Source organism: Suncus etruscus, chromosome 12, assembly GCF_024139225.1.
Source record: "Suncus etruscus isolate mSunEtr1 chromosome 12, mSunEtr1.pri.cur, whole genome shotgun sequence".
Lineage (NCBI taxonomy): Eukaryota > Metazoa > Chordata > Mammalia > Eulipotyphla > Soricidae > Suncus > Suncus etruscus.
The window spans coordinates 53,962,555-54,034,643 of record NC_064859.1 but is presented as its reverse complement, the minus strand read 5'-3'; the positions used below and the strand labels follow the sequence as shown (position 1 = coordinate 54,034,643).

The 72,089-nt window shown below is 42.0% G+C and overlaps 1 protein-coding gene and 1 non-coding gene across 2 annotated transcripts; one reads left to right on the top strand and one right to left on the bottom strand.

The window, feature by feature from the left end:
• The first annotated feature begins 16,797 nt into the window (after positions 1-16,797).
• Positions 16,798-16,964, top strand: LOC126024943 (U1 spliceosomal RNA). Its single transcript, XR_007501015.1, has one exon. It is a non-coding gene; the product is annotated as a U1 spliceosomal RNA (small nuclear RNA).
• Positions 16,965-18,515: 1,551 nt separating this feature from the next.
• Positions 18,516-69,950, bottom strand: RPIA (ribose 5-phosphate isomerase A). The gene is made up of 9 exons (XM_049784940.1): positions 69,654-69,950; positions 60,373-60,433; positions 58,437-58,492; positions 36,170-36,229; positions 32,880-32,944; positions 31,807-31,875; positions 30,833-30,974; positions 29,298-29,397; positions 18,516-19,442 (listed from the first exon to the last, which is right to left on the bottom strand). Exons 1-9 carry the CDS (start codon positions 69,918-69,920, stop codon positions 19,345-19,347), a joined length of 918 nt encoding a protein of 305 aa, XP_049640897.1. The 5' UTR covers positions 69,921-69,950; the 3' UTR covers positions 18,516-19,344.
• Between the last annotated feature and the right edge of the window lie 2,139 nt (positions 69,951-72,089).

Below are 72,089 nucleotides of genomic sequence, written 5' to 3'. Positions count from 1 at the left end.
CAAAGTCACACACCATGTTCAGAAAACTGCTGTGTGCCTATTGTCTGCCACTATCTGAAGAGATGGGAATACATTCATTTCAGGACAGGAAGATGGTGCTCTTTCTTGTACCGCCATATTGTCAAACCAAACTATTCTCCACTTGCAACAGGTTCACAGACCTGTTCTCCTCACTGGCTCCATGTGGAGGATTTGCAAGGCCTGTGGAACTGGAACAATGGAACCATTTCCCTCAACTCCCTCATTCTGGAAGAGCTTGTGCAATCATAGCCAGAAACTGAAAGTCAGAGTTTACAATTTCCTGTTCAAGGTTTGTAACAAAACTTACAGAAGTGGTTACCGAAAAGGAACTAATACCAGACCTGAAGCCTGGATCTCACTAACTGGGTTATTTCTGTATTTCTCAGTGTGAAAACATCTGTAGTATTTAGTGTCTGAAACTTCACAGTAGCAACTGTGTAAGCAACATCTTACTTCATCCTCAAGCAATTTTTTTTATTTTATTGGACACTAAAGAACAGAAATAGAGCAATATAGAATTGTAAAAATAATCTGTGATTAAAAAGATAACATTTGTGAATTTTTATTGTTTATTTTTGCTGTTGTTGTTTTGGGGGCAGGAATTTTTTTTAATTTACTGAGATACAAAATTGTTTGTGATTGAATTTCAGTCGAACAATATCCGAACACCCATTCCTTTATTAGTATGTACTTCCCCCCATCAATAAATCCCAGTTTCCCTTTCACACCCACAGCCTGCCTCAATGAAAGACTATTTATTTTTTTCCTATGGTTTGCAATACTGAATACAAAAAGGGTATCATGCATATCACTTTATCTTCTTTCAGCTAGCAGTTCTTTTCCAGAGTAATCACTTTCCTCTATCATTGTCATAGTAATCTCTGCCCACAGTGGCAAGATTTCTATTAAAGAAACAGTCCTCCTGGCCTTTGTTTCTATAGTTTTGGATATTATCCTAAAATGTTACTTTATGTCCTGTAAATGAGTGTGATCATTCTATATCTGTCCTTTTCCTTCTCATTTTACTCAGCTAATACATTCCATGTCCATCACAGTATAAGCATATTTTACAACTTCATTTTTTCCTAATGGCTATATAGTATTCCATTGCCTAGATGTACCATTGTTTCTTTACTCAATCACATGTTCTTGGGCACTTGGGTTGTTTCCATTTTTTGGCTATTATGAAAAGTGCTGCAATGAACATAGGAGTACAGATGCCTTTTCTGCAGTGTTTGGGAGTTGTCATGGTGTATTCCCAGGAGCATAGTTTCTGGGTCAGATGGAATCTGAATTCTTAATTTAGTTTAGTTGTTGCTTTTTTAAATGGGCAAATGATTTTAAAAAAGATTGAACCAGTCAACAGTCCAACCAGCAGTGAATATGGATCCCTTTTCCCTCATCCACACCAACACTGGTGGTTGTTCTTTGTAGAGTGCCAGTCTCTTCACTGTGAGGTAATACAGCATTATTTTGCAGTTCCCTGATGACTAGTGATATAGAGCATTTTTTTCACATGCCCTTTAACCATTTTGATTTCTTCATTGAGGCAGTTTCTGATCATCTCTTCTCAACATTTTTTTAAATTAATATCTTTATTTAAGCACCATGATCACAAACATGTTGTAGTTGGGTTTCAGTTGTAAAAAAAAAAAAAAAAAAAAAAAAAAGATAGCATGGAGGTAAATTGTTTGCCTTGCATGCACAAGGATGGTGGTTTAGAATTCCGGCATCCCATATGGTCCCCTGTGCCTGCCAGGGGTGATTTCTGAGCGCAGAGCCAGGAGTAACCCATGAGCACTGCCGGGTGTGACCCAAAAACCAAATGCCAAAAAAAAAAAAAAGAGCATCCCCCTTCACCAGTGCAACATTCCCACTATCAATGTCCCTCATCTCCCTCCTCCACCACCTTTTTCCTGTATTTGAGACATACATTCTATTTCTCTCACTCACTACCATTTTCATGGTAGTTGTTAGTATAGTCATTTCTCTAATTGAAGTCACCACTCATTGTGGTAAGCTTTACAACGTGGCTGGTCCTTCCAGCCCACATCTCTATTGGCTCTGGGTATCATTACAATGATCTTTTGTTTTTCTTTCTTTTTCTTTCCTTCTCAACATTCTTAATGGAGTTGAACATTTCTTGTGGAGTTGTGGAGTTGTACATTGCTTTTTATGTATTTGGAATATTAACCCTTAATAGGATGACTGGTGAGCAAATCACTTCTCCTATTCTGTGGACTGTCTCTGTATTCTGGTCTTCATTTCCTTTGAGGTACATAAGTTTCTTAATCTGATGTTTATCTGTTCACTTTTTTTTATCTGTTTTATCTGATGTTTTATCTGTTCACTGTTCCATTTATCTGTTCACTTCCACTTGCTTGTTCAATGGCATTTCATCTTTAAAGATACTTCTAGTTTCAATGTCATGCAAAGATCTACCTATGTTTTCCTCTATGTACCTTATGGATTCGTAGAGGTCTTTAATCCATTTTGATTTAAATTTGTGCATGGTGTCAGGAAGAGCTCTCAGTTCATTTTCTTGCAGGTAGCTGACCAGTTTTTCCACCTCTTGTTGAAGAGGCTTGTTCCACTCCATATTTGCTTCTTTATCAAAAATTAATTGATCATATGCCTGCATTTTTAAACTATTGTCTTTATAAAATGATTCTAATCTTTTGAAAAGGAATCTAGTAACATATCAAAAGTCAGTAAAATACCAATTCCTTTAACTGAATCAATTCAAAAGGTCTAAAAAACAAATGCAAGGAAAATCTCTGAATGTTCAACTATAGGGAAATGACCTAGGAAATAATGGAAGTCAACTCAATGAACTAGTGTATATTCTGAAGTTTATGTGACAATATGGAATACTTCCCATTAATGAGGTTATTTGTACAATGTGGCATTCTATGTCTTTTAACTAATTCTATGTCAAAATATATGCGTCAGGATCAGAGAGATAGGTCGGTGATTGGAGTACAGCCTTTGTATGCAGGAGATCCCAGATTAAATTGGACCCTAGTAACAACATAAATGACCCCCCCAAGCACAGAGTATCTCTCAGCACCACAAGGCATGACTCAAAATTTAATAAATAATTATATATGTACTTATACAAAAAATGGAAAGTAAACAAGGTCAAAGATGCTACAACTAAAACACAAAATGGTGAAGTTTTTGTTGTTGTTGTTGTTTGGTTTTTGGTTTGGGGTGCTCAGGGTTTACTCATAACTCTGCATTCAGAAATTGCTCCTGGCAAGCTCGGGGAGACCATATGGGATGCCAGGAATCGACCCAGGCCTATTCCGAGTTGGCTGCACACACGCTGTGTTATCTCTCTGGTCTCTAAAATGGTGAATTCTTTTTCTAAAATTCTGTTGTTTTAATAAGGATTTCTACAATGAGTAATATTCAGGATAGGAAAATGTTGCCAACATCACAGTATGGTTCAGAAATAAATACTAGTTTTCTTTTCAGTTTCAGATAGAACAGATTTTCCAAGCATCAGCTCTTTCCAAACTCTAGAAAGAATTATCCACATGATGGAACTTCTGCAGTCCAGCAACAGGCCCAATAACTTAATCAAACATAAAAGCAATTGCTTCCTGACTGTTTGAACTAAGTGATATGAAAAGTAAAATCTCATCAATTATAGAATCTTAATTTCTCTCTCATAAAAGTAAGTTCCCCCATTCTCACTGAAAACTGAAAATACTTTAGAGTGAAACAAATGTTTCATGCAGTGTCAGATATTTTACTTATGTTCACTTCTCTCTAATTTCTCACATTTATTTGTCTATACTTCTTGAAACTATTCAAAAAGGCAGCATTAAAGAAAGTGCAAATGTGCATTTGATATTTTATTAACTTGGTTACTGAAAAAAATTTACTTCAAATTTGGAAAAAATCTGACTGAAAAATTTTTCCTTTTAATTTTTGGAAAGGTAAACAGTGCCTCTAACACGGTGCTGGAGGGATAACACAGCAGTAGGGTATTTGCCTTGCACACAGCCAACCCTGACGAACTTCAGTTTAATAGTTTAATTTCTGGCATCCTCTATGGTCCCATATGACAGGAGCAACTTCTGAGTGTAGAGCCAGGAGTAACCCCAGAGAGCCGCCGGGTGAGACCCAAAGACAGAAACAAGAAAAATCATATATTTCCTACATGTGTGAGGTTCTGGGTTTGATCCCTAATGTAGCAAAAAAAAATTTTTTCACACTTTTAGAAAGTTAGCACATGTAGAGAGTTAAATATTCAAACAAAACAAGAGAATCATCAAGTGAAGTAATTATCTTTCCCACTTCATATTCCCCCAGACTAAAAAATTTTCAATTATACATTTTATCTCTAAAGTATGTTTTTTTTAAATAAAATTAGATTGAAGCTAAAAGAATTAGAATGTGTTTCCCTGAGTATAGGAGTTTTGACTTTTGTACCAATTCATTTTCTTTAGTAGTTCATATTCCACAAAAGAAAAAAAAAAAAAAGAATTAGAATGTGAGATAAGATGACAACAGAAACAAGGCTTTGAATATACACTGCATAGCCCTTATCTTAAACAACTACAATTAAACTGCTGGTATTTACTTAGAAATAGCCTTACTATATGCCTCTGATTATTTTCAGAAAGGGATATTTAGTCACAAAAAAATAAGTTATAGAATTTATTCTCTTATTTACTAATTGCCTTTATATCTGACATGCACTCAGAAAAAGAAATCATTTTTTTTTGGCAACTGTAGAAATAGGCCTTCATAAAACACACTGCATCCCTTAAAATGTCATTGTAATTAATAAACACTTGCCTTGTGTGTGCAATTGAAAACTAAATCCGCAGGGCTGGAGAAATGATACTATAGGTAAGGTGCTTGCCTTTTACACAACTAATTTGGGTTCAATCCCTAGCACCATATATACCCCCAAGCCCTGCCAGAAAATACATCTGAGCAAGGACCCTGGAGTAACTCCTGAGCATAGATGTGTATAGCCTAATACCCCCTAAAATTCACAAAGCTGATTAGAAACATAATTACTTATCTCCCAGAAAATTTTTAACATAAATATAAAACTCTTATGCATGTATCCCATAAAACAATAATTTGGGCTGATGAAACAGTTCAAAGGTCTGAGCATAGGCTTCAAATGGGAAGCCTATTTTGATTCCAACACACTTGGTCTTGCAAGCTCTACCATGAGTGATCCCTAAAATAGAGTTGGGATAACATGAGAGCCCCACTAATTATGGCCCAAAATCTGCCCCCCCTAAAAAAATATACAAATCTATTTTAAGACCAACAATACATTGTTGTTAATCTTATTGTAGATGAATTATATCTCAATAAAACAAATAAAAATACAAGGGGTCAGAGTGGGCAAGGCACTTGCCTTGCATGTGGCTCACCCAGCCTTGATCCCTGACATCCCATGTGATATCCTGAGCACCACCAAAAGTGGTGAGTACAGAGCCAGGAGTGACCCCTGAGCATCACCAAATGTAACCCCCAAACAAACAAAATCTACTAAATAAAATCCAGGAAGATTATAGTTCAAAGAAAGCAGCAATCTGAGACCCAGAGAACTCAGCTCTCAGCCCTGCAAAGGACCTGGAGATTGTCCCAGACCAACAACTGCAAGCACTGTCAGTCTGAATAATGCTTATTTAGTGACTTAACCTTTAAGGACCAAAATGCTGGAGATCTGCTCATTTTACTATATTGCACCCACTATCCTTAAAAGTTGCATTCTGCTTACACCGTCTCTTTATATACATGTCACAAAGGTAATGTTTTCCTTAGAGGCTTTTTTTCAAACTCATTTTTCCAAACAGAAAAGCACAAAATTGTCTTGCACTATATTTTTTTTACTGGGGGAGTGAGAGAAAACTGTCTTAGTTATGGAGTAAGTGGGCAAGAAGTCTGGGAAAGACAAACTGGTAAGACACAGAATGATCTTTTCATGTCACTGTACAACTGGATCTTCTAACACAGTAGCAGCAAGTCTCACCCTGAGTTTCTGTACAGGCCAAGGGTTGATCAAGCTCACTGTGGGGCCCTAGAGGCAAGCACTGGCAGCTCCTCCTCGGTCTACGGCTGCCTTCAGGAGCAGAAATCAGTTCTGCTTAACAGTGTCCAGTATTATTGGGACTGGAGATACTGGCTAAGCAGGTAGGGCTCTTCTTGCCTTACAAGTGGTTGACCTGGGGCCTTAGTGATAGAACAGTAGCAGGGCTTTTCTTGCACACGGCCGACCCAGGACAGGCCTGGGTTCAAGCCCCAGCATCTCTAATAGTCCCCCGACCCTGCAAGGACAGATTTCTGAGAGCAGGGCCAGGAGTAACCACTGATAAATAAAGTATATCTTAAAAAATAAATAAATAAATAAATAAAAGTGGCTGACCTGGGTTTGCAGTTCAATCTCTAGCACTCTATATGTTTCCCCAACTGCCACCAGGAGTGATCCCTGAGCACAGAGCCAGAAGTAACCCCTGAGTGCCAGGAATGCTCCCCCAAATAAAACAACCCAACAATATTCACTATTAAGAGTTTGACCATTTTTCTCTGGAAAGCTTTTCCATTCTCAGGAACAATCTCCTGGGACTCCGGTGGGTATGTGCCGGGATGCACAGAGATTATTTTCTGCCTGAGTCACTCTGGGAAGAGCTGCAGGCAGAAAGGCATTCCAGTCCGGCCCACACAGAACAGTGTGGCAGCGTGTGTAGAGAGCAGGGCAGAGGGCCGGTGTTTGGCGAAACAGCAGACATTGAGATAGGAGACTTGCACTCATTCATTTAGGTACTTCTTCAGGGAAGTAAAGACAGTTCCATGGAGCAGTGAGAAGACTAAATGTCATCTGTGGCTGTCAGCTCTAACCAGGGACATTTCTTCAGGGCAAATACCAATGGGCCAAAACATAATTAGCACAGTGAGGCTCAAGGTTCTGTGGGCTTACAGCCCAGTGGGCACACCCTAAAGAGACAAGGAAAGAAATTTAAGACTATCTCTCATATTTCCTGGCAATATCTTGCCTAAAAAGGAAGAGAGATGGAAGCCGAGACAACCTGCTGGCAGCCTAGGTAGCTATCAGGGTAGTTCATCCCTCTCACAAACTGTGGAGCCCACCTGCCAGTCAGCCAAAGGATTGTTGTGAAGAATGGGGGTGCCACCTGCTGGCCATATTGAAGGATCACAGCACCTAAACAGCACCCAAACCTTTCAGACTTTTTCAGTACTGTCCTATCCTTACGAAGGTGTGGATTTATTTTGTTTGTTTGTTTGTTTGTTTCATAAAAATTTTATCTCCCATCCACAACTAGAGTCTAATCAGTTTTAATAATACTTCTTTAGTTCCTTGGAAAATATAAGAAATCATATGAAAATAAAAGTCATCTGAAAAAATAAATGGGGCCGGAGCAGTGGTACAGTGGTAGGGCGTTTGCCTTGCACATGCTGAAGGACTGCAGTTCGATCACCCAGCGTCCCAAATGGTCCCCCAAGCGAGGAACTATTTCTGAGCACATAGCCAGGAATAACCCCTGAGCGTTACTGGGTGTGGCCCAAAAACCAAAAAACAATGTCATCTGAAATTTCATCACCAAAGGAAATTACAACCAAAGTCATACCATGTGGTGGTGACTTTCATCTAATCTCCATTTCTCATTAGATAACAGAAGACCCTGGATCAGAGTTAGAAAGGTAAAAAGGGCTAAGGCAAGGTTCCTCTCTATTTGGGACAGGAATTTGCCAGCACTGGCTGCACCTCTAATTCTGCCTGACACCAGTGTCCAACTGTTATGAGAGTTGCCTTAGGAGACCTGGAAGTGACTTCCTAAATGAGACAGACATTGGCTATTGTGCAACTAACAAACTTTCTTAGAGACTCAGTTTATTTTATACATAAAATGCTTTCATTTTGCAGGTAACATCTTAAGCTAAACTATCCCAAGCAATTAGAATGGACATTAGTGGATGAGACAGGAGAAGAGCATAGCACTTTTGGTAGATTAGATAGAGAGGGAAGCCAAAAGCAGTCTTGGAGGGAGTAGTCACTCGAGCCTCAGCAGGAATGTATTGACACAGCCTTTTGTTTTGTCTCTGGAGAGTTTTCTTCTCTTTTTTTATGATTGCATTTCCAGAGCTCTTCCTTATGGTTGTGTTCCCACACACCATTTGAGTTCTGGTGGTACTGCCTTCTTCAGCTCCAGGAGAAGAATGGATGATGCATGAGGATTGGTTTCACTGCCTCTGCATCACCTATGAAGCATTTCCCATACTGAGTTTCCTCTTTTGAATTACTAAGAATGGTTTTTCCTAAGAAGAACATGACTAATATGTCAGACCAATACTTTTTGTCAAATTTATTACTTAATAATTTATCACTTAACTTTATGGCATTGTCCTATGTCTTTAGTTCTTCATAACATTTTTCTTAGATTTCTATCTTATTACATCATGCCTTAATTGATTCAAATCATTCCATTTCCAGTGCTCACAAAAATTAAACACTAAGATGAACATCTTTGTGTTGTAACTTCTTTATTATTTATGGGTATTATTGCCATACTGCCTTTTATTTTTCTTAAATACCACAAATGAGTGAGACTATTCTTTATCTATCTCTCTCCCTCTGACTCATTTCACTCAGCATAATAGTTTCCATGTTCATCCATGCATAGGAAAATTTCATGACTTCATGATACTAATTGCTGCATAGTATTCCATTGTGTAGATGTACCGTTTCCTCTGTTTATTGACATCTATCTACGTTTAAAAATTTTTTTAAACTTTATTGAAATTTAAATTTTATTTAAATTGTATTTGATTGATTAATTGATTGGTCTTTGGACCACACCCGGCAGTGCATTCATAAATCACCCCTGGCAGGCTGGGGGACCATATGGGTTGCTGGGAATCTAACTGGTCCCTCCCAGGTTGCAAGGCAAATGCCCTACTGCTGTGCTATTGCTCCAGCCCTATCTATCTACATTTCTAAGTGTTAGCTTGAACTAGAATTAAAAACTAGAATTAAAAACAGAATTAAAATATCTATGGTAGGACCTGACTGATAATATAGGTGGTAAGGTATAGAATAAAAATATAATAGAAAAAATAATGAGTGGGATGAGTCCTCCCCCAACACAGTGCCACTAGTCCTTTCAGCTGGCAGGTCTGAAGATGCAGGGTAATGGCGGAGAAATAATTCACAAGAAGTCACTTAAAATTTCATCAGAGTCAGCTCATTTTATTCCTCACAGTTTTTTCTCCGCCATGAGTCTCTCTGCCACGTGCTCATTTTTGCCGAGCTCTCCTTATACTGCCTATCCCATGTGTATCAAGCTCTCTTGCTGTTTCCCCTCTCGCCTTCCCCAACCAGACTTTTATATTCTTTATTCAAAACATCTCACCGCATCCAAGGTGTGGGTGAATCTGATCATCCAGGGGGAATTAACATCTCAAAAGAGTGTTTAGGTAAAAGGATATTGGGAGAAGGGTTACAGTAAGGCCCTTGCCTTGCAGACTTAACAACCCTGGTTCCATCCCTAGCACTCACATGGTCCCTTAAACACTGTCAGGGTTGAACACAGTGTCAGGAAAAGCCCCTGAAGATCACTGCATGTGGCATAAAAAGAAATCCTTGGTAAATATTGGCCAAAAAAATCCCCAGGAAGAAAGGTTAGACAATGCCACCAGAGACCTAAGAGTCTATTTCACAAGACTCCCTACATCACTAGTTACAACACTGATTTATTTACTCACTCTGTAGATATAAAAAAAATTTTTTATAACTATTATAATTTAGGTCTGTTTTGACCGGAGAGATAGCATGGAGGTAAGGTTTTTGCCTTGCATTTAGAAGGTCGGTGGTTCAAATCCTGGCATCCCATATGTCCCCTGAACCTGCCAGGAGTGATTTCTGAGCCAGGAGTAACCCCTGAGCGCTGCCAGGTGTGACCCAAAAACAAAACAAAAAAAAATTTAGGTCTGTTTTGTTGTTGTTGTTGTTGTTGTTGTTGTTAATGAAGTATAAAATTTTCAGGTGTTTATTACTCAAGTGTATTTCCTCTTTGGTAAATTATTTACCCACTTTATTACCACATGGTCACCTGTAGTCTCTTACTAGTAGCCTTAGATAGGAGTTTTCAGATACAAACAACAGATGTTGGATCTTCTTAAATTAAGTAAAAATAAAATCTACTTAGAGGATATTAAGTAGTTCCAAAATGGATGGGGAAACTGAAAAATTAAATTCAGAAAATATATGTACCAAGAACAATTGATAAGCTGTAAGTATGAGCAAAATATCACCCTAAAATTGGGGCTGGAGAGATAGCATGGAGGTAGGGCATTTGTCTTGCATGCAGAAGGATGAGGTAGGGCATTTGCCTTGCATGCAGAAGGATGATGGTTCAAATTCTGGCATCCCATCTGGTCCCCTGAGGCTGCCAGGAGCAATTTCTGAGCGTAGAGCCAGGAATAACCCCTGAGTGCTGCCGGGTGTGACCCAAAAACCAAAACTAAATAAATAGATAAATAAAAAATTGTAAAATATATATATATATATATCATCCTAAAATAAGATACATATTGATCCTCCTTTCCTAAATATTATTCTCAGCAATTGTAGCTATCGCCTCTCTATATATGATAATAAAGAAGATACAAAAATATGAGACAATAAAAGCACTATCTACACAAATGCTTATACATGAATGTTCAGAGTAGTTTTATTCATAAAAGGTGGAAGCAAATTGATGCATAAAAAATAAAACATGGTATATACAGAATACTATTCAGCAACAAAAGAGTCAGTCCGTAAGTCCTTGAAAATTTCAACTTTAGTGAAACAGTCAAAGCAGATCCTTGATTAACATTTTGTTCAAAGTCAAAGTCAAAGTTTGGTTTCTTTTTTTCTCATCAAAAGTCTAACTGAACACAGAAAGGATCCACTATACCAACACCTGATACAAAAATCAATAAGTCTTGAAAAAATGTTATGCTATAAAAAGGAGACAGATGTAATAGATTATAAGTTGCATGATTCTGTTTATTTAAAATGTCCAGAACATACAAATCTGTAAGAGACAAAAAGTGAGTTCATGGACACCTAGGACTCGGGTTGCACTGGGGGAATAGGGAGTAAATGCTAATGGACAGGGAATTCTCTTTGGGTTCATGAAAATTTCTAGACTTGATTATATAATGATAAAATATAATACACTAAAAATCACAGCACTGACACTTTAAATGGGCAGATTGTGTGATATATAAAGTGAATCTTAATAAAGTTTAAAATTTTTAATAAAAATATATTTTAATGACTCAACTAAGTGGTCACCATCTCTGAGACTTGGCCTTATTTTTCCAAGACACACACACACACACACACACACACACACACACACTACTATGGAAAGTTATAAATTTATTCTAATAATGTTTTATTTCAGTAAATTCCAGAATTTAAATTGGCAAGTCATTTTAATAATGAACTTATTGGGAGGCAGGTAATGTCTATACCCAGCATTGCTCAGAGCTCACTCTTAGCTCTGTGCTCAGGGATTATTCCCAGTGATGCTTAGGGTACTATAAACAGTTTCAGGGATTGAATCTAGGTTGGCTAAGTGCAAAACAAGTGCCTTAACTACTGTACTATCTCTCTGACCCATTTTAATAGTTTTATTTTGCAAAATAACATAGAAAAACTGTTTAACATCATGTATCTATGACTCAGATCATGGTGTCAGATATATTACACCCTTAAAATTATTTCCAGCAAGCCATTTTATTTTGCACATACCAGTGTTCTTAATCAGGAGGTTAGGCCTTACAGAAAATATAATCTGCAGAAGTATAACTGTAATCTTTATATTTTAAAGTGTTGTCAATAGCTTCTCTAATTACTTGGAATGAATGAATTCATTTAATCCTTGTTATAATTCTCAAAAGCAATATAACTATATTTATTTATATCAAGAAAATCAAGGCTCAGAAGTGAAATGACTTATCCAAAAATTAGTAAGTGGAAACTGGTAAGCTGGAGTTACTTTCCCCTGCTGTAATAACATAGGACTTTAGGGACTTTAGGGACATGGTATTGTGCTCTAGGACACACCCACCACCACCTAAATCTCTGCTCCTGTGTCCCTCTTTCCTCCCACTCCCCACTAGTACATTAAGTTCTGTTATGAGGTTATGCTCTTTCTCATGTTTATCTTCCTCAGAAAACAAGTGTGTTGTGGTTGCCATTCAGCATTTGCATTTTCTGAAGCAACTGATCTTAAACACCTGTTTGAGATATTACTTTAGTAATAGCATTCCACAGCATAAAGAAAATTTATTTCCAGTTGTTTTTGAAATAGAATCATTTTAAGAAAGGACCATCCAGCCTGTCCAGGAAAGAAGTAAAATATATTGCTAATTTCACCTGTTGTTTTTTTTTTTTCTCTCTTAAATGTGATTACCAGACACTTAAAATTATATACCTGTGGTTCCTCATTCACGTCTATTAGTGATCTCTGAATACAGAGCCTAAAAGTCACCCTTGAGGAGCCAGAGAGATAACATGGGTAAGGCATTTGTCTTGCATGTGGCCAACTCAGGTTTGATCCCCAATATCACATATGGTCCCCTGAGCACCACCAACAGTGATTCCTGAGTGTAGAGCCAGGAGTAATCTCTGAGAATCTCCAGGTGTGGCCCTAAATGAAAAAAATAAAATAATCCCTAAGTTCTACCAGGTGTTATCCCATGATTAGACAGACAGACAGACAGACAGACAGACAGACAGACAGAGAGACAGAATCACATATTTGAAGCTCAGGGATGTGGCTCAGTAGCCAAGCACCAGTTTCTTGCAAATGAGGCTGCCAATTCAATTCCTGGCATCACCACACAAAACCATCAAAATTCTGGAACCTTTAGATCTTGTCAGGGGCTAAAATCTGATCTAACCTTTCACTCAAAACAGCTTCTGAAATAAACCAAGGTTATACACAACTCTCCACATTCAAAACATAGTTCTCTCTTCTAATATTCAGGGGTCTCCTCTATCATTGGCAGAGAAGACATGCAGGCAATTAATTCTCTCGGCCACTGGGTCAGAGCAGAGATTATCATGCAGCCAGGGTTTCAGTTCAGCTGCTGCTCGCCTGCCTTGCTACTGGAGAGTGAGCCAACATAAAGAAAGTGTGTGGCTTCCAACACTGAGTCTGTCTTTAATGCATCTGTACAGCACATCGCCCACCGATAATGTCTTTCAGGAAAGACCTTTCCCTCGAACTGCACATCCCTCTCCAGCCAAATGCCACCTGAGCATTATACATCCATCCCTCTCAAAGTGTCACTGGTGTTCATTTGCAGGGTCACATTTGAATGCGAAGCTAACCTGAAGTGTTTTTGCTCTCCTGCAACACAACTTACTTACTTACTTACTTAAAAAAGCAAAGGCACTGAACCTGTGTCAAAAACATCCTCCTGGGTCATGATTACTGAATTAGTAGAGAGTGAAAACAGATGTGAAACTAAATCTGGCCACATCTGCTGCTAGGTGTGACAGGAAGTATATGCACCCCAACTTGAAAAGAAAGTCCTGAGACATGGTTGCCCTGGCACTGTAGTCACATCACAAGGAATTTGTGACCCCCTCCTCTGACTGAGTGCAGAGCACTACACAGCAAGTCCAGCAGATGAAAGGCAAGAATTGAGCATAGAATGAATGCTAGGGTACTCCAAGCACCGTCAAGAGTGATCCCTAAATGCAGAGCCAGGAGTAAGCCCTGAGCACTGCTGGGAGTGGTCCAAAAACAAAACAAAGAAGGTAAATAAAGCACTTAAAGTTGAGGAACTGGAGAGACAATACAGCAAGCAGCAGGTAAGGTGGTTGGCTATCTTTCACACTCCCAACCTCTCAAAGGACATGTTTTACAGCCAATCCTAGGTTGTGCAGTTCTACTATGTCCCACTAAAAAAGTTCATTGCAAAAAAGAAAAGGAGAAAAGTTCCTGCCCAAATGGCAACGTGGCAGGGGGTGGGGGGTGAGGGAGTGGAGACAGGAGGGAAACGAGACTTTGATGAAGGGAAGTGAACACAGTGAAAGGACTGGTGTTGGAACATTGTAAGTCTGAAACTCAATCATGAATAACTTTGTAATATATAGTGTTTCAATTAAATTAATAATAAAGCTCACTGCAAAACAAAAACTACTACAGAGGACTTCCCTTGAGCCTACACACACATATACAAAAACCATTTCTCTAGCTTTAGGCATTTAACCAATAACTTATAATTTGAATTACAAATAGATTTATGAATTAAGGAATGCAAACTATTTCAAGAACTATAAACACCTAGAATTAAAAGGCCCAGAGCCAAAGAACTCTGGCTTTCCAGTCTGTGTACTGTCTACTTCTTTTGTGGTTTGAGACCACACCCAGCATTACTGGGTCCCATATTTGGACCATAGAGCTGCATGCAAGGCAAGTAACTTACCTCCTGTAGTGTCTCTTCAGCTCCTCATTAAGCTGATTTATTACTCCTCTATTAAGGAAACAAAAACATCTGGAACTAGAAAGATAGTAAGTGGGTAGGGTGCTTGCCTTGCAAGCAACTGACCTGGATTCGATCCCCAACATTCCCATATGGTTCCCCAAGTACTGTCAGAAGTGATCCCTAAGTACAGATGCCTGAGCATTGCTGAGGGTGTCCCAAAAACAAAACAAGAAAAGGTAAACAAAGCACCTAAAGTTGAGGGACTAGAGAGACAATACAGAAGATTAAGTTGATAACCTTTCACACTCCCAACCATTGCTGAATCCCTGGCATCCTTTATGGTCTCATGAGCACCACCAGGAATAATAAATGCAGACAGGAGTAACCCTTAAGCATTACTGGGTATGACTCCCTCATAAACACACACACACACCAGGAATAATAATAAATGCAGACACACACACACACACACCAGGAATAATAATAAATGCAGACACACACACACACACACAACACACACACACACACACCAGGAATAATAATAAATGCAGACAGGAGTAACCCTTAAGCATTGCTGGGTATGACTCCCTCATAAACACACACACACACACACACACACACACACACAGTTGCTGTGAGAGAACAGGCCAAAGGTCCAGTACAGCAAATGGCCACAAGGACAAGCAGGAAGCTATGAACAAATCATGTGATGCTCCACCTCTACCCATTATACTGCCAGTTTCTTTTTGGTTTTATTTATTTTATTTTATTTTATTTTTGGAGGGGTTTTGGGTTTTGGGCCACACCCAGCAGCACTCAAGGGTTACTCCTGGTTCTATGCTCAGAAATCACTCCTGGCAGGCTCAGGGGACCATATGGGATGCCGGGATTCGAACCACCAACCTTCTGCATGCAAGGCAAATGCCCCACCTCCATGTTATCTCTCCGGCCCCGCCAGTTTGTGTCAAAGAGCTGCAAGCTTCTGGAGAAGAAGAGGAGCTAGAGCCTAGATGTCCTACTCATCTCTGGTCCAACAGGAACAGGCACCTGATGGGAATTTCACTGTAAGTTCCATAAACAGTATCAAAACTTTATGAGCTCTGAGGTTGGAGCAATAACACAGAAAGAAGGGCACTTGCCTTGTATGTAGCCTACTCAGTTTTGATCCCCAGCATCCCATATGTCTCAAAGCACTACCAGGAGTAATTCCTGAACCATAGCCAGGTGTAAGTCCTGATCACTGCCCATATGGCTCAAAAACAAAAACAAAAACAAAAAGTCCACACCGGGCCCGGAGAGATAGCACAGCGGCATTTGCCTTGCAAGCAGCCGATCCAGGACCAAAGGTGGTTGGTTCGAATCCCGGTGTCCCATATGGTCCCCCATGCCTGCCAGGAGTTATTTCTGAGCAGACAGCCAGGAGTAACCCCTGAGCACCGCCGGGTGTGGCCCAAAAAACAAACAAACAAAAAAAAAAAGTCCACACCACAAACAAAAAACAACCTTGAGCTCTATGAGTTTGAGCCTGAGTATATGCTGGGCCTGTATGAGCCATGAACATTGATTTCTGTATTTCATGGCCCCCAAGTACCACCAGGAATGACCCCCCAAATAAATTACAGGATCTACCTGAAACCAACATTGAATATATTCATTCAAATCCAAGTGAGTTCCTCTTTAATGCCTCCTCCCAGATATGTGTTGATCATTCCCAGACCCCAAACTTCCAGCCAGCTCCATATTCCTGCAATAACTACAAACCAGTTAATATTTGCCAGCAAATTTAACATCCTCAAACTCACACAGACTAAGGGTGAGAGGGATAGTACAGCAAGTAGAGCACTTGCCTTGCATATGGTTGCCCTGGGTTTGATTCCCCAGCATCCCATATGGCCCCTTGAACAGCACCAAGAGTGAACCCTGAGCAGAGAGCCAGGAGTAAGTCCTGAGCAGTGCTGAGTGTGGCCCCCAAACCAAATATAAACAAAAAAAAATCACATTGAATAATAATTGTATTGAAGAAACTTCCATCAAATTTTACCTTTCAAACTGTGGGTGTGCCTAAGATCAATATTTTCCTCTCAAGAGAACACACACACACACACACACACACACACACACACACACACACACACACACGCACGCACGCACACACACACACACACACACACACACACACACACACGACAGGAATAATAATAGCTGGCATAGGAGCCAAATCTGTGAACCCACTTAAGATTTACATGTGATGAGAAGCATGGAGACAATTTTCAAAAACCCAGTTTAATACTTACCTGGCAAGGGAGATACCATGTTCACGAAGGTGGTTTCCCCAGGGCAAGGCTCACCCATTGCACTCCGGGTATGCTGACCCCTGCGATTTCCCTAAATGTGGGCAACTCGACTACGTAATTTGTGGTAGTGGGGAGAGAGAAAAAAAAAAAGTTTACCTGTTGTTTATCTTTACCACTGAATTTAACCCAGGCCACAAGAGCCATAACGGAAGATCTGTTCAAATAGTCTCAACTAAGACTTAGTACCTATTCTACCTGAACTACCATCCAAGACCAAAATTGTCTTGAATGTCTCATTCCAAAAGAAGAAGTAACCACTTACAAGCTTCCGTAAGTTTGGGAGATGCCTACTTTATATTATTATTGAAGTAACATTTTTCTTTTTTTGATTTTCGGTGTTGCTCAGGGGTTACTCCTGGCTCTGGGCTCAGAAATAGCTCCTGTAGACTCGGGAGACCAAATGTGATACCAGGGATTGAACCTGGGTCTATACCGGGTCCGCCAGGTGCAAGGCTGACCAACCAACCTGCTATGCTATCTCCCCATTCCCTGAAGTAAGATTTTTACAATAGTGTTAGTGTTTGTGGTCTTGGTTACTCAAGATGCCTCTTTCATTGCTTAAAAGTTGGAGAGATGTGGGCCGACCTGAGTTCAGTTCAGCATCTCATATCCCCAAGCCCTGACAGGAGTGATCTCTGAGTGCAGAGCCAGGAGTAAGCCCTGAGAATAGTCTAACCAAATAAAATTATTTTGTGGGGTGTTGGGCACACCTGGAAGTGCTTGCTGGCTACTCCTGATTTGATGCTTAAGGATCACTCTTGGGGGTAATTGGAGAGACTATAGACAGTAATAACAATCAAACTGGGATCCTTTGCATAATGTAAGCACCTTACCTTCTGAACTCTCTTTCTGGCCCAAGATGCCATTTGGAGAGTTGGGGAGAGCAGACCTGTCTGTGCTCAGGGCTTACTTCTAACATAGCTCAGGGGACCATAGGTGTGAAGTGAACCAGAGTCAGCCATGGGCAAGTAAAATGCCTTACCCACTGTAGTCCAGCCTCCAAGATACCTATTTTTAATAAGCACCATAAAAGGAAAGAAAAATGCAGAAAGAAAATAAAGAACAATACTTTTTTAAAGCACATTTCTGAATAGATTGAACTCTAAATTCGTTTAGTGTAAATTTAGAATTTAGCAAGTCTGGCAGCTTCAATCCAAGCTTCGGAACAAGGGCAACCCAAGGAAAATGGTTATTTCAGTATTATGCAAAATCAGCATAAACTCATTCACAACAGCCAGACTAGGTTGTATCACTGAGTCAACTGTGGTCTTCCTGCCACTGCCTGAGAAGCTCTTTGGATAGTTCATTACTCCTGAGACAGTGAACATTACCAAGTAGGAAGAACCAAAAGAAGATTCTATTCCTCATTAATGCTTATCAGTTTCCATGATTAAATATTCAATATAAAGTGGAATAAATGTGACTGGTTCCCCTAGGTCAGACTCCACTAAGAAAAATCAGTGCCTAGTTCTGCAAAAGTCAGAATGAAATGACATTGTGGTCTTTCAGAAATAAGGGAAACACTTGCCTTTCTCAGGTTCAAGATATTGTAAGTGAACAAACCCCTACCCCTCATCAAAGATTGTGTGTAAACTGAGTGAGCAAAGTGAGCCTTACTATACAACGACGTTTACAATAAAGAGAGTCAAGTCCAATGGCACATTACTGCTTTATTTCAGTCACCAAACACTTTCTAAAGAGGAGACAACTTCTGATGCCAAACCATGCAAGTAACAGTGAAGGGACAAAAATCTAACAACAAAAAGACAACCATTGACAAATATTTCACATTTCACAGCAGCACTTCGGTAGTACTGGCAAGTATTTGTTTCTGGAGAGAACTGCTTCTGACAATGAGGGAAAATGCATCCCCTAGTTTTAGTACAAGAACAATCACATTTTCTCAATGACAAGTTTACACTCAGTCACTCTGCAGCTCTGTGCTCTCCTAGTCAGACTTCTGTAAACCTCATCCTGCAACTAGGTATTGTGCTTGACTGGGAGGAGAACAAGCAGCAGAACAGAGTGCAGTAGAAAAGTAAATAAGCTTGAATGTTTTCCAGTAAGGCATCGAGGAGTCACTGCTGGCTGGGCTCTTCAATTCACCAGTTCAAAGAAGTTTGATTTTACAGTTCTCAGTAAACCCCAATATTCAGAAGCTTAACCAGCCAACTCAAGTTAAAAGTCTAAAAGTCAGTGCCCTTCTTTTTTTTATTTTTTGGTAAATGTTTCATATAAAACATGAAATCAAGTTCTACCTTATATATAAAAAAACAAGTTTTTTAATAATAAAAATATATATGTATGTGTGTTTATATCTCTTTTTAAAAAGACATTTAATAACAATACTTTGTAAGACTGGATTTCTTGCCCCCGGCCCCCCACCCCTTCACTGCTGCTCGCTGTCCACCCAGCATGGACACATTAAGGCACAGGCTCCTGCGTGTGGGACCTCCAGCAAGCACAGCACACTGCAGGGTCAGCAGAATGGCTTCTCCCTCATGTTCACGGAGCCGTCCTGCATCCCGAAGTAGACTCGCTCGGCCATGTTGATGAAGAGGCCTGTGTCCACCACTCCTGAGGGACAAGAACAGAAGGAAAGGCTGAGTTTTGGCCTCCCAAGGCACAAAAGGAAATCAAGAAGAAGTGGCCACCAGAACATCACCAGCAACCCAGACAAATAGTTTCCAGTGTAAAGCCTTTGCCTCCTGCATAACAAAGAAGAGACTCCCCTAGGGCCATCGCAGTCCTTTCTAGGTGAGTGTAGTGTTCCTTTCTAAATCCAACAGTGCTCAGCACAATTTTTCTTCTAGCAAAGTTATCAGATGATAGTCTTTTAGTGAATTTTTTTGGTCACTGAATTAAAGTTATTTGTGAGAGTTTCAGGGGAACAATGTTCCAACACCCATCCCTTCAGCAATGTCCACTTCCCTCTACCAATGTCCCCAGTTTCCCTCCCACTCCTCAGTCTGCCAGTATCGTCCTCTACCCCCTCGGTTCTGGTGTTCTCTTCAGGCCTTATTTCCACTCCCACTCCTAACCCAGTGGCAAGCGTCCAATTAACAGCTTTCTTGCTCTTTGTTTCTACTGCCTTTTGGGGCTTTGTTGTTCTCCTGTGTATCCCACTTTGTGGATTCTATTATGAAAGAGATCATCTGTGTTTGTCATTTATATTCCAATTATGAGAGAGATTATTCAGCCAGTCACTCTCCCTCTGGCTAATTTTATTCAATATGAAACTCTCCAGACCCATCCATGTAGCAGTAAAATGAATGACTTCATCTTTTCTTACAGCCAACTAGTATTCCATTGTGTAGATAAATGTATCATAGTTTCTTTATCCACTCATCTTTTCTTAGGCACTAGGGTTGTTTCTAGATTCTGGTATAGTGAATAGTGCTGCAATGAATATAGGAATGCAGATCTCTTTTCTGCAGTGCTGGGCCCTTGGGGTATGTTCCCAGTAGTATTGCTGAGTCAAATAGAAGTTGAATTCCTAGTTTTCTCAGAAATGTCTAGATTGTTTTTCAAAATATCTGGAACAGTAGACATTCCCACCAAAGCTGAATGAATCTCTTTCTCCTGGCATCCTCAATAACACTGGCAGTTATTCTTTTTGATGAATGCCAGACTCTGTTATGCGGGAAGATACCTCACTGCTGTCTTGATTTGCATTTCTAGGGTGACTACAAAGCATTTTTTTTCATATGCCTTTTGGTCATTTGTAGTTCTTTGCGGAAGTTTTCATTCCATTTCTCATTTTTTTATAGGGTTGGATGCTTTTGTTGTAAAGTTCTAACAGTGCTTTATATATCTTAGATGAGTGGTGAGAAAATAATTTCTCCCCTGTGGGCTTGTCTTTATATTCTAGTCTTAGTTTCCTTTGTGGTGTAGAAGTTTCTTAGTATAATGTAGTCCTATTTATGTTTGTTTACACTTACTTGCTTGGTCAAAGGTTTTTCACTTTTAAGGATGCCTCTAGCTTGTCATGGAGAATTCTGCCGACATTTTCCCTCAGTATATCTTTTGGATTCAAGCCTGATTTCAAGACCCTAAATCTATTTTTATTTGTTTTGTGCATGGTGTTAGAAAGAGATTTGAATTATTTTTTTTTCTTGCATGTGGCCAACCAATTTCCCCAGCACCACTTATTGAAGAGGTTTTCCTTGCTCCACTTCCTATTTTCTACTCCTATTTTCTACTCAACTGATCATATGCATTACAGTCTATCTCTGGATTTTTAACTGCAACACAATGATCTAAAGGTCTGTTCTTCCAGCACCATGACTTTAATTACTACCATTTTGTAGTACAGTTTGAAGTTGGAGAAAGTGATGTCCTTCATCTTCTTTTTCCAACTATTGTTTTTGGCTATTCAGTTGTGTGTTTAACTGTTTGTTTGGTTTTTTTTTTGGGTTTTGGGCCACACCCAGCAGTGGTCAGGGGTTACTCCTGGCAGGTTCAGGGGACCATATGGGATGCCTGGAATTGAACGTAGGTCCATCCTGGGTTGGCTGCATGCAAGGCAAATGCCCTACTGCTGTGCTATGGCTCCAGCCCCTGTATAATGTTTTGTTTTTGTTTTTTTAAAATGTCATGGGTATCCTCATAGGGACTGCACTGAATCTATATAATGCTTTGTGGAGTATTGCCATTATATTTAAATTTTTATTATTGAAACGTATTGTGAGTTACAAGGTTCTTCATACTTGAGTTTCAGACATACAATATTTCAGGTCCAATCCCACCACCAGTGTCGACTTCCCTCCTTCAATATTCCCAGAGTCTATCCCATGCCACCAACTCTGCCCCACCACCAGCCTGCCAGCATTACAGGCCCATTATTATTATTACAGGCCCACTATTGTCATTTTGATTATGTTAACCCTCCCAATCCATGAGCAAGGGATGTATTTTCATGTCCCTGTGTCTTCTTTAATTTAAGTAGTGCTTTATAGCTTTCTTTATAAAGTCTTCCACCTCTTTAGGTAAAATGATTCCTAAGTACCGTATTTTCCGGCATATATAACATTTTAACACATGAAAAACTTCTTAAAAGTCGGGGATCATCTTATACACCAGTATATGGCATGCTGAAACTTACTCCAGTTTCAGGGACAAGTCTACCCCCTCTTATCACCGCATCCCATCCAGCTGCCAGGCATCATCACTCAGTCCTTTGCTTATCCTGATTCATCTTTCAGGGCACACAGAGGAGCTGAGTTACCGAGCGCCACATCTCATCCAGCCGCCGGGTATGCAGCTTTCCAGTGCTCAGTCCTCTGTTCAGCTTTTATAGGGCACAGAGGAGATGCTTTGTCTCCCTCTAGCTGTCCTATTAATCACTGCACCCCAGCCAGCTGCTCTTGGAGAGTCCCCTCTCCTTGCTCTCAATGTAGATCACAATTAAAAAATCAGTCACTCACTACAAATGACAAATGTAAAATGAATGTTGGCCCTCCAAAGTCTAGCTTTATTAAACATATACTGTTAACCTTTGATGTTCTACTTTCTTTCTCTTACATTTTTTAATTTCCATTTTGTGTGCGTTAAAAGAGAGGTAGTCTTATATGGCGAATATAGCCCAAACCCTATTATTTTAACAGGAAAAGTAGGGGTTGTCTTATACACCCAGTCATCCTATATGCCGGAAATTATGGTACTTGATTTTCTGGGCACAACTGTCAATGACATTGATCTCTCTCTTCTTTTTCATTATTGTATATGGGAAAGCCATGAACTTTTGTGTTAATGATTTTGTAGCCTTCACTTTACTCTACAAACCTACTGTTTCTAGAGGATTTTTTGCTAAGTTGTTAGCATTGTCTAAATATGTCACATCATCTGCAAATAGTGAGAGTTTAACTTCTTCCTTTCCAATCCAGATGCCCTGATATCTTCTTCTTGTCTAATTACTATGGCAAATACTAATACTATATTTGAATAGAATTGGTAAATTGAAATGAAACCCACTCTCACCACTTGTCCTGTGCCTGATCTTAGAGGAAACGTTTTTAGATGTCTCCCATTGAGTATTATGTCTGCTGTGAGCTTGTGATAAATGGCTTTAACTATATTGAGAAAAGTTCCTTCAATGTGCATTTTATTGAGCTTTTATTTGGAGGAACGGGTCACATCCAGCAACTCTCAGGTCACCCCTGGTTCTGTGCTCAAAAATCACTCCTGAAGGCTGAAAAGATAGCACAACAGTAGGGTGTTTGCCTTGCATGTGGCTGACCTGAGATGACCCAGGTTCTATTCCTGGCATTCCATATGGTCCCCCAGGAGCCAGGAGTAACCCCTGAGCATCACCATATGGCCTGAAAGCCAAAGAAAATAAAGAAATCACTCCTAGCAGACTTCAGGGAACATGTGGGATGCTAGGGATCGAACCCAGATTGGCTACATGCAAGGCAAATGCCCTATCTGCTGTGCTATTACTCCAGCCCTATTGACAGCTTTTATCATGAATAGGTATTGGGTCATATGAAATGCTTTCTCTGCATCTATTGATATGATAATATAATTTTATTTTCCTTGTATAGATAATGCTGGTGTATTAATTATATTTATTGATTTGTATGTGTAACAAGTAGTCTTTTTAAAGAAGCCTGCCATGACAACCCAAGCATTCCCCAGTTATTTTTAATCAATCTTAGACATTTTCCCCACAAAGTGAAAATAATCATATTGTATGTGCCCACCAAAGGTCACACAACAAAATGACACTAAAATAATGGTAGAGGGAAGTGGTGAAGCATGTGGTACTAGAATGTTCTGTTCTGAAACTCATTTTATCAGTATTATAGATTATGGTACCTAAAATAAAATTGAAAGATAAATTAATGAAGCCAGAAAGATAGTATAGTGGGCAGGACACTTGCCTTCTAGGCAGCCAAACTGGGTTCAATTTTCAACGATTCATATGGTACCCACAAGCTCCAATAAGAGTGATTCCTGAGTGCAGAGCCAAGAACAAGCACTGAGCACACTGGGTATGGCCCAAAACATACAAAATAAAAAACTCCTAATCAATAAAACACAACTTAGGGACTGAGAGATAGTTTAATAAATTGAGTATACTATTTGCATGCAGGAAGCCCAGGTACCACATAGCTCCTAGAGCACCACCAGAAGTAAACCCTAAGCCTAGAGCTAGTAGTCAGGCCTGAGCACTGATGACTGTAGCCCAAAACCAAAAACTAAATTAAGGAAAACATACTCATACCTAATGGTCCAGCAATTCTATTAGGCAAATGTTAAGCACACATGCAGTCTTAAAAGGCAAATTAATAAATAAATAAATCTAGCAACACTTTACTAACAGCCTAAAAACTGAAAACATCCAAATGATTATCAAGAGCAGAATGAATATTTCTTTTCATACATTAAAGTGATTTAGGAGTATTAATTAATATGATTTACCAAAATATATATACTCACACAAACTACAAGAAAATAATATAATGCAACTACAGAAAAAGCTTGATAAGATTTGGGGCCAGAGCAATAGTACAGTGGGTAGGGCACTTGCCTTATACAGGTCAACCTGGGTTCAATCCCAGCATACAGTAATTCCTGGGAGCAGTCAGGAGTAATCCCTGAGCATAGCTGGATGTAACTCCAAAACAAACAAACAAGTTTGATGGACCTTATATATACTGCAATGGAAGAATAAACTAAAGCAACAGAGGGAGGGCACCATCAGGCAAAACCATATACTGCAATGGAAGAATAAACTAAAGCAACAGAGGGAGGGCACCATCAGGCAAAACCATATAGTAGTAAGCCTTCAATCTAGCTTCCTTGCTAGCAAAGGACTGGGGACAAACGCCCTCTAGTGGGAAGATGACTAAATAAATAAAGCAATAATCTGAAAAGTAAAGTCATACTGTTTCTTTATTTATTTAGAGTTTTGGGTCACACCTGTCTGTACTTTGGGCTTATTCCTGACTCTATACTCAGGGACCACTGGGCTCAGGTGCCAAGGATCAAATCAGGGTCAGCCAAGGCAAGTGTTCTACCCACAGTGCTATTGCTCCAGCCCTTCATGAACTTACTTTAAAAAGAAACCCTTGGGCCCGGAGAGATAGCACAGCGGCGTTTGCCTTGCAAGCAGCCGATCCAGGACCAAAGGTGGTTGGTTCGAATCCCGGTGTCCCATATGGTCCCCTGTGCCTGCCAGGAGCTATTTCTGAGCAGACAGCCAGGAGTAATCCCTGAGCACTGCCAGGTGTGGCCCAAAAAAAAACAAAAAAAAAAAAAAAAAAAAAAAAAAAAGAAAGAAACCCTCATCCATTGTTCAAGGGAATATCTGGTATAGCCTGTATGAAAAGCAATAACAAGATCTACCCAAAAAGTAGAAATAGTATTACCATATGATCTGGGGCTTATGTGGAAAAAGAAAGAATGAGAATGTGGGTTGATTTGCTTTTACCAAAATCTAACTTAGCAATATTGGTTGTCTCTGGAAAAAAAAAAAAAAAGGTGTAAGAAGAAAGAAGCACATCATGATTTAAACTATTTACTGAACTATATAAACACAAAAGAATAAATAAAATTAAATTTCCATCATAAACAAAATGAAATTATCAGCCAAAATAAAAGCCATCTGGTAGAGAAAGCAGCAGCTGAAACATGGAAGATTTTCGAGAACACACAATGCCAAGATGGCCTGCGCTCCCCTCCTCCCAAATACTTAAAAGTGGGCACTCAAGGCCTGCTTTTTGCAGAAATTCTGTAATAAAGCTTTGACTGGATCCAAGAGGAAGCCAATCCAAGTTTCAAAAAGATGTCACAGAAAAAGAATGTCTGAAGAGCAACAGTCTACCTCTGAGTAAACTCTCTTCCTGCTACTGAGACCTTAGGAGTAATGACCCTCCTTGGCCCTGTCCCCCCAAATGTGTAAAGCACAGATATGAAGCAATATGGAGCAAGACATTAGCTTTAGTGCTTCCACAAAGATTCTCTGCTTTGGATGTGGTAACATCCTGTGGAACACCCAAAAGGTCTGCCATATAGCATATCAGCCACCTTCAATATGTATCCTCATACACATGGGTGTTCATGGAAAGTTGGCAGGGCAACAGGGAAAGGTGGGAAACTTGTCCTACTTCTCCTGGTTCTTGGCCCACCAGCAAATAGAATGAACCACTTAGGAATGATAAACACTCCTCACTGATCATCCTAGCAGTCTTCGCACTACGCAATCTAGTGGCTGTCGTTTTGTTGTTGTTGATTTTTAGCTTTGTTTTTGTTTTTAGCCACTCTCTATGATGCTCAGTGTTTATTCCTTTATCTTCACTCGGGAATTATTCCTGGCAAGCTTGGGGAACACATGGGGTGCCAGGGATTAAACCCAGGGTTGGCTACATGTGAGGTAAACACCCTATCCAATAAAATATAATGCTCTGCTCCCCCTCCCACTTTTTAAAAAGTTTCTTCAGCTTAAGTTCCAGCAAAATACGGAAGAAACTTCCTCACAAAAAACTCAGACCAAGAAAGGTCTAAGCAGAAATTACAGAGCTCAGTGCTGACTAGCAGCCCTTCCATGAGTTTACCTGAAGCTGTTCCCTACCCTGTCCCCAGGCTTGAATGCTTCATCACTAGAGTTAACTTCTCTCCACTTTACCAACAATGACCATAAAACCTATTCTTATTCGTGCCTTTTGGTTCTTTAGTTTCTCCACTAAAAATATAAAGCAGGGGTCAGAAGGTGAATACAACAGGAGTTAAGTAAGGTATGTGCCTTGAAAGTAGCCAATCCCAAGCACCACATAAAGCCCTGAGGACACCTGAACATTGCTGGGAGGCCCAAGAATTACCAGCACAGTACAGCCTAAACTGCATCAATTCTCAGGCACTATGATTCACCTCTTTTTTTTTTCTTTTGGCTTTGTAAAGTAAGAGTGTCAAGAAAATACTACAAGCCCTGAGAGATAGTATAGCATGTAAGGCATTTGCCTTGCACATGGTCAACCTAGGATCAATCTACATCATCTCTACACTTGCCAGATATGATCCCTGAGCACAGAGCCAAGAATAAGTCCTGAACACTGCTGTGTGTGCCCCCCACCAAAAAAAAAAAAAAAAAAGCTGTAGCACAAGCTTTGCTAGTCCCAGGTTTAGTCCCACATTAAATCCCCAGCACCTCAAGGACTCCCAACACTGTAGGGAACAAGCACTAAGCACAGCAGCCCCTGAATACAGCTGGGGGTCCCCCCAAAAATAAAATAAAAATAAAAGAGGAGATAAAAGTTTAAAATAGTAGCTCATTATATGGCACCTAATCACACCATTTCATTTCCAAATAATTAGTATAACTTATAATAGCTGTGAACAAGTACGTTTTCTTCCTAAAGATGCATTCATTTGAAGCCAGAGAGATAACACAGTGGTGAGGCATTTGCCTTGCATGCGGCCAACCCAGGACAAACTGGTTCAATCCCCGGCATCCCATGTGGTCCCCAAAGTCTTCCAGAAATGATTTCTGAGCACAGAACTAGGAATTACCCCTGAGGATCGCCAGGTGTGACCCAAAAAAAAGGATGCATTCATTCAACCAGTACTTTTTCTGACACATAACTAACTTCTACACCAGTCTTCCCTCAAGAGTGCCAGATTCAGGAGCCGGAGCAGTGGTGCAAGCAGTAAGGCATCTATCTGCCTTGTGCATGCTAGCCTAGGCGGACCAAGTTTCAATTCCCTGGCGTCCCATATGGTCCTCCAAGCCAGGAGCGATTTCTGAGCGTCTAGTCAGGAGTAACCTCTGAGTGTCACCAGGTGTGGGCCAAAAACAAACAAACAAAAAAAAGAGTGCCAGATCCTTGTTCTGCTCCATCTTTTTTTTTTTTGGGGGGGGGGGGGTTGGGCCACACCCGGCAGTGCTCAGGGGTTACTCCTGGCTGTCTGCTCAGAAATAGCTCCTGGCAGGCACGGGGGACCATAAGGCACACCGGGATTCGAATCAACCACCTTTGGTCCTGGATCGGCTGCTTGCAAGGCAAACACCACTGTGCTATCTCTCCGGGCCCTGTTCTGTTCCATCTTACTTGGTACAAATTGCCCTGAGATTCTTACTACTATAAATGTTTACCTCAGACAATCCCTCTTCAACCTCAGAGCTCCTATCTTGGAGCCCTTGGGCAAGTTATTTCACTTTTTTGACCAGTAAGTATCCTCTTCTGTAACTATATCACTAACTTCAGAGTTCAAATAAAACTTTTTCAACATCGAGTATAGTGTATAGAATATACTATACTAAGACACAGGTCCAAAACTACCTCTTTTCCTTGGAATATTCCCACATTCCCCAAAGAAACAACTCCTGGACGTTCCTAGTATTCCTGTAACAATACTTTGTTGTTCTACACAGCCATGCACTGAGCTCCTCATGATTCTGCCAATGCTCCTTGAGGAGATATTACACTTTTCTATAAAGTATACCATATGATACTATAACACAAGTATCTTGCCTGTGCACATATGTAATAAGCAAATCAGACTAAAAGGAATCATTAGTAAGAGAACATACAAATTACTGATAAAAAAGAATCAATAAAATAGCAATAATCTGATCATAAGAGGGCAAAATAATCTAACAGACACTTCCCAAAATGCATGCAGATAGCCTGCAGGCATCTTTCATTTATCAGGGAAATAAAGTAAATATGAGCCTATCATCTCACAGATGTTATATGACTTATATATTAAAAAAATCAAAAGCAAGTATTGATAAGAATATACAGGGAAAAAATAACTCAGTCACTGTTGGTAAAAATGCAAATTTGATCTCTGTAGAAATCAATACAAAATTTCTCAAAACATTACAAATGTATCTACTAATTATGACCAGAAACTACTAATATGACCTCACCATTCCTACAAATCTCTTCACACACACAAAAACTGCACTATTTACAAGAGCCAAGACATAGGAAGCTGCAAATGAGTAGATAAAGATGTGGTATATATACACAATGAATGCTATACAGCTACAAAAAAATCTCCCTTCATGAGGCCGGAGCAATGGCGCAGGGCATAAGGCATCTGCCTTGCACGCTCTAGCCTAGGACGGACAGCGGTTCAATCCCCAGGTATCCCATATGGTCCCTCCCCCAAACCAAGGGAGATTTCTGAGCACATAACTGGGAGTAACCCCTGAGTATCACCGGGTGTGGTCCAAAAACAAAAAATCTTCCTTCTTAACAACATAGATGGAACTAGAAACTATGTTAAGTAAATAAATTTAAAGGAGGAAAACATAGTGGGTATTTTCACTCCAATGTGCAATATAAAGAAACAAGGAAAATAGATAGAATTCTTTCCAACCAAATCTTACCAAATCCTTAACCATCAAGCCAAGGGCTGCACAGAGGACTGTAACCAGGACACGGGTGAGTGTTTATGCACTATGAACAATATCCACATTACCTGGGATCATTTTGATGGTTGTGTTTACTTCACTCCATTTGTGCACCCGGTCAAACTTCCAATCCAGGATAAAATTCCCATTATCTGTTACCACGGGACCCTAGAAAATAATCAAGCCAGGTGAGAGAGTGGAAGTAATAATCAAGAGAAGTATCTAAATACCCTGTTTTCTCTCAACCCCCACATACTCTCTTGTGTTTTCTAGAAAGCAATGCTCTGAAGAAGTAAAGAGAAAGAGCTTTGGAGGCAGGAATTATCACACAGCTACACAGCTCCAAGTAACCACTGCCCTCCACGAGCAAAAGGAGGGTAAATATACACACTTCATAGAAAGCTCATTATAAACCCACATGGGTAAGCATTAACTACTGTTAGGGCTCAGAGTAAGGACTCCACAATTCTTAGCTGTTAGTCAGCTGAAAAACTACAGCAACAGAACAGGTACAATTTCTATACCACTTCACATTAAGTACCAACAATAAAGTAAAATATCGCAATACTATTTAACCCAACACACTGATCCACTCCCCACCCCCACCCCCAGCCAATCAAAAACTGAGGAAACAGATGGGTTTCTGAGGTCTTGGAATTCCTCAACAGCTCTGGGCAGGAAAAAAAAAATGCATTTAAATTTAAGATCACTAATGTTGAAAGAGCAATACAAAGAGAAGAAAACAAAAGCCCTGCAAATAGAAAAGGCCTGGGAAAGTCCCAAAGTTAGGGTTTAGCAGCTGTTAGATAGGATGGCCCTGACTTCAAAAAAGGTCTGATCCTCTAGGTAGCATCAGGCCCCCAGGGACAGAAAAAAATCATACTCTGATTTGTCCAGCAGATGTGCACTGTAGTTAATATCCCCTTACCTGCATGAGTCTGAATACAGAAACCAGTGAAGTCAATGTTCTAAAAATAAATATACTAAGTAAAAATAACTAAAAGATTACTGTGGAGGTCAGACCTAGAATGCCAACCTGAAGCAGGAGACAGAACTTGAAAACCTCAACTACCCTCAGTGCAGGGTTCTGGGGCCAGTCCCCCCACCCCATGAGGCCTATGCAAGGGTGGATAAGAGTCTCTTCCAGCCTGTGGCCTCGAGGCCGGACTCGGGAAAGAGAGGGAAGACTGTGAGCCACAGACCACTCACAGGGAAGTATTGTAAAAACAATAGGCTTAATTTATTGAAGGTAGGGACAAGGCTTTTAAGGGTAAACTTTAGGTGGGAAACAGAAATACACAGAGTAGACAATACAGCAACAAGATGGTATGCAGAGACAACAGTCACAAGGTACATGGCATCATTGATTTGGACGGTATGCAAAGACAGCGGTTACAATGCCCATGGCATCATAAATCAGGAAGCATGTAAAGACAGCAGTTGCAATGCTTATGGCACTATTAGCCTAAACAGGATGACTCTCTCCTGCACTCATAACAGCAGGGACACAAGTCTCTAAACAGAGACTTTTCTTTTATATTCAAGGCCAGCTTGCAGAAATCTCCTTACTTCCCGGCCTCTCTCCCGACATCTAGAAACTTACTGCTTTGTTGATGGCCATTCGAAGTTCAACCACACCCCCAAATTTCTGGGTCACAGCTCGGCTCACTGGGACATAGGCCATTGGGATGACCTCAATGGGAATGCCCTTGTGCCACTGATCCCCAAGGTTCTTTGAATCTTTCCTGGAAAGAAAAGGTCCAGAAGTTCACTGATACAAATTCTCAAATGTAGGCAAAGAGTTGATGATATATGGTAAGAGTGTGAAGGGAGCAAATAGGAACAAGTCTACTGGATTCAAATGGACTGGATGTGTTTTCACAACTTAAGAGGACCTGAAGTAATTATGGCCAAAAATAACTAACATTTGTATGACTGGCATAGTGCTATAAATGTCCTCAGTAAAAATATTTTGTTTGTTTGTTTTTGGGCCACACCCGGAAGTGCCCAGGAACCTCTCCTGGCAGGCACAGGGGACCATATGGGATGCTGGAATTCAAAACACCATGTTTCCTGGGATCAGCTACATGCCAGGAAAGCGCCCTACCGCTGTACTATCTCTCCAGCCCAAAAAAAATTTTTTTAATTAGAAGTTAATTTAGCACAGTAGCTTCTACCAAATCCCTGTAAGAGACTGAAAAGCCTGCCTGGTCACTGTCCACAATAAATCACATGTTGCACATCCTGACCCAGAGGAAACAGGACATGCTGAGTCACTCCTGGCAGGCAAGATTGGCCTGCTTCCTCAGAGGCTCCTCTGAGCAGATCAGGTGAGAGAGGTATATAAGCTTTCTCGGTTTTCAAGTGTGACAGGTTGTTTCCAGCTCTTTCCAGGGGAAGCATGAAATAGCAATAACCAGTAATAATCACCTTCAGCTAGAAAGCAAGGCTTAAGTCCTCTAAGACACCGCCCTGAGTCTCTGAAAGCCAGTCCCTCTCTTTTTCTCCAGCTCTTCTAAAAACAGGGGAAAGGCCCCTCTCTACATCATGAATCCCACAAAACACAAGACACTGTACCTGAAATCAGCAATTACAATGAAGCAACTGGCATAGCCAGCTACAATCTTCTCCTGGGTCAGGCAGCCTCTGGGGATAGGGAAAAGCAAGGAACACAGAAATACACAAAATTCAATCTGGGGATAAAGGTTGGATATAGAAACCTAAACCTATTCAATTCAGGCACTTTAAAAGAAATTCAACTTTCTTCTTTTTTTTTTTTTCTTTTTTTTTTTGTTTTTTTTTGGGGGGGAGCAGGTGGGGTAATACCTGGCAGCACTTAGGGGTTACTCCTGGCTCTATGCTCAGAAATCGCTCTTGGCAGGCTCGGGGACCACATGGGATACCGAGAATTGAACTGGAATCTGTCTGGTGTTGCAAGCATGCTAGGCAAACGCCCTACCACTGTGTTAGTGCTCCAGACCCAGAAATTCACCTTTGAATTTTGAAGGGGCAGTCCCAAAACTATTAAATTACACAATGATTTATGTGCTATGGATAGAACCAGAGAGCATCAGGCTGACTGCAGTCAGAGGCACGGGGCAAGATCTGATCTCTCCAAGTGGAATACAAAGAAACACAGTACAGGAATTAAAAACAGGGCTAGGGCAAAAGTATAGAGGGCAGGATGCTTGCCTTGCATGTGTCACCCCAAGTTCGATCCCCAGCTCCCTATGTGGTCCCCTGAGCCTGCCAGAAATGATCCCCGAACTGAGAGCCAAGAGTAAACCCTGAGTACAATCAGGCATGGCAAATAAAAAAAAGTAAACAAAATTATATTAAAACACCCACATAATAGTCCAGTCCATTAATACTTAGTGTAGCTTATATAATTTTATTATTTGAATCAGCAATATAATGCAGACACTAGAAAGTCTTTAAGATGAATAATGTCATAAGAGGCCCAGGCTACTGTTAAATGAATTACAACTAATGATCAGAATGAGAAACTGTCTCATATGTAAGCACTCAGCAGCCTTAGTAGAACCTCACACACATGAAATAGTGACAATTTGTTGACCCTGTTTTCCACCTTGATCTTCTAAGAATGAACTGGCAGATGTTCTTTTGCATGAAAGGCTCGCATGACTCACCCTCCTCCCTTTATGAGATTGAGATCAGCATCCACTTCATCAGCACCATCTATGGCAAGGTCGATCTTGTGGGCGAAAAGTAAAGACACAAAAGATTGTTTGAGGGGAGCACTGAGCAATTCTGACACGGGGTCATTAGATCTTCGCAGCATATTAAGTAAGCACAGTTGTTCCCACTAACAAAGCCACTAGCTTAGGCTCTGGGAACTCCCACCATTCCTCTAAGACAGGGTTCCTCACTGTCCATCAGACTGCTAGATAGCCAGACTATAGTTTAAAAAAAAAATTAAGACCAAATTCCTATATGCACTGCACATATTTTATTTTGAAGTTAAAAACAATACAATATTTAAAATTAAGACCAAATAAAGTTAAATAAACAAACTTACCAGTATTTCAATGGGAACTATGGGCCTGCTTTTGGTGGGCCACAGTTTGAGGACCCCTGCCTGAGATTGAAAGGACTGTGGTGCACATCTCACACATGTGCACTGCAGGCCCAGGACAAGTCCACTGCTAAGCAGAATAGGCAGCAGCGGCAAAAACACCTGACAAGCTGGATAAATGTCCTTGGTGGGTCGCATGTTGGCTGCAGGCTGTAGTTTGAGAATGCCTACTCTAAGGCCACTAAGAAACAAGTAAATCCAGGACCAAAGAACCATGCCTGACCACTACCCAGATCACTGCCTTTCCCCAAAAATATGACTCTGTGGACAAGACTATGCACAACATGGGGCATCAGGTACACAAGAAGGCTATCAGTGCTATCAAAATGTCACTGCAGGAGTGGAGATCATTAAAGAGGTTAACAAAGGCTGATTCAGAAGGCATAGTGTTTAAGGCAGCAAAAGCACAGGCAATTTTGAGTAGCTAGAGATTACTCAAAGAGTTAAAGAGTTTGCCTTGCATATGGCTGACCCATTGTATCCTTCCCCCAACACTGTCAGGAGTAAGCCTTAAACAGAACTAGGTGTGGCCCAAAACCAAAATAAAACATGCACTCAAGAGTTAGAATGTTGGGGCCGGAGAGATAGCACAGCAGTAGGGCATTTGCCTTGCATGCAGAAGGATGGTGGTTCGAATCCCAGCATCCCATATGGTCCCCCGAGCCCGCCGGGGGCGATTTCTGAGCATAGAGCCAGGAGTGGCCCCTGAGCACTGCCAGGTATGATCCAAAAAAACAAAAAAGAAAAAAGAAAAAAGAGAATGTTGGAGACAGTACAGTGATAGGGTATTTGCCTAGCATACAGCCAACCCAGGATGGACCCAGGTTCGATTCCCAGCATCCCATATGGTCCCCCAACCTGCCAGGAGCGATTTCTGATCTTAAAGTGAGAAATGACTCCTGAGCATAGCTGTGTGTGGCCCAAAAACCAAAAGAGAGAGAATATTGATGAGCATTTGATGTGTGCACACTGTAAATTATCTGACCAACCCCCTCCCCAGGCCCCACCAGAGGATCCCTCTAGGCTTTCACACTTGCATCTAGGAGACTCCACTGTCAGTCTCAAGAGTGGTCAAGAGGCAACCAACAGATTCTTGCATCTTTCAAAACTCAAAAATCAAAGAAGCTATGTATTTCTGATCACTCTGAATTCTCCGCACACGAAGTGTGGAAGCCTCAGGAGCTTTTTACAAAACAGCCAGCATAAAATCTCAAGGTACACAGTTCCCAGAACAGCTAACTACTGCTCAATATAATACACATGTATTGTAAAGCTGAGAAAGCTTTACTTCCCTCTTTTTACAGATTTTTCCCAGTGCCTGAATTTGCTGCTGGCTCTGCTCCTTCCCATCCCCTCCCCCTTCTACCTGCCCCAGGGTAGAACTGTGCCTTGGCACTGCTCAAGGCCTAGAAGGCTTTGATCTTTTCTGCCAAACGTTCCAGGCTCATCTTCAGGCCAAACCACCTAGCTCACAGCTCAGAACCAATGACTCAGTTCAGTCTGTGTTCTAAGCTATGCCCACAGAACTCTCCCAATTAGCCCTTCTCCTGGCTCTCCCAACCCCCGCTATGGCCACAAGTACTACAAACACACAGTTATTAAACTACCATCAAGTTCCAACTTCCAGCCAGGTTTTGGAGCTGCTGTAATCCTGCCCTGTTGTCTCAAGCCAACCCTACCCACTCCTCTTTCCCCACTGTGCACCACTCATTCAGCTCTATCACCTCAGTCTGCAAGGCTGTCCACTTGCCTCCTGCAGTTCCTATGTACCTATCATCTCTGAAACACTTTCCTGGCCCTGCCACTTTACAGTACTATCATAAAGCCAGGGTTGGAGAGAGAGCACACCTTGTACACAACTGACCCAGGTTCAGTTCTTAGCACTCAGAGCCCCACCAGAAGTGATCTCTCAGAAGAGAACCAGGTATAAGCCCAGAATACAGTTGGGTGTGGCCCCAAAACAAAACAAAAAGGCATGGGACAGAGACTCTCAGAAAGCCAGAAGTGTGCCCGGAGAGATAGCACAGCAGCGTTTGCCTTGCAAGCAGCCGATCCAGGACCAAAGGTGATTGGTTCAAATCCGGGTGTCCCATATGGTCCCCTGTGCCTGCCAGGAGCTATTTCTGAGCAGACAGCCAGGAGGTAACCCCTGAGCACTGCTGGGTGTGGCCCAAAAACCAAAAAAAAAAAAAAAAAAAAAAAAAAGAAAGCCAGAAGTACCAGTTTATATTCAGTTTTACCACCTACAAACAATTTGGCCTTGGGCAAATGACATGCCCTCTTAGTGCCCTCTTTACATCTGTAAAATGAGGTATCAGTCACCATCTTTAGATTATAGAAGATCAATGTTTAATACAGGCACAGCACTAAAATAACCCCAAGAGTAGTGTAAGATCACAGTAAACACTGTTCTCCCATATCAACTTCTCCATACTCTTGCATCTCTGAGTATTTAACTATAAAATGAATTTGAATCTGTTTCCAGAGGTCAAAGGCTCTCTGAGATGAGTACTGTTTATCTTCACTTTGTGGTAAATTCCATGGCCAGCCTGCACTTATAATTCTATACAAGGACCCAAGAAGATGCGAGTGATTCTCATTCTCCTCCAGTTATTTTTCACTGCACTCAGAGCTTCACAGTTCAACTATAAGGAGTGCACTAGAAACAAATAACCTCTCTAGAATTGTTTGGAATTTTAGAAAAATGGTCAGTTACTGGGTTTATATTCAAGGTCCCAAGAGAAGATAGCATGGAAAACTGACCCTTCTCCAGAGTCCATAATAGACCCCCTGCTCACAGGAGAACAGTGATATGAAAAGGAAACACAAGAGCTGAATTCTTACCTCTGGATGTCGGTCCAGGTCACTAAGAGTAAGGCCATGCTGCAGGATGAGCTGACGGGCCTGCAGACACAGGGAAGGACACACATCAGTTCCAGGCAGTGCTCTTGGGATTTTGAATCAAGATTCAGATGTTGAGTCCTGACCAAGACTCCCTCCCTCTCAGGTCATAACCAGGCCCACCAAAGGGTAAAGGATCTCATTCTATGAATGGCAGAGGGAGGTTAGGTCATCCTGGGTGCGACACAGAGTGAAGACTTAGTTCCACTGCCTCGCTAAGAACTCCTCAGCAGTGACCTGCTCCATAAGAAGGCAGCATGGCCTCAAAAGCCCTAATGTCACAGTGCTAGTTTGGTTAGTGGGTTTTAGTTCGTGGTTTTTTTCTCCAGCTTTCCTTCCCTTGTGGCAATGCTGTTGCAAGGAGCCAACACACTTGGCCATGATACTAACAGAAAAAAACAAAAAAACAAACAGACAAAAAGTAACATTGACCAGGAAGTACAGCCCTCTATTTCTGGTGTGTATACACACACACACACACACACACACACACACACACACACACACACACACACAGTCACGGTACAGCAAAAATCAAACACTTTTTGTTGCTACTGTAAAATCACAAATTGTAGTGTAATGGGAACCATTTCTGCTTGTGAAGCAGGAGCCAAGAAGAAAGAGAGAGAGGAAGAGAGAAGAAAGAGGATGAGAGAGGAAAGAAGAGACGAAAGAGGGTAAGAGGGGGTGAGAGATATAGATCTAAAGAGATGTAATAGCCCAACTACAAACATTTTTGTAATCATGGTGCTTAAATAAAGATATTATTTTTAAAAAAGTAAAAAAAAAAAGGGGGGGGCCGGAGAGATAGCATGGAGGTAAGGCGTTTGCCTTTCATGCAGGAGGTCATCGGTTCAAATCCCGGCGCCCCATATGGTCCCCTGTGCCTGCCAGGAGCAATTTCTGAACCTGGAGCCAGAAATAACCCCTGAGCACTGCCGGGTGTGACCCAAAAATCACAAAAAAAAAAAAAATAAGTAAAAAAAATAAAAAAGATGCAGTAGGGGCCGGCGAGATAGCACAATGGTAGGGCTTTTGCCTTGCAAGGACAGGACCAACGGTGGTTAGAATCCCAGCATCCCATTTGATCCCCCGAGCTGGCTAGGAGCAATTTCTGAGCGTAGACCCAGAAGTAAGCTCTGAGCATTGCTAGTGATAGCCCCAAAACAAACAAAAATACCAGGAATTGCACAGAATGTAACCTCCAAGATGACCCTCTTGAGTTTAAAACTCATGACTTTATGGCTAATTCCTCCTTAGAAAAGATCAGGGTTGGACTGTATAACTAACAACCCCTTGGGGGAAAATATGGTGGGGGATGTGCTCTAGCATGCTAAACCCTCCCTCCCCTCGCTCTCTGTCTGTCCTCTAACTACACAGTGGGGAATACAGTTGCCATTTTCTAAAAGAGACCAAGAGATAGGTCTATGACCCAACAGTCAGTGCAGAATTAAGGCTAACAACACCCATGTGACGAAGCTCGGAAGTGGACTTTACAATTATAGTCTTGTGATCCATGACTAAGAGCTTAACTGAAACCTCATGAGACCTCATAAACCAGAACCCAACTAAATCACACCAATAACACTATAATATTGTCTTTTTTTGTTTGTTTGTTTGTTTGTTTGTTTTTTTAGGCCACATCCGGCACTGCTCAGGGATTACTCCTGGCTCTCTGCTCAGAAATCACTCCTGGCAGGCACGGGGGACCATATGGGATGCTGGGATTCCAACCACCATTGGTCCTGGGTCAGCCGCTTGCAAGGCAAACCTCTTACCGCTGTGCTATCTCTCTGGCCCCAGACTGTTTGCTATTTTAAGAGTAAACTATTAAACATAAAATCAAGAGGTAATTTTATTCCACAGTAACATATGAACTAATGAGGGTATTGGGGAAAAATTATATGTTCAGGGTGACCGTCTAGCATGCAATTAAAATGAGATATATGATTTTCAATTAATTTTATATTTAGAAATAATATTTAAATATATTCAAATATATTACATGAAAACTATATAGCAAGAAACAGTCCCATCAAGATTCCTAAAAATTATATAAATTACTGTTTAAATCTTAGTTCAGGGACCTAAGTGATAGCATAGTGGTAGGACATTTGCTTTGCACGTGGCTGACCCAGACGGATCTGGATTGGATCACCGAGGTCCCACACAGTCCCCCAAACTAGGAGCAATTTCTGAGCACATAGCTCAGAAATAGTAACTCAGGAGTAGCCCCTGAGTGTCTCTGGGTGTGGCCCAAAAACAAACAAAAAAATCTTACTTCAAAGTCAGTTTGCACCACTGGACACTATGACTGTTTTATAAAGTTGACCTACTTGTTCACTTGAGGGAAATCAGAGAAGAAAGCATATTTTACAGACTTATTACCTTATAGCAGTCAGCATAATTTGAATCAATATTAAATAACTGGTATCTCCGAATTCAATCTAGGAATCACCTAGTGAAAATCCTTATGTTCAGAAGAAATGAAAATCTAAAGAGGTCACATTGAAAATAGTGAAAAGGTCACATTGACCTAAACTATTATCTCCTCTTTTCCTACCCCATCTAGACACTAGGAAGGGACTGGAAGAAAAAGGGAAAAGCTGGGAATGTAAAGGAAGAGATCAACATCCTCTATGGATGAGATCACAGTCACCTTGGAGCTGGAGAGACAGTCCAAAGCACTAGACTTTCTTCACCCAGGCACCAGCCCAGAGAAACAAGGAATAGCAAACTCCTCGATAAGGACGCTTGTCCCACTCTCCTGTCCACCCAAAAGCCTAAAGATGATGATAAGTTCCACCATCATGCAAACAGCCCAACTTCAGTGCTTCATGACTCTTCTCTGCAGACATCAAGCCAAGGAAAATTCCAGGCACACCATTTTGGGGACTGAAAACTGAGGTCTTTTCAGAGTGTGGGAAGGCAATTCCTTTACTCTCAAACATACCCCCCACATCCCTGTAAGTACCAGAAACCCCATGTAAATAGCCCAATTTTACAGCTTCAGGACAGTTCTCAGAAGAGATGCAAGTCAAGCCGCAAAAAATCATGAGTACACTGATCTTCAGGCTGAAAGCTCTGGGGCATCCTCAAGAGGAGGGTGGATCTAGTCCCCTGTCCTGCCAAAGCCTCAGTAACTGAACCTGTACCCCACAGCCACAGCCATGCAAATGGCCCGACTTCACTGCTTCACAACTAACTTTGCAGAGATACCAAACCAATGAAAATTCCAGATACACCAGTTAGGAGGTTGAAAACTCAGGGATCCTCCGGAAGAAGTGGTACACAGCCTCCCACCACCCCCCACATCATAACCACACGGTAACCCACAGCTGCCATGTAATCAACATCCCAGCTTTACAGATTCGGGACTAATCTTGGAAGAGATACAAGACAAGCTGCTGAAAGTAATGGGCCCGGTTCTACAGATCTTGAAGATCCGGCAGTGACACCTCCAAATTCCACAATACTGACAGCCCAGCACTAGATGGGAAAAGTAGCATAGAAGTCAACTAAGCTCAATAAACAAAAAAATACCCTAGAAGACTCAACAACAACAAACAGCTCAGTAAACTCTCAGACAAGGACTTTGACAATCTCACTGAAAGATCTAATTGATTCTTTTTTTTCTATAAATTTTCTTTTACGGAGTATTTTTCGATAATTCTATCAGCTGTTTTGTTGTAACAAGCAATATAAACCAAATTACTTAGTACCTACTAAGGGGTAAGTTTGGGGAGTAAGTGGAAAACAGGACAAAGGTGAAGCATGGTTACATTGGTGGTGTGATTGGTGTTGGAACATTTAATGCCTCAAACAACTGTATAATGAAAACGTTATAAACCATGGTGCTTAAATAAAGTTTAAAAAAAAAAAAAGAAAATGAGTAAAAGTTGCTTATTTTGTCCTGACTTTACTGAAGGCTGCAGATGAGAAGAGGTATACCATAGGAAACCAGCACATAAAGAAATGCATTGTTTGTTCTAGAGCCCAGAGGCCAGTCCAGAGCTGATCCTTTGTTCCCTGTTCCTTTCTTATAGAAGCTTCTTTCTGTAACTGTGTAGGGATGGCTGCTTTGAGAACATGAGCACACATCACCTTCCAATCCGAGGAACGCTACCAATAAAGCTCCTTCTCTTGATCCATCAAACAGTGTCTCCAGTTGGTTCTCGAGCAATAGCGAACCAAACCTTCACTATTCAATTTGGCAAAGCTGGAGGATGCTGCTTAGAGCCAACCTCTGGTCAGGAAACATACTGTAAAGCTGTTAGGCTGAAGGGCTGAGGGCCTATGGGCCCCAGGAACTGTTCCCTCCTTTCCTGTAAAAAACCCATGGCCTCTCACACCACTCCCAAATAATTTGTATGTATGTTCACTCCTGTATCTATAAATGTGAATGGAATAAGTCCCCATGATGTACACAGCTTGGAGAATCTCCCTGAGTGCTCTATAAGCGTCAGAATAGTGTAGTTTTTGCCAAAATCTGTAAATCAATTTGTCATATGTGGCCACTTAAGCCTGTTACTTCCAATGAAAAAATAAGCGCACTGAGAAAGAAAATTTAAAAGATAGCTAGCTAACCACCTTCTAGGACAGTTGAAGCCAGATCTAATGCTCAGATCTGGTTTAACTATTAAACAAATAAGACAAAGAGAATTACTGCTGGAAAGCAGAGCAATGTGCAATCCAGCAATTTTAAATATATGTGTCCCTTAGCCAAGCTGGAGTTCTACCCATCCAAGATCCCCTTCTTTGGGAGAGGACTGCTGGGTGCTTTATTCATATGGCAGATATTATTTGTGCTGTAAGTTACATGCTGTAATTTTTGGATTTGTCTAAATCTGAGAGGTTTTTTTGTCTTTTCATGTTTGTCTTGTGGGCTCTAGGCTCTGTCTTTTCTGTAACTAAAAAAGGAAAAATAGGGGCCGGCGTGGTGGTGCTAGAGGTAAAGTGTCTGCTTTGCCAGCACTAGCCTAGGACGGACCGCGATTTGATCCCCCAGCGTCCCATATGGTCCCCCAAGCCAGGAATGACTTCTGAGCGCATAGCTAGAAGTAACCCTTCACCGGGTGTGGCCCAAAAACCAAAAACCAAAAAAAAAAAAAAAGGAAAAATAATGTTTATAAATCTGTTGAATCACAATTAAGTTGGAAATTTTATGATCATTAGACCTAGGGAGGGAAATGGAGTTTTAGATCTAAATTTCTCAATAAGAAAAGATTATTTGGGGGCCAGAGAGAGAGCATGGAGGGAAGACGTTTGCCTTGCATGCAGAAAGACGGTGGTTCGAATCCCGGCATCCCATATGGTCCCCCAAGCCTGCCAGGAGTAATTTCTGAGTGTAGAGGCAGAAGTAACCCCTGAGCACTGCCAGGTGTGATCCAAAACCAAAAACCAAAAAAAAAAAAAAAAGATTATTAAAAAAAAAAAAAGATTTAATGAATTTAAAAGATAAAGAATACATGTAAGATTGGCTGGAGAAATAGTGCAGTGGGTAGGGCACTTTTCTCGCAGTTGCAAACCTGTGTTTGATCCCAAGCATCCCATATGGTCCTCCCAGCATCACCAATGGTAATTCCTGGTCTTACTCAGGTATAGTAGGAAGGAAAGAATGAATTTAAGAAGGGTCAGAAAGATAGTGCAGCAGGTAAGGCATGAGTTTGATCCCAAGTACCTCTTATGGTCCCCTGAGCACCATCAGGAGTAATTCCTGAGCAAAGAAGCAAGAGTAAGCTCTGAGAATAGTCAGATATGGCCCCAAGACAAATAAATAATAAGAAGAAGGAAAGGAAAGAGGGAGGAAAGGAGGAAAAGAGAGTCAGGCAATAGCACATCAGGTAAAGTGTTTACATTGCAGTTGGCAGACACAGGTTCAATCCCTGGCATCCCTTATGGTCTCTCGGGCCTTTGAGGGATGATATCTGAGCACAAAACCAGGCAAAATAAAATTTTTTTGTAAACACCTGAGGTCCGATTAAATCTTAAGGTTTCAGTAGCTAAGAAAGTCTACTTCAAAAAAAATTATAATAAGTTTAGTATCAGAAAGATAGTACAGCAGGTAGAGTGCTTGCCTTGTATGTGGCCAATCCAGATTCAATCCCCATATAGCATCCCATGTCCCCCAAGTTCTGCCAGGAGTGATGCCTGAGTGCAGAGCCAAGAATAAGTCCTGAGGCAAGGCTCTCTGCATTGCCCACTAATTGTGATGTGAAACTAGAGGATGCTCCACATCATCCTGACTTCAATGTAGTATATGCACAGAATTCAGGATCTTTAACTACAGAAACCTGACACCAACAACAGAGATTGTTCGAAAAAACTTTTACTGGGATCACAAAGAATGACTCAGGGGTTGGACAACCTAGTATGCCTGGAGACCAGAGCTGGTCTTATGCCAAAAAATTCAGGGATAATAATGTCTCTTCATATTTAGGCCAAGGCTTTTCCTTTCCATTTCCCCCATATTTTGCTGGGCCTATGCAAACAACAACAACTGCCACTCTAACACCATTTTTGCTGTATTTCTTTAACTCTTATCTTAAAAAAAAAAAAAAAAAAAGAGGAAGAAAAGCTTACTAAACCTTCAGCTAGGGCTTTAATAAGTTCATCAGTGATACAATAATTTTCAAAAATATACTTGCTACTGAACTTTTTCTTCTTTCCTTTCTCTTTCATCTACTTTAGTTTTCTTTCTATTCTGAAACAAATGTATTATGATCAAGTGTGTCAACTATGTAATGTATTTTCTTTAAATAAATAAAAAATGGGTAAGTCCTGAGCATCACTGGGTGTGACCCCCAAAACAAACAAAAACAAATGTTTAATATTAACAACTGCAAACAATAATGTGGTTATTATAAATTTTTTTAAATCCTAAAGACTAACAATATAGTTATTTATGGATTAGGAAATTTTGTCAAAAAAAACTGAACAAAGGGCCAGAGCAGTGGCGCAGGCAGTAGGGCGTATTTGCCTTACACAAGCTAACCTAGGAAAGAACTTGGTTGGATCCCCTGGTGTCCCATATGGTCCCCAAGCCAGGGAGATTTCTGAGCGCTTAGCCAGGAGTAACCCCTGAGCGTCACTGGTGTGGCCCAAAATTTAAAAAAAAAAAAAAATTTGAACAAGTTTCCTTGTTAATTATGTTATAAAAGCTTTAATTGTGAGTTTTTGTTTTTGGCTTGTTTAGGGGCTGCATACAGCTATGCTGGGGCTACTCCTGGTGGGGCAAGGGAGATGACATACTGTACTAGGGATCAAACTAAGGTCAATAACTGCAATGTACGTAAGTGCCTTACCCACTCCACTATACTGTCTCTCAGGCCTAACTGAAAGCACTTCAAAGCCTTCTGCCATTTATAGAATTGCTCTAATGTATTTTTCAGAGAAGTCTTTGAGGAAAGGTCTTTGAATGAAACACCAGAGTACAAATTAGTCATAAAACTGAAGATAAATTGCAGTGCTTTTGGAAAACTTGAACACTTAAAAAGTATAGAAGATTGAGACTTTATACTTGGGACTAAATGGACTATTGAGAATGAATGTTAGTCTATAGAAAACTGGGAAACTTTATCTTATCATAAGTAAAACTGAAACATTCATCTTTTTTCTTGCAATTTTGTACTTTTTTTTTTTTTTTTTTTTTTTTATTTTTTTTTGGTTTTTGGTTTTTGGGCCACACCCGGTAACGCTCAGGGGTTACTCCTGGCTATGTGCTCAGAAGTTGCTCCTGGCTTGGGGGACCATATGGGACACCAGGGGATCGAACCACGGTCCGTCCAAGGCTAGCGCAGGCAAGGCAGGCACCTTACCTTTAGCGCCACCGCCCGGCCCCTCAATTTTGTACTTTTTAAAACATTTCATGACAATGTCTTGTTTACATAACTAAAGAAAGACCCAGCGGTACTTTGTCTTTGTAATAGATAATTAGAAATTTGTTATAATTCTGAGGTTTCTGTCTAGAGAATGTCAAAAGCAATAAATACTTTGGAACTTAACAATTAACCTCAACAAAGAGGAACAGTTAATGCGTTATTTAAAGGGCTCAAGCATCCTAGCAGGGAGACAGTCTCTTGGCTACTGTGGAACGCCAAGGATTAAGTAATTAACTTCAAAATACAAGTATTTCAGGGGCCTTAGCGATAGGGCATTTGCCTTGCATGTGGCTGACCCAGGTTCCATCCCCAACGTTTCATAAGGTCTTCCAAGCCTGCCAGGAGTAACCCCTAATTGTCGTTGGATGTGGCCCAAAAATAAAACAAACAAAAAATGTATTTCAGATGTATCCTAATGGTAAATGGTTTCTTTTTTTTTTTTTAAGGAAGATCGTTTTTATGGTTATGTGCTGAAAAAACTTTTATACATCAAAATAATGGAGGGGTATGGGCCCGGAGAGATAGCACAGCGGCCTTTGCCTTGAAAGCAGCCGATCCAGGACCAAAGGTGGTTGGTTCGAATCCCGGTGTCCCATATGGTCCCCCGTGCCTGCCAGGAGCTATATCTGAGCAGACAGCCAGGAGTAACCCCTGAGCACCACCAGGTGTGGCCCAAAAACCAAAAAAAAATAATGATAATAATAATGGAGGGGTGAATATTTTTTTAATTTTTGGGGTTTGTTTTTTTTTTTGGTAAATGTTTTCTTATAAAAACTCTGGATGGTGCCAGAGTGATAGCACAGAAGGTACTTGCATATGGTCTACTGAGGTTCAATCCCTGATATTACTTCACCCCACCAGAAATGATTCCTGAACACAGCCAGGTGGCCAAAACATAAACAAACAAACAGAAAAAATAAAAAACAAATAAAATAACCCTAGATACTGGCTGTATTAACATAATGCAGGCACTCAGTTAGCCAGATATGATCTTCTTTAACATCCAGATGAGTCCCTCTGCAGGTTGCCACTCTGCTTCAAGGAACGAGGACCTATATGCTGGGAAAGTGATCTAGCTATACTTGAGCAAGACTGGGGCTGGAGTGATAATATAGTAGGGTAGGGTGTTTGTCTTGACAAAGCATACCATATGGTCCCCGGAGCCTGTCAGGAATGATTCCTGAGTACAGAGCCAGGAGAAAAACCTGAGGACCACCAGGTGTGGCCCAAAAACCAAAAAAGCCCTATTACCTAGAGGCAGGAGAGATAGTAAGTACCATAGTACCACACACCACACCACCAAGAGTGATTCCTGAATAAAGAGCCAGTAGAAACCCTTGAACATCACAAGTGTGATGCCCCAAAACAGAGCACAATAACCTAAAGGAGAGAAGAGAAAAACTTAGAAAGGCTCTAGGATTAAGTACACTGTAACAGACTGGACTGAGGATTACAGTTTGGGAGACAAAACAAAAGGCTGCCTACGAGAAACCACCTCACTCTAATATGCTTCCCCTAGCTCAGAGCGGCCATTTAACGCCATTTAACTCATTCGAAGTTTGCTGGTTAAAGGAATCTGTCCTCAGGGCTAACTCCTAGCTCTACTCTGAGGGAACTAAATCTTGGTCTGCTCTGTGGAATAAAAGACAAATAAATGCCCTATCCTTTGTTCTAGAAGTTGTGAACTTGTCAAGAATATATATTCAGGGGGCCGGGTAGGTGGCGCTAGAGGTAAGGTGTCTGCCTTGCAAGCGCTAGCCAAGGAAGGACCGTGGTTCGATCCCCCGGCGTCCCATATGGTCCCCCCAAGCCAGAGGCGATTTCTGAGCACATAGCCAGGAGTAACCCCTGAGCGTCAAACGGGTGTGGCCCAAAAACCAAAAAAAAAAAAAAAAAAAAAAAAAAAAAAAAAAAGAATATATATTCAAAGACAAAATTACAAAGTGAAAAACTGTCATCCCAAAATGGTCTTGGGTAAAAGTTACTTTCATGGGAGGAGTCCGAAAGATAGAATAGTGTTCCCTTTGTAGGAATATTTTTCTTCCAAGATCAGTTTAGTTCTAGTCTATCCCCCAACTCTCACATCCCATACCTACACCAGGACCCTGTTTAGCAAGAAATGACTAGATTTGAGTCAGTACCTAATTTCTTTAGAACTGGTAATGAAGACCCAACAGGCAGTTTTTATTTGATGTCTCAATTTCCATAAAAATAAAAGAACTGACAGTGAAGGTTTAAACTACAGTAAATTAAGAACAGTAAACTCCTAGACATGGTTACTTTTCCCAGATTTACTCTCCCCTCCACCCAAAATCCTAAAAATTGGGACAATTCCTCATTTTGTCAGGCGATAAGCCCATGAAAGAACTGTTCTAGACCACAGTGGTCCTCAAACTTTTTAAACAGGGAGCCAGATCACTTTCCCTCAGACCCAGACTGTTAGAGGGCCAGACTATACTAAAAATAAAAACTATGAACAAATTCCTATGCACACTGCATTTATCTTATTTTGAAGTGAAGAAACAAAATGGGAACAAATACAATATGTGGCCTGTGGGCCATAGTTTGAGGACAATTGTTAGAGCCTACCACCAATCATAAGCCCTTTCTTCCGTTTTCCATATGAAAGCTCCTTGAGACTGTGCAAACAAGATGGTGATTTTGAAGGCCAGAGTGGTGCAGTGGTAGGGTGTTTGCCTTGCACAGACCACAGTTCCATCCCCTCCGTGTCCCATATGGTCACCCAAGCCAGGAGCGATTTCTAAGTGCATAGCTAGGAGTAACCCCTGAACATCACAGGGTGATGATTTTGAGGACATGAATCCACCTTCTTCCAACTGGTGTTATACAGTTGGAACCAAACCTTTAAGGCAATAATGGCCCCCAAACACTTCTAGAAGCAAAATTCATTCTTGCCCCAGAAACTGAACCCCTAAGCATTGCTGGGTATGGTCCAAAACAAGCACACAAACTAAATAAATAATTAAATTATCTTATATAACTAAGCTATTTATAACACTATTAGCAGTAACAGTTATAAGAACTAGAAGGCTAGTTCAGCAAAGAAGACATTTGGAGCTATGATTGACATGGACAGGAAAGAAGGTACATGGAGCTATGATGGATACAACCCTGAGCACCACATAGAGGCCACATTAGAGGTCATTCCTGAGCACAGAGCCCAGTGTGGCCCCAAAATACCAAGAAAAGTAAACTAAAAATAAAAATTTTAAATAATGTTAGTCGAGTGATCCTGGCATTTCATCCTCCCAAAGACTTGCCTCCTCCCAAACTCAAATGTCATTCTTCCTAGAAGTAATCAATCCCTTAGGCAAGGAATGGGCTTTCCTTTTCAAGGGCTCTCACAATGGCACATTGCTTCATAAGCCTTAATCACTCCACACTAAAGTGTGCCTGTTAGAAATCAGCTACCTTAATGAGCACTAGTGACAGTGAGTTATACCTCTCATGTGAAAAGGACCCCAAATTTCTATCAAGATATTTACAGCCTTGGGGCCAGAGCGATAGCACATCAATAGAGTGTCTGCCTTACACATGTCCAATCCCAGGTGAACCAGTTCGATTCTCAGCATCCCATATGGATACCCCAAGCCTGCCAGGAGCGATTTCTGAGAGCAGAGCCAAGAGCAACCCCTGAGCACTGCCAGGTGTGACCCAAAAAAAATATATAGATAGATAGATATTTACAGCTCTATCCCACTGAACTTGCCTTTTCCTACCACCACCCTCAGCCATAGGCCAGGGCTATTCTAGACTGAGAGGTGAATGGTATGTTTGTTGCCTAGCTGAGAGGCCTGCAGAGATGCTCCCCTGGCCCAACCTCCCTTCTGACTCTCATCTTCCCAGGCCATAAGCAATTAACAAAAAGACAGGGTCTAGACTTCCTTCAGTGTATCAGTCATTCACCACAGGAAGGAACCTCTACAATAACCTCGAGATTCCACTGTGGTGAACCTTTAAGTTGGCATCTACCAGAGTGTTCTCAGACTATCCCTTTCTCCCACGTTTGACTAGACACACCTAGGGGCTGCTACAAGTGGTTCTGCAGATGCAGAGAATTCATAATCACATATAGCATGAGCCTGCATATTATGGGTTGAACTGTATTCCCCTATTTAGCCACAACAAGAGATGGGATTTTATTGGGGGAGAGGTTTGGGGGGGCTTTGATTTTCGGGCCACACCTCCGCACCTGGCAGTGCTCAGGGGCTACTCCTGGCTATCTGCTCAGAAATAGCTCCTGGCAGGCACGGGGGACCATATGGGATGCCGGGATTCAAACCAACCACCTAAGGTCCTGGGTCGGCTGCTTGCAAGGCAAACACCACTGTGCTATCTCTCCGGCCCCGTATTCCCCTATTTAAACAAAAATTTTAGGGGCCAGAGAAAGGGCCAGAGAGATAGCACAGCGGTAGGTCATTTGCCTTGCACATAGCCGATTCAGGACAGACAGTGGTTCGAATCCCAGCACATATGGTCCCCCATGCCTGCCAGGAGTGATTTCTGAGTACAGAGCCAGAATAACCCCTAAGCGCTGTTGAGTGTGACCCAAAAAAAAACAAAAAACGTTAAGTTGTCATTCAAGGGGCTGGAACAGTGGCACTAAGCGGAAGGGCATTTGTCTTGCACACAGCTAACCTAGGATGGACCACGGTTTGACCTCCTGGCATCCCATATAGTCCCCAAGCCAGGAGCGACTTCTGAGCGCATAGCCAGGAGTAACCCCTGAGCGTCACTGGGTGTGGCCTAGAAAGCCAAAAAAAAAAAAAAGGTTGTCATTCTATCCCCTAATACCTTAGATTGTGGCCTTATCTAGATACAGGGTCTTTATAGAGGTAATGAAGCACTGATCACTAGTATCCTTAAAAGAGGAAACTGGACACCATACAAACAATAAGGCAGAAATAAGGGCAATTTACCTTCAAGTCACGCAATAGCAAAGATTACCAACAATCCACCAGAAACTAGAAAAGGCAAAGAATCCATTCCCTTTCATAGCTTAGAAAAGACTCCACCTGTCAACCCGGAAAAGCCAGTTCTAGATCTAAGAGACAATGTATTGCTGCTCTAAAAAAACTCAGTTTATGGTTTTGTTAAGATGAAGCTAGAAAACCACTACAAAAAATCCTACCAACAGTCCTACTGTGGGTACAAACCCACCAGTGGCTCAGGTATCAGAGGCCCATTTATGCAGCCAAATGAGCTCCTGCTAGATGCCAGGCCCTCTACACATGCAAGCTAAAGTCTCCTGGGGGCACTGAGCAAGCTCCCTGTCTGCTCTTCAGGTCTGTGAAGTACAGGGAGCAGGAAGGCTAATAATTAGCTTGTGCTTCTACAGAAAAAAGGCAGGAAGGAATGACTTTTCATAGCCACCCAGAGCTGGCACACCAAATGCCTCTTGAAACTAAGGACAGGAGAGTGGTCCTTTTTCTCATAAATAAAATCAGAAAACTCTGTAACTTCTCCTCTTTTGTAAAAAGGAAGTGGGTTAAAGACCTGTATGAACAACAAAAAACGCTCTTTGGGATCAGAGAAACAGTACAGTGGATAGGAGTTTGCCTTGCACACAGTCAACCTGGGTTCCATTCCCAGCATCCCATATGGTCCCCTGAGCCTGTCAGGAGTGATTCCTGACTGTAGAGCCAGGTGTTGTGGGCCCTCAAAAGCAAAAACAAACAACACCATAAACAGTTTTTTGCTTAGATATTATCTGGCTTTTAAATGCTTTCTAAAATGTTCATTTCCCAAAAGATTTTAACTTTAAATGGAAAAATATACAATAATCCTTTAAGTCCTTTAAGTTCCTACCTTAAAAGGAAGAACTGGGGATGTAGCTCAGTAGTAATGCACTGACCTAGTATGGGTTTGATCCCCAGAAATGCAAGGTAAGTAAATAAAATACAGGATAAGCATGAAAAGTCTGGTTTCCTTTCCACCATTTCCAGTGACTCCATCTTGTTCAGTTCAATATAAAGTAAATCAGTCTGAAAGGGCAAAACCAACCCAGGAACTTGTGAATTTTCACAAGACCTGTGAACTGTGAATGACTCCTGTACTTAATCAACTGGAACAGGCCAAGTCTTTTTTCAGTCTGGGAACAGTGCTATTATTACACACACCACAAATACACATTCACTGCAATTAGTTACACACACACACACACACACACACACACACACACACACACACACACACACACACACACACTTCTGTCTTCTAAGCAGAATATCAAACATACCCTTAAAGGTATCAATTGGAACACCTGTTTTAGCTTAGCAATTTCCCAAAATCACTCCAAGACTACAATAAAGAATGGTAAATGGCAAAAATGGGAGAAATGTTTAAGTCAATACTAGAGAAATCAAAGAAACAACTAAACAAACAGCACAGATCATCCCCCCTTTCACTGAAGATTTAGGACACTACAATATTAAGATCAGGAAGTACACATGGAGGTGGGAATAAAAGGAAAGATGGCTGTCTAGTTAAGAACCTGTTATAACTCCATACCCTCTCTGCTGTTCTCAGATCATCTTTTAATATTCCGGAGACAATCTAACAGGTGTCGAAACTAGGCTGCCAGGTACAGCTGAAAAACAAAGATAGTGAGGCCGGAGCAGTGGCACAAGCGGTAAAGTGTCCACCTTGCCGTGCTAGCCTAATACGAACTTCGGTTTGATCCCCCAGCAACCCATATGGTCACCCAAGCCAGGAGCAATTTCTGAGCGCATAGCCAGGAGTAACCCCTGAGCATCACCAGGTGTGGCCCAAAAACCAAAAAGAAAAGAAAAATAAAGATAGTGAGGTAGTAGGCAATCAAGAAAGGGGTCTCTAGACAAGAATTAAAAAAAAAAATTCTGAAAATACATTACCCTGCCCTGCCCCAACTCTAAGCCAGAGATTCTGAGATTGGAAAGGACCTTGGATGCCTTAACTACCACAGTTACTAATTTAACCCAGGATCCAGCCCAGACTTTGGATAAGCCTGAGGTTCTAATTCAAGATAAACCAGAGGGGCTGGCAAGATAGCATGGAGGTAAGGTGTTTGCCTTCCATGCAGAAGGACAGTGGTTCAAATCCCAGCATCCCATATGGCGTCGTCGTCGTCGTCGTCGTCGTGTCCCCCCCCCCCCCCCCCCCGTGCCTGCTAGGGTTGATTTCTGAGCGTACTGAGTGCTGCCGGGTGTGACCCAAAAAGCAAAAACAAAAGTAAAGGAAAAAAAAAAGATAAACCAGAACCCAGCAGAACAAAATCAAAAGCTGGATAGTTCCCCCATGCACTAGACACCTGAAGAATTGAATTCATCAAGAAGGCAGGCCTGATTTGACTCTAAAGGCAGGCATCAAGGAATCCTTTCTCCTATATGTATTCACACATTCACACTACTGAAAATGACTGTGCTTTCATTTTTTTAGAAGGGAGATAATATTTTGCTTTTGTTTTTGTTTTTCGGTCACACCTGGCAGCGTTCAGGGTTTACTCCTGGCTCTGACTCTATGGTCAGAAATCGCTCCTCGCAAGCTCGGGAGACCTTATGGGATGCCAGGATTCAAACCACGCCCTACCTCTGCTATCTCTCCGGCCCTAAAGGGGAGATAATATTATGGATTAGACACCTGCCTTCAATCCAGTTGACCCAGGTTCAACCCCCTGCACCACATGTGATATCCAGAGCCACATGAGAAGTAATCCCAGAACACTGAGGGGTGTAGTCTAAAACAAAAAAAACCCTTTCTCCTTGACAATGCCCTAAGTACCTTAAAAACTGGTGAAGGTATGGCTGGAGAGATAGCACAGCAGTAGGGCGTTTGCCTTGCAATTGGCTGACCCAGAACCAATGGTGGTACAAATCCCAGCATCCCATTTGGTCCACTGTGCCTGCCAGGAGCAATTTCTGAGTAGAGAGCCAAGAGTAAGTAACCCCCGCCCCCAGCAGTGCCGGGTGTGGCCCAAAACCAAAAAAAAAAAAAAAAAAAAAACCTGGTAAAGGGGGCCAGAGCAATGGCGCAAATCTGCTTTGCATGTGCTAACCTAGGACAGACTTCAATTAGAATCCCCAGCATTCCATATGGACCCCCAAGTTAGGAGCAACTTATGAGCACATATCCAGGTGTAACCCCTGAGCGTCACTGGGTGATGCCAAAAACAAACAAACAAACAAACAAAAACTGGTGAAAGTTGTCTGAGTGAAACTCAATCATGAAGAAATTTTGTAAGGACATGCTTAAATAAAGTATAAAAAATAAAAGTACTCAGCCTACTAAAGCACTTTGACACAATCTACTCTGGTTTCTCTTACATTCCAACTCAATGCAAATTTCCTCTTAACCTCTTTGCACTCCACCTGTGACAGGCCATGTCTGGTAGCTCAAGTTAAGGAGAGTGAATTTTCAGGATAATATGTTTCAGCAAAATAGAGAAAAACAAGCTAACCCAAAGACACAACATGGTAAATAACACTAGAAACAACAAAAACATAATATATAAAAGAAGGGCCAGAGAGACTATGACAGGTAAGGAGCTGGCCTTTCATGCAGTCAACTTGGGCTTCATCCCTGGCATCCAATATGGTCCCTACAGGAACCATCAGAGTGATTCCTCAGTGCAAAGGCTAGAAGTAAGTAACCCGAGCACTGCTGGATGTGGCTCAAAAAAAAAAAAAAAAAAAGAACAACCAGATAAATAAAAAGAGTTCCAGAAGAATGAAAAACAGGTTTGGATTTTGGTGAAATAGTCCCCCAGTTTAATGCCTATGATTGAACCATGTCATGGGGATTGTTGGACTTGTTTTTATGGCCCCCATATACGCCGATAACCCCACTTGGCATTGTTCCTTGTTTGCATAGGCACATTAAAATGGGAAAATACTATACATACAAATAAGATCTTATCTGGTAGAGATTGGAACACACAAATCGTGTAGTGCAATGAGACCTTACACCCTGAACATTGACATAATGACCTGGCACAGGCCTCTGAAGAATGGGCATTCTCCATTCACCCCTGAACCAGGGAAGTCATCCACAAAACATTCAAGTTTGTCTATAACTTCACCTGGAAGCAATCCTCTACCAGGGAAGACCCTACCGCTGCTCTGACATCGACCTGCTCAAAAGAGACTTCCCTTAACACTGAAAAGACTTAACAACAACAATGACCTATTTACAGGACAGGGCTCTCTGCATTGCCCTTTAATTGTGAGGTGAAACTAGATGCTCCAAAACCTGACTTCAATGTACGATATGCAGATTCCAGGATCTTTAATACAGAAACATGATACCAACAATAGAGACTGTGTGAAAAATAAAACTGTGTTGGCACTACAGACAATGTCTTGGATTGGACAAACTAGCTTGTCTAGAGCCTAGAATTGGTCTTATGCCAGGAAACTTCAGGGGTAGGGTCTCCTTGCATTTAGGCCAAGGCTTTTCCTTTACATGTTCCTCATATTTTAGTGGGTCTATGCAAACAATAATTGCCACTCTAATACCGTTTTTTACTGTGCTCCTTTGACTCTAATCCTTACAAAAAAAAAACCCACTTAAACTTTTGAGGTTAACAAACTAATATGCATGTGCATGGAAATGTAAAAAAACACTATGCCTTTAATGTTTAAGGAGTTACATAAGTGTTATGGCTTTAGACTGCTTTGTGTGCTGCTAAAAAATATTATAATGTATTACAATCTGGGGACTTGAGGGACAAAGTAATTGTACATGGATTCTATTTTGTTTGTCTTAATGTTCTTTGGCTGAAAGTTCAAAGTTAAGATATCAGCAAGGGGACTTCTGAGAACTATGTTATGGGTGATTGTCCTTCCACTGTAACTTTACCTTGTCCTCTTCCTTTGCATCTTTGTTCTCATAATTAAAAATTAAAAATTAAAAAAAAAGCACAAAGACTTCATGGGAACTATCTCTACTCTTCTAAGTATTTCTACTAGCATATCTAAATAAAAATGGAAAGAATAATACATCATAGAGCAAAAATATATTAAAGAGATACACTTTAGAAGTGTACAAAGAGGTTTTATATATATATATATATATATATATATATATATATATATATATATATATCCCCTAAGTATTGTCAGATGTATAAAACAAAAATATGGAAAAAGCTGATTCTTTTGAAAGTGATGTATACATTTTAAATTTTGATGCTATTCAGCCAACTTTTACTGTGCCTATGCAAAATAACAACTTTTGTAAATTCTGATATGAGGTTCCTGCCTCTTGCAGTGAAAATAGAACACAGTTTATGTACCCCACAATATTTTGAATAAAATAGGGCAGTTGTTGGATTAAACTTATTTTACGCAAAAAAAGAAAAAAAAAAGAAAAACAGGTTTGGTGCAAAGGATCAAGAATGACCAGGGCTGAAGTGATAGCACAGCAGGTAGGGCATTTGCCTTGTGAGCAGCTGACCCAGGTTAAATCCCAAGCATCCCAGATAAGTCCCCGAGGCTGTCAGGAGTGATTTCTGATTGCAGAGCTGGGAATAAACCCTGAGCACCACCAGGTATGGCCCATAGACCAAAATTATTTAATGCACATTTCTCTAGTGAGCCAAAAACTTGGAAAGTGGCTAAAATAAAGTCATTTTCAGGCAGCCAAAATGTTAATTTCAGTGGCCACTTACACGAAGTGTTTCAGCAAAACTAAAAAAAGGAGTAAAAAATTAAATTAAAAAAAAGGAGTAGGGGAAGGAGTGAAAAGAAACAAGACCAAGAAATAGGGGATCCAAAGCAAGAGAACAGAGAAGAAATTTCCTGACTGTGAAGGAAGGTCCTAAAACAAGAGACAAGTCTAACTGCTGCAGCATCCAACCCCAACTGCACTTCCTAGAGGGCTGGCCAAGAAGAGGGAACTGAAGGGGATGCTTTCGGTATGGTAAAGAAAGGAGATTTTCTGAGGCCAATGTGATAGTCCATTGGAAAAGGCACTTTGCTGTTGGGGACTGTGACTTGTTTGAGGCCATTTTGCTGTTCTTTCTGCCATAATCCAGCCTTTCACCTAAAGGCTACATGCAGTCTTGCTGTAAGTTCTTGGGCCAAAGAGAAAGGAATGTGCAGCTGCAAGAGATAATTAATCTTGTAGCCCGGAGGAGAGCAACACGGCCCGGTACCATTCCCAGAAATGAGGTCTTACTCCCTCAACTACATTCCGGAGTCAACAAGGCAGTTATTATGTGTATATGTTACATTGTCTGTACAAAATTATTTCTGTAAGAACATTGCCCCCACCTTATATCTGTTAAAAGTTTAGATATGCAGCTAGAAGGTCACAAGAAATTTCCATGGAAACAGCACGTTCATCATGACTTGCAGGTAATCCTGCCTCCTAGCCCACTGCCCATTTCCTTATTTGGAGAATGATTTACTTTCTTTGTTCCTTGTAACCTGATATGTATTCTTGCCTTGTATGGACCTTCGCACCAAAAGTGTGATTGACATTATCTTTGTACTGCCCCCTTCTCCTTCACTATATAAGAAGGAGCTGTAGTCAAATAAAGTTGCCCTTGAGCAGTGAGACATTGCCTTGGGTCTTTATTATTAACCTCTCTCAGATTTTTACAGGTGTGGTTGTTCTTCTACCCAGCAAAATAGGAGTGCGGTTGTCTGAGAAGTCTTCCCAGCTAATTCCTGCTGGCCGGGCCCCCCTGGGGGGCTTCAGGACCCCGCACTTTGCCTCGCATTTGACCAACCCAAGTTCAATTTCCGACATCCCAGCTGGTTCCCCAAGCACTGCCAGGAATAATTTCTGACAGCAGAGCCAGGCGTAAGCAATGAGCATCACCAAGTGTGACCCAAAAAGCCCTCCTCCCATAAATAAATAAAACAAAGTGAGGTTTTACCCTCTGAGCTTGGGTTAGTAGAAATATGTAGACAACCAAGAAAAGGCAACATTTACTTTTCAGGAAAAATAAACAAGGGGCAGATAAGAACAATCATACACTAGACTATACAGCTATAGTTTGGACATGACAGTTCCATAAATACTAAGTAAATAAATAAGTAAAAAAAATAACTACTGAAAGTGTGTGAACAGTAAAAGCAAGCAAAAAAGCTAGTTAAATGTTCATCTTTCATGTATACATTCAGTGTTTTAGAAGTATAGCTAAGGTTGAAAAAAATGTTAACAGCAAGCATGTAGCTTTGAAATAGTGGAGCAAAAGTGCAATCCGCTGAGTTTTAAAAGTATATTCATCTTGGGGGCCAGAGCAATAGTATTCTGAGAAAGAAGCTTGCCTTGCACAGAACCTAGATGCGTTTGATTCCCAGCATCTCATATGATCCCCCAACCTCATCAGGAGTGATTCCTGAGAAGAGCCTGGAGTACGTAAACCCCAGTACTGTCTAGTGTGCCCCCCAAAAAAAAAACCAAAAGCAAACAAAACATATTCCTCTCTTCAGTTGGAAACACCATCTTCCAGTAATAACCAAAATGACTGACACAAAGGGAAAGAGGAGAGAGACGGACCACTGCATGACCTAATCCCACCCCACCACCCACCACCCACCACCACCACCACCACCACCACCACCACCACCAAAAAAGAAAATCAAAGAGAAAGAACTTGGGTTCAAGTGAATTGCCAGACTACTGGGGCCGGAGAGGTGGCGCTAGAGGTAAGGTGTCTGCCTTGCAAGGGCTAGCATAAGACAGACCTTGTTTCGATCCCCCGGTGTCCCATATGGTCCCCCCAAGCCAGGGGCAATTTCTGAGCACATAGCCAGGAGTAGCTCCTGAGCATCAAATGGGTGTGACCCAAAAAAACTAAAATAGATAAACAAATTGCCAGACTGCTCCACCTAGAAATGCACTTCTCAGAAGGGAGAAGGGAGTCTGAGCTGTGGAGCCTATGTCCAGTAAATTAGTGGCCGAGGGCAAAGACACTCAGGTTCTAGCTCTCAAAAAAAGTCAAGAATGAAGGCAAGAACCCAGACAAGATTGAAGGCAAAGTGGGTGAATTCAACAAAAACTTCATTTAGGGAAAGTGAAGGAAGCAGGGAAGGTCCCAGATTATGGAAGGGGTCTCCCAAAGAAGGATTTCAGAGAAAGGCCTTCCTCCTTCCTTTTTTGGTATCAGCATGCATTATGCTACTTTCCTCTCCTGTCTACCTGGAATTCTTTTCTCCACACCCTCAGTCCCTTAAGCCAGCACTAAGACTCTTAAGATTGGGAGTTTCTGGAACCAAAAAGTTAATACAGCAAATAGGCACATGTGTTCAATGCCCAGCATCCCATATAGTTCCCTGAGCCTGCCAAGAGCGATTCCTGAGTGTAGATCCAGGAGCAACATCTGAGCAGTGTCAGGTATGGTACCAAAACTAAAATAAAACAAGAATAGTAGTTTTTTGTTTGTTTTTATTTTGTTTATGTTTATGTTTTGGGACACACCCGGAAGTGCTCTGGGATCACTCCTGCCTCTGTATTCAGGGATCACTCCTGGAGGTTTTAGGGATCAAAACCTGGATCTGCTGTGTGGAAAGCAAGTGTCTTACCTGCTATACTATCCTCTGGCTCCAAGAGTAAGTGTTTTTTAAGACTCAATTGTCCACAACTAAATCAACAAGTTATAGAAATACCATCGTCCACAATTCCAACCTTTATGCCAGTTAATGCCATCACTTAAGACTATACAGATTCTCCCTTTCACAACAAAGAGGAAGGGGGAGCGTCTCCCCACTGAGCACTTCTCTTTCCTTCCCTTTACAAAGAAATTCCTGTAAAGGATTTACAAAGGCTACCCTTCCCTTATCTTTCTCTATATTGAACTGATTTTCATTTTATGGTGAAATAGCATTAGATTTGGACTCAAAATACTGTGTACTTACATTACTATAACAATAATACCCTTTAGCCATGATATTTTAATCTATAAAGGAAGATATTATTTCTTGTGGCTAGATACCACAATATCACCTAACATATTCCATCACACTTGGTGTGAAACACCAAAACAGTAACATGCACAGTGAGAGAATAAATGAATGCAACCAAGGAGAAATTTTGGATAAATAAAACTGCTTCCGGGGGCTGGAGAAATGCAGAAGATCATTGGTTTGAATCCCGGCATCCCATATGGTCCCCCGAGCCTGCCAGGAGCGATTTCTGAGTGTGGAGCCAGAAGTAACCCCTGAGCGCTGCCGGGTGTGACTCAAAAACAAACAAACAAACAAACAAACAAAAAAACCTGCTTCCCCTGCTCTTTCACTGAGAATAGTCCTGGATGCCTAACTCAAAGCTGAATCTCTGTCCTCAAAGACAAAAAATTGAGCAGCAACAGCAAAAACACATACCTGGAAGGAAGTGGGAATACAGACGAGATTTAGATTCTCCTGTTTCACCCTTTCAGCTGTGGAGACAAAAGTTGTATTAGTGATTTTTCTTTTTTCTGATTTATTTTGTTTTGGTCTGAGGTCATACCCAAAGATACTCAGAAGTTACTCCTGGCTCTGCACTCAGGAATTTCTTCTGGCAGTGCTGGGGAATTAATTATATGGAATATGAGGGACTGAGTCCAGGTCAGCTGGATGCAAAGCAAATTGCCCCACCCCTTATCTGTTAAAACCAAAAAAAAGTAAAGTCTACATGTAGTGATAGTTACTTTTCATCCTGATTACCATCCTGGTAAAAAAATTAGGGAATATATATCATAAGATAGGAATGCTTTAATGCCTAAGAAAATATGTACAGAAAGTAATGTCAGTATTTTCTATTAGTATGTGTCTGACAATATTAAAAGTCTGTGCATATGAACACAGTTAATCCTAACAACACAAAAAAAAAACTGATTATGCCCATTTTAAAGATGACAAAACTAAGAGAAATTTACCGAATAATTAAATAATTAACAAGTCGAAGAGCTATAATATGATCCCAGCCAACCTGGTTTTGTGACTTAATAAGGAAAGGCTAGGACTTACAAAGTTAAAAAGAAAGAAGAAAATGAAAAGTAAATATCACTCATAAGTTCCAAAAGGTAGTTAAAGGAAGGTAACTTATTTTTCAGAAAACTTGATTTAGAAGCAATAATTTTTTTTTTTAAATCTGTGTAACTGATGGGGTCAGAGAAATAGCACAATGATAGGGCATTTGCCTTGCATGTGGCTGATCCAAGAGGGACCTGGATTTGATTCCTGGCATCTCATATGGTCCCCTGAGCCTGCCAGGAGCAAGTTCTGAGCACAGAGCCAGGAGTAACCCCTGAGCACTGCTGGATGTGGCCAAAAAAATAAATAAAATAAAATTTGTGTAACTGAGAACTGGAGAGATAATACTGTGAGTAGAGTGCTTGCCTTGCAATCAGCAAATGTCCAGGTTCAAGCCCTGGCACCATGTATGTCTCCAGAGCCCCACCAGGAGTGATCCCTGAGTGCAGAGCAGAACAAGGCCTTAAGTACTGCTGGATGTGGCCCCGAAGACACAAAAGCAAAGCAAAACCTGAAAAAAAAGCCTTCACAATTGAAATGTCATGTCTCATCAGGCATGGGATATGCATCAAGGGAGGAAATTTGGATGTCATGATGAATCCAGAGAAGTTGCTATGCCCTGAGATTCTCCACAAGTTCAGTGTGAAGGTAGAAAGGTGTGTAAACAAAGTCCCCATTAAGCCAATGAGAAGGCTCCAAAAGCCATCACGCCAGCAGCATAACCCTCCTTCAAGACAAAGGTTCCTGGACTTTGTGTCGAGCACTGCCCCTTGGCACCTGAATGAGATCACAACTCAGGCAAGTCTCTCCTCTGTGTTTTGTGTTCTAACTCCCAAGAGCAGGGGCAGTAAAACCTGTTGAGCAGCCATAGAAGTTGACAATTCCTAAGCCTTTGGGAAGCTCAGAGACTGCTCACTCAGAATGAGATCAGCATTTTAGGAAGCAGCTACAAGGGCAGGCACTCACTCCACTCCAGGAGTATATACAGGCAGGGCAAGCTTCAGACCGTTTGCTCAAGATGACCTGTAGGATTCACAGGATCCATGCAACCACACATAGGACCACAAAGGAGGAAACAAAGCCAACACAATCCCCAGCAGTGGTTGATGAGGACCAAGAAGCCCTTGAAGGGAGCAGTGGGAACACTCAACTAACCTTAGCTCACAGACCTTCTTCCTGACTCGGAACACAACTGGAGTTCAGCAGGACAGGTCAAAAACCTGAGGATTCTTCCTCCCCACCTATCTTCATCCCCACCCTGTTACCTCACCCAAAACATCTACTAGATAGCCCCAGAACATACCTATTCGCTGCACAGCATGGACAATTGTGGAACCACTTCCAATTCCCAGCACTTGATTATTCTGCAAAAAAGGGGGGGGAGGGGGGAATGGTACTTATTAATGTTATATTTTATTCCCTTTTTCAGCCCTCTTCCTAGAGCAAACAAATCAGCATAAATGGCAATTCACCAACATGTGTGTAGAATGAATACTGTGCCCATTTTAGAGAAATATGAGCACAAACTCCAGAGATAATTTATCAACAGAGGCCTCCTGACACCTGCATCTCCTACTACTAACAAATAGCATAGGGGCAGCAGCGGCAGTACAATAGGGAGGGCCCTCACTCTGTATGCAGCCAACACACATTTGAACCTCATCACCACACATGGGACTCATGGTCCCATGAGTTCTGCCAGTGCAGAACCAGGCTCTGAGTGCAGAGCCAGGTGAAAACCCTGAGCATAGCCAGATATGTCCCCAAAAACAAACTAAACAGATAAAATAAGGCAAAATTAAAATGTTAAAGGTTTTGTTGTAGTTGAGACACTTGAGGGAGGTTGATCTCCAGGGGCCCAGCGGTCATTTCCAATGATACTTGGACAACAAGGCTTGATTCCATCCTGCTCCAGTCCTGTGATTTCATAGACAAATTGCCCCTCCAGTGTTTCTGAAGGACTGGTTTAAAGTTTGCTACATAGAAAGTAGAAAATAATGAAGTCGGGGCCGGGCGGTGGCGCTAAAGGTAAGGTGCCTGCCTTGCCTGCGCTAGCCTTGGATGGACCGTGGTTCGATCCCCCGGTGTCCCATATGGTCCCCCAAGCCAGGAGCAACTTCTGAGCATTACTGGGTGTGGCCCAAAAAACAAAAAAAAAAAAGAAAAAGAAAATAATGAAGTCTCTTTAGTGACAAGTCATAAGTAACTCCTTTAGAGCATGTTGTCTTGGTCTTTTGTTTGTTTTTTTTGTTGTTGTCTTGTTTTTAATACTCCCTAGATCCTCACAGACTAAAAATCTAGCTTACCTACACTGTCAACTTAAAACATTCTCACAAAATCAGCCTACACATGAGTATCAAAAGATTACAGACGGGACCGGAGAGATAGCACAGCGGTGTTTGCCTTGCAAGCAGCCGATCCAGAACCTAAGGTGGTTGGTTCGAATCCCGGTGTCCCATATGGTCCCCCGTGCCTGCCAGGAGCTATTTCTGAGCAGACAGCCAGGAGTAACCCCTGAGCACCTCTGGGTGTGACACAAAAAAAAAAAAAAAAAAAAAAGAGAGATTACAGACATTGGGGCTGCAGAGATAGCATAGCGAGTAAGGCATTTGCCTTGCATGCAGGTTCAATCCCCAGCATCCCATAGGGTCCTTCAAGCCTGCCAGGAGTAGTTTCTGAGCGCAGAGCCAGAAGTAACTCCAAAGCACTGCTGGGTGTGGCCCAAAAACAAAAACAAAAGAATTCCAGACCCATTTCATGGAACAACTGTAAAAGAAAGGCCATGAAAAATACAGGGCCTGATGCCCCCTAAGAATAAATAATGAAATTTTCTGCTTCACTTTTCACACAAGCTTAAACAACTTGAAATTGAGAGTCTGATAAGAGGAACCTTCCAGGAAGGCTCAAACATAAGAAACCCACTATTAAGAGCTCCCACAAGGGACTGGAGCGATAGCACAGTGGGTAGGGCATTTGCCTTGCACACAGCTGACCCAGGTTCGATCCCAGGCATCCCATATAATCCCCCGAGCCTATCAGAAGCAATTCTAAGCACAGAAATCAGAAGAGGGAGATTTGGAACATTGGTGATAGGAATGTTGCACTGGTGAAGTGGGTTGCTCTTTACATGACTAAAACCCAACTACAATCATATATGTAATCACAGTGTTTAAATAAAGTTATTAAAAAAAGAGAGAAGTAACCCCTGAGTGCTGCCAAGTGTGAAGGAAGGAAGGAAGGAAGGAAGGAAGGAAGGAAGGAAGGAAGGAAGGAAGGAAGGAAGGAAGGAAGGAAGGAAGGAAGGAAGGAAGGAAGGAAGGAAGGAAGGAAGGAAGGAAGGAAAAAAGTTCTCATAAGACAGAAGTGAGGAATGACCTGAAGTCACCTGGAAAGAGCAAATCATGTTAGCGTCTATCCAGCAGAACCCAAAAGATCCCCACTTTGCACAAGCTTACTTCAGAGACCATGGCAAGAGGGCAAAAGCTTGGTTAGAAGTGTGAGGAATATGGGGCTGGTGCAATAGTACAGTGAGTTGGGTGCTTGGCTTGCACATGGCCAACCTGGTTGGATGCCTGGCATCCTATATGGACCTCCAGGCAGGAGTAATTCCTGAGCACTGCCGGTTGTGGTCCAAAACTAAAACAAACAAACAAAAAATTGTATCTGAAAAAGGAGTTTCTACCTTTTAAGAAAATCAGCCCAAACTCATAAAGGCTATGCCTGGAGATGATTCCCTAGGAACTATGGCCTAGGAAAGCCCTGAACGATTGACACCAGTCCAAACTCCAGCCTAATATCAGAAGGTTGGACCCTTCAAGAGAGACAGTCAGCAGGAACAAAGATCTCTAATAAAACCAACAGAACTACCTAAACTCAAAAATCCTTTTTCCTTGACAAAGTTCTCTCAATAGACTGAGAGATATAGAAAGTCTCAAGCCACATAGGGCAACTTGCAAAAAAACAGATAAAGTCAACTTTGCATAAGCAAGTAGAGTTGCTTATACCCCTCTACTCTGGGTGAGCAACTTCCCCTATACTTTATAGCATATTCAACTCTGGAGTTACTCACATCACTATAACACTGTTCTGAAGTTATCAGAACGAACAATGAATCTAGGACCTTTGGAAGAGGGGAGTTCAAGACATTCTTGAATGTCCCTGCATATAGCTGCTCATGCAGATTTTTTTGTTTTGTTTTTGTTTTTAGGTCACACCAGGCAGCGCTCAGGAGTTACTCCTGGCTCTGCGCTCAGAAATCGCTCTTGGTAGGCTCGGGAGATCATATGGGATGCCGGGATTCGAACCACCGACCTTCTGCATGCAAGGCAAATGCTTTACCTCCAAGCTATCTCTCCAGTCCCCTCTCATGCATATTTTTATGAGGCCTAATCTCACTGGGCACTCCACCAGTAAAGGTGTGGTAGGCCAAACAGGCTAGCAGCCCTCTCTATAGTGGCTGCTCCCTCCAGCCTGGCTCCCCTCTTCCTTGCAGATAACCACCACCCAGCAAACTATCCAGTCATCAGATTTCTCAAGGATATAAAAACCCCCAAAATCCACCGATTCTTCCTCATCAAGTTCTAAGAGAAAATGATGTAAAATTTGAGCTTTGGACTAATAGTATAGCAGACAAAGCTCTTACCTTACATACATCTGACCTGGGTTCAATCCCCTGCACCATATGTGGTCCTTAAAGCCTCACCATCAGTGGGTCTTGAGATTCAGGAGTAAATCCTGAGCACGACCAGGTGTGGCACAAAAACAATATAAGGGCCCAAGAGATAGCTTACTGGGTATGGTGGTAAGGCACCTGCCTTGCACATGACTGACTGGGTTAATCCCCAGTATCCCTAATGATCTTTTTCAAGTACTGCCAGTAGTGAAACCTTAGCAGACTCAGTAGGAACCAGGTATGCCCCAAAACAAATATACACAGATACACATTCACATATATACACACAAACCACAAGCACACACACATTCTAGCTTCCTTTCTTCATTACTCCCCATAATAAACTTCTCCTTAACCTATTCCTGCTCAGCATTCACCAAGTGGGGAACCCAATGAGTTTGATAAGACCAAAGCAGCTTCAGTTTAACCACAAACAGTAAAGCAAGGTCAAAATATGAACCATCAGAAATTAATAATGGGGGGCCAGAGCGATGGCGAAGCAGTGGGGCATTTGCCTTGCATGCGGCTGACCCAGGATGGACCGCAGTTTGATCCCCCCCACACATCCCATATGGTCCCCCAAGCCAGGAGTGATTTCTGAGCGCATAGCCAGGAGTAACCCATGAGCGTCACCGAATGTGGGTTTCCCCCCCAAAAAAAAATTAATAATGGGGGGGCTGGAGAGATAGCAAAGCCATAGAGCATTTGTCTTGAAGACTGCCAACCCGGGATGGACCCAGGTTTGATTCTCGGCATCCCACATGGTCCCCTGAGCCTGCCAAGAGCGATTTCTGAGTGCAGAGCCAGGAGTAACCCCTGAGCACCACCGGGTGTGACCCAAATTCCAAAAAGAAAGAAAAAAGAAAAAAATTAATAATAAAGCAACTCCATATTAACAATTGCATAATATTTAATTCCTAAGCAACTTCCTGACAGCAAGCACCTGCCAACTTAAGACAAAAGAGCCATAAAACACGGGACCAGCTACTATTAAATATATGCCCAACAGATTTATAACATTAATTTACAAATGTCTAACATTATAACCAGCAAATAAAGTCAAAGCTCACCTCATGAATTCTGAGACCCTACCTTAGGGATGAATTCAACAGTGAAAGGAAAACCTAAGATTTAGAAATGAACAGGCTATTAGTGGGAAGCCCTTCCCATGGGTTACTGATACCTGCTGCTGTTATGGGAGCCTACAGGGCCATGTCAGTGTCAATACAAAAAAGTGTTTAAAACAGCTGCAAAAATCTTCACATGATAAAAAAAAAAAAGTCTTGATTTAGTAATGCCCAGGTGAGATCAACTTGACTTTAGCTGAGAGCTCTAGCTCTGTGGTAATTTAACTACCAAATTCCTCATTACTAAGCTCATCCAGACACCCCTGCCACACCTGCAGGCTGGTGGCACACAGATGAACTTGGTGAGTCAGATCAGCTCTATGTTAGGCTTCTACCTTCCTTCTGGAGGAGGCCATGAATTGAAAGGGTCTGTCAGGCTCAATGCTCTTCAACCATTTGATCCTGCTGCTTAGGAATACAAATGATTGTAATTAGTGCACTAGTCTAAGCCAACAAGAGATGAGTCCAAAGATGAGCCAACAGCCAAGGGCTACCAGGCAGGCTCTGCTGGACGAGCAGGCTCTCTGTGGACAAGAGTATGTGCAATGTCAGAAAGTCACTCAACTTGTCCAGTGGGTTAACCTGGAAATATTTCTACTGACCAACTGGAACCAGTGCCCACAACTTCACTCAGAATAAGCTGAGAACTCTCCAAGGTCTCCATCTATCCAGATAGGGAAACAGTCACCACATTGGAACACCACTGGTCTGAGGTATTGGAAACCCCACAACCAGAAATACTAAGCAAAGGAGCACCAATCACCCCACAACCCCCATACTCATATTCATATTCACTGGGTGACCTAATATCAACCAACACTAAATGATGATAAGGCCAAACTATCTGCCATAAGCTGTCTATCCTGGGGGTGTGGGGAAAACACATAGATGATTAGAACATAAGACACCATCATAAGGCTTCCTTGAGATATAAAGAGCTACAGAATTTAAGAGAAAAAAATCTCTTCTTAGGAAACAGGAAAAACTGAATGTATAAAATAGCCTTTGAACAAAGCCCTAAAAGACACAGTTTATTTTAATAGGCAAAGTAGAGGACAACAAAGAGTTACCAAATGGTAAAGTTAAAATGAACTTTGGGTCATGGGCTGGTAAAATATCTCAAAGGGCTGGAGTACAAGTTTTGCACACCAGAACCCCAGGTTTGAGCCCTAGCACTATATGGGCTCCCAGCAGAGTTGGGTGGAGCTCCTGAGCACTGCCAGTTATACCCGAAAACTTAAAGGAAAGAAGAAAAGCCCACACATTAGTAATCTGACTTTTCCAATGTTCTAGTAATTGGGAGAAAAGAAACATAAATTGAAACAGATTGTGGGTTTAAAAATAAGGAGCATTCTCTGTCCTCTGGAGTTTCAGTAGATGCTCTAGAGGTGCTATGATGGGGTGGCACGAGGAACATGAGTAGAAGGTAAAAAAGATAATCCATGGGGCAAGGAGAGACAAGCTCAATGGGGTGAGTACATTCTTTGCATGCAGGAGGCTCAGATCAATCTCCCAGCATAAACCTGGCATTTTGAAGGCTCCAGAACTGCTAAAAGTAACTGCCAAGCAGAGAGCTGGAATATGACCACCATCTTCCCCCCAAAATCAACAAACAGATGATATATCACCTGGAAGGAAGGTTAGCAAGGCAGGGAGGATGGCAAGATACTGACAAGTGCAATCATCTGGTGTAGGAAGAGCCTAAACAATAAAGATAGTAGGTCAAGGGGAAAGATCAACATTCCAAAGGTGGAATCAGCAGGACTTAACAAAAAAAATCTTCAATATTTACACAACTGAGTCAACAATCTCAAGACACTAAGTGCTAGAAGTAAACAAGGTCCTAAATGGGCAAAGGAGAGGGCAGCAAAGTCTTGATAACTGGCCCTGTGTTCTCATTATGTGCATTTGGATTTGTTAATCTTGTTTTTAAAATATCGAGGTCCTGACTCACTTCTTCCTCCTCCCTTTAGCCATATTTCTTGCCACACCATACTAGTATAACACATACTGGGCCCTTAAATATCTAGCAAGAAAATTCAAATAAATCGATATCAAAGAGTAGAAAATACAAAACTAAAGTACTACTGGCATTACAGAATAAAGTTTAGAAGGGAAAGTGAGTGGATGCAACTAAGGAGATGTTCCAGAGCTTAACAAAGAGCTGGAAAACACCCCAGGATCCAAGGGGAGGGGCTGAGAAATTGTTTAAATAACCAAAGACATAATCATAAAACAAAATTCAAAGAAGAAAACACAAATTTCACAAAATATACATGTAAACAGGTTAATTTAAAAAAATCTAGGATGGGCCCGGAGAGATAGTACAGCGGTGTGTGCCTTGCAAGCAGCTGATCCAGGACCAAAGGTGGTTGGTTCGAATCCCAGTGTCCCATATGGTCCCCTGTGCCTGCCAGGAGCTATTTCTGAGCAGACAGCCAGGAGTAACCCCTGAGCACCGCTGGGTGTGCCCCCCCCCAAAAATCTAGGATATGAAGCAGCTCTATATGAATTTCATTTACTCACCCACAAACTAGCCACTTTATCCAGGTATTCTGGAATTTCAGATATCCATAGTTTTGGTTTTGGTTTTGGGGTCACATCTGGCAGCGCTCAGGGGTTACTCCTGGCTCTACACTCAGACATCGCTCCTGGCAGGTTCGGGGAACCATATGGGATGCCAGGATTTGAACCACAGACCTTCTGTATGCAAGGCAAATGCCTTACCTCCAAGCTATCTCTCCAGCCCAAAGATAGCCATAGTTTTGTATTTTGTAGCCAAAGGCACTGAATGCCAAAAATGCATATAGATTTTCCTTTTTGAATTTTATCTATCACCTAGGGTGAAACTAATCTCTAGGACCTTAAATTATCTCTGTGAATCCCCAAAGAAAAGCCCCTGGAGGGGAGGGAGCAATAGAGCAAGCGGTAGAGCATTTGCCTTGCACAGAGCCAACCTGGCATTTCATAAGGTCCCCCAGGCCTGCAAAGAGTACCCCCTGAGCACAAGGTGTGGCCCCAAAACAAAAATGTCTGGGGTGGGGATAAGCAGAGGGATAAATTTTACAGATTGAGAGCTTGCCATGAGGGCCAAAGTGATGGTAGGGGGAGGGAGAGAGGGAGAGAGTGAAAGAGAGGGAAGGAGAGAGAAGAGAAGAGAAGAGAAGAGAAGAGAAGAGAAGAGAAGAGAAGAGAAGAGAAGAGAAGAGAAGAGAAGAGAAGAGAAGAGAAGAGAAGAGAAGAGAGATTGTACTGTATGCATCAAACTGGGGTTCTATTCCCAGCAATATGGTTGCCAAACCCCATCAGGAGCACAAAGCTAGGAGTAAACCCTAGCACAGTTGGGTGTGGCCCCGAAACAAAGTCCATTGTCTAAATTAGCCTTGAAACAGTTACACCTAACCTAGATAACAATGAAACTACTGGTGAAAGGGCAGTGCAGCCAAAGTCAAGAGTTAGTTTTTCTAAGATTCTGTAGCCATTCCTTCCACAAAGCATGCTGATTGCTACAGGTCATGATACTAGTCCCTCCTATTTAATCAGGCAATTTGAAGCTCAAACAACATTTCTGCAAAATAACTGTGTATGCTTTGTATGGAAAACCACCATTAGAGGAGAAAGAAAAACAGGTACTACTTCCAAGAAATAGAAAAGTCTACAAAGTGGGGTGGGGTGTCAGAGGGATAGTATAGCCGGTAGGGCGTTTGCCTTGCTCGCGGCTAATCTGGGTTCTATCCTGGGGCACGCGGTAAAGTTTTTGGCGCCTCTCAGGAGTAAACTTCTGAGCGCAGAGCCAGGAGTAATCCCTGAGTGTCTCAGGGTGCAAACCCTCCCCTCAAATTAAAATTTACAAGGAAGAAAACTCCACCTAAGGGCAAAGTTACAAGGAGTCCTATAATTAAGACAATTAAATTGATTGGTGACAGGAAACTCACGGCAGTGCAAACTCCACTAGCAGCACTATCTCCAGTGAACCCTCAAACAAAACTCACTCTCAACCTCAAAAGAGCATCTTCCAGACTTCCAGCACCCATGGGACCCGGGGGGGGGGGGGTCAGCTAGAGGCTTAAAAGTTAAAAGGCTTAAGGCTCTTTCTTTCCCATGGTGGGTCTGGCGATTACTGGCACAAACGGTCGTGCATTTCTTTGCAAATAGAATGTCAAGGCCACGTGGAAAAGCGCTTTCCAGGGTCCCCACCGCCACCACCGGGTGTGCGGACTAGGGGGACGTTAACCGCCCGAGAAAGAACCGTTTCTTTCCGCCCCTATTCGCTGATAAGGATGTGGCTGTCGTCAACTTCCTTCCTGCCCACTCCAGTACCTCACACCACTTGCACTTTGCAGACGGTTCATGCATGCGCCGAGCCCGGAGTCTTAAATAAAAGTGCAACTTTTAAGGGTTCTCCGTGCAAATGAAGCCACAGTTGAAGAGGCAAGTAAGGGGGGAATTAAAACCCCTTTAAGGGACCAGAGAGATAGCAAGGAGGTAGGGCATTTGCCTTGCATGCAGAAGGATGGTGGTTCGAATCCCGACATCCCAGGCCCCCACCGAGCCTGGCCAGGAGCGATTTCTGAATGCAGAGCCAGGAGGAACCCCTGAGCGCCTCTGGGTGTGACCCCCCCAAATCAAACCCCCCCCCAAAAAAACACAGGGGGAAAGTGTTGCCACCTGTCCTCTTGCACACACCCCACCCAGTTGGCCCTGGGGGTGCAATGCCCAGGGCGCGCGACACGAGCCCATCTGGTGAGCCGGGCACCGGGGCCCCCCACGCTCCGAGCTGCTCACTTTCACGTGGTTCTCCACGGCGGCGCGACCCGCCAGCTTCTTGGCCTCCTCCGCCTTCGACATCGCGGACGGAGCGGGGCAGGTGTTCGCACCGCCCGGGCCTCCGCAGGTGCCAGACTGCGGGGCACACCCAGGAGGCAGCACGTGGGAGCCCGGGACGCCCCAGCCGTTCCCGCCTCCTCCACCCGAGGCCGCGCCCCCGGCCCGCCCGGGGAGCGGGGCCAGGACCCGCCCGTAGAGGGTGCTGAAGGGCCCGGGGCGCTGCATCCCGAACGCCTCACTCCAGGCACTCGCCACGGCGCCGCCCCCGACCCAACGCGCCCGGAAGTCTAGTCCTAGTCCATGACGCAGACCGCCGCGGCGCGCGCTGCGGCGCGGGGTTTGTATGGGAAATATAGTTCCCTATCTTCGATGATGCATGGGAGATCCTTCGGAAAGAACTACAGGTCCCACAATATTCCGCGACTGGATGCTGGTAACAGCTTCCGCGCTTTAGCCTGAGAACTACAAGTCCCACAATTCTCCGCGGTTGGATGATGCTAGAAACAGCTTCCGCGCTTTATTTAGCCTCACCGGTCTTTGGAAATGGTAGAGTTCTGCTCTCTGCTGGTGCGATGTTGCCATTTTTTTTTTGTTTATTCCTGGATCCAGAAAAGACTTGATTATAAGACTTGATCTGGTTGTTTTTTTTTGTAGCAGGAAGAACGTGGTGGGCAAAACCTCAAGGCAATTGGTCCCCCAGAAGGGTCTCTCCAGTTCTAGTCTCACTACCCAGGGAAATGTATACTTGGAAAGTGGAGAGAGGCCTGGCATTTATTCAGCCATGTATTTATTTACATATTTATTTGGCAACATCATCTGCCGGTCCTGGGTGTCAACTCCTGCCCCGGCTCTGTGCTGGAAGAATCGAGGAGTGCCAGGATTGGAATTGGGTAGCCTTGCACCTAGCCGATTAGGCTCCCCATGAACCCTGACAACTGGCATTAGATTACAGAATGCCCTGGTCTACAAGCTACAGTTCCCACTTAAACATTGGCCTGTGCTTCATTGTCTTGAATGGCGTGCTCTGGGCATAGGCGTATGGTCTGACAAATTTGTGTGTCCTGCACAACCCCAAAGTCCTCGTGAACTAATGAGGATTTTTCTTTATATATAATATAAATGTATTATATAACTTATTAATATTATATCATTAATTAATATAACTTGCATATAATATATTATTAATCTATAATATTGTATAACATATTTATGTATCAAATATATTTAATGGTATTTTTGAGATTATTTAATAAAATTTTTATTTAAGCTCCATAATCACAAGCATGATTATAATTGGGGTTCAGTCATAATCAGAACACCCCCCTTCACCAGTGCAACATTCCCACCACCGATGCCCATGATCTTGCTCAGGGATTACTCCTGGCTATGTCCTCAGAAATCGCTCCTGGTTTAGAGAACCAATTGGGACTCCGGGGGATCAAACCACGGTCCGTCCTAGGCTAGCACGAGCAAAGCAGACAGACACCTTACCACTTGCGCCACCACTTCGGTCCCAAATGAGGACTTTCTTTGAACTTAACCACCCTTTAAAATTTTTTTTCTTTTGCTGTGGGAAATGGCATAGCGATTAATTAGGGGGGAATTAAAAGGGTAAGTATCTGGCAGTTCTCAAAAATTTTGGCACACAGTTATGGAGCACCTAGGATCAATTCCAAGTTAAAGGCCTTACCTGCTTTCCAGAGGTCTGTTCACCTTTTTCAGTGAGAGAGAGGCTCCTATGTTAATACTAACCCCTGGAGCCTGAGTGATGACACAAGTGGTAGGACGTTTGCCTTACATGCACAGACCTAGGACGGACCCTGGTTCGATCCCCCAGTGTCCCATAAGTACCACCAAGCCAGAAGCAATTTCTGAGCGTAAAGCCAGGAGTAACCCTTGAGTGTCAGCGGATGTGGCCCAACCCCCCCCCACAAATACTGACCTTTACCATATTTCCATGCATGACCTTGAGCTATATCTGGAAGTCCTATAAAAACGAGCCAGAGGAATAGCACAGCATAGGGGTTTTCTATGCTTGTATGAGGCAACGTTGTACACCACTGCTATATTGCTACTCTCTCTCCTCTCTCTCTCCTTTCTCTCTCCTGGTGGGATTCAGGGACCATATGGGTTGCTGGAGATCAAACCTGGGTCAGAATCCCTTAACTGCTGTATTATCTCTCCAGCCCCTAATGATCATTAGGGTTTCATGCATTACAATCCATCACCACACCCTCTCCCAGGTATCTACTTCACCATTATCCCACCAGCACCCCCATTTTAGTCCTCCTCCCAAACCTCCCTTGGGAAAAGCTTCCATTTCCCTTTACTATTGTTCTTGGACATTAGTTATACATTACTATGTTGTGGGGTTGGTTTTTTTTTTTTTTTTTT

Excerpts from the sequence above, each read along its gene's own strand:
- RPIA (XM_049784940.1), bottom strand. The coding sequence starts at position 69,920 with ATGCAGCGCCCCGGGCCCTTCAGCACCCTCTACGGGCGGGTCCTGGCC. Across the intron at positions 36,230-58,436 it reads GTATTCCCACTTCCTTCCAG|GCCCGTCAGCTCATCCTGCA; the intron begins GTATGTGTTTTT and ends CTGTGTCTGCAG. Across the intron at positions 19,443-29,297 it reads AACCATCAAAATGATCCCAG|GAGTGGTGGACACAGGCCTC; the intron begins GTAATGTGGATA and ends CTTGTCCCTCAG.